Source organism: Scomber japonicus, chromosome 1 (assembly GCF_027409825.1).
Source record: "Scomber japonicus isolate fScoJap1 chromosome 1, fScoJap1.pri, whole genome shotgun sequence".
NCBI lineage: Eukaryota > Metazoa > Chordata > Actinopteri > Scombriformes > Scombridae > Scomber > Scomber japonicus.
Window position 1 is genome coordinate 18,039,009 of NC_070578.1, and position 58,996 is coordinate 18,098,004.

General features: G+C 37.6%; 1 protein-coding gene across 1 annotated transcript; it reads right to left on the reverse strand.

Moving 5' to 3' along the window:
• Positions 1-14,884: 14,884 nt before the first annotated feature.
• Positions 14,885-52,049, reverse strand: tspan15 (tetraspanin 15). The gene is made up of 8 exons (XM_053318919.1): positions 51,937-52,049; positions 41,107-41,292; positions 39,966-40,040; positions 32,999-33,094; positions 23,003-23,119; positions 19,960-20,010; positions 19,007-19,123; positions 14,885-15,258 (listed from the first exon to the last, which is right to left on the reverse strand). The coding sequence occupies exons 1-8, from the start codon at positions 52,024-52,026 to the stop codon at positions 15,091-15,093; spliced, it is 900 nt and encodes a 299-aa protein (XP_053174894.1). The 5' UTR covers positions 52,027-52,049; the 3' UTR covers positions 14,885-15,090.
• Between the last annotated feature and the right edge of the window lie 6,947 nt (positions 52,050-58,996).

The window sequence follows — 58,996 nt, forward strand, 5'->3', positions numbered from 1 at the left end:
GGGAAGGATGGAACATGAGATCGACAGGCGGATTGGTGCGGCGTCTGCAGTAATGCAGACTCTGCACAGATCCGTCGTGGTGAAGAGAGAGCTGAGCCGAAAGGCAAAGCTCTGGATTTACCAGAGAGTTCCTACCCTCACCTATGGTCATGAGCTTTGGGGAGTGACCCAAAGAACTAGATCGTGGGTACAAGCGGCCGAAATGAGCTTCCTCCGTAGGGTGGCTGGGTTCTCCCTTAGAGATAGGGTGAGAAGCTCAGTTATCCGGAGGGAGCTCGGAGTAGACCTGCTGCTCCTCCGCGTTGAGAGGAGCCAGATGAGGTGGCTCGGGCATCTGATTAGGATGCCTCCCGGATGCCTCCCTGGTGAGGTGTTCAGGGCACGTCCCACCGGTAGGAGACCCCTAGGAAGACCCAGGACACGCTGGAGAGACTATGTCTCTCGGCTGGCCTGGGAACGCCTCGGGATCCACCGGGAAGAGCTGGATGAAGTGGCTGGGGAGAGGGAAGTCTGGGCTTCCCTGCTTAGGCTGCTGCCCCCGCGACCCAACCCCGGATAAGCGAAAGAGGACGGTACGGTACGGTACACTGCTAAACATAAAACATGCAGTATCAAGTGCCTACCATCCACAAACCAATGGCCAGGTAAACATGGATACATTTTTTTTCATGGATGGATGTTACGTAGACATTACATGATATATGTGTGTAATATGTACATAAATCTGCAATTCACATTGTTATTGTACAGGATAGAGGACAAATCAAAATATCAAACGTGCTCTCCGGCGCTATGTGAATGAGCACCACAACGACTGGGACATTCACCTGCAAGCTGTGGTGTATGGCATAAATACCGCCAAACAGGTGTGTTTTTTACTTTACAATCACTAATGCTGTTAAATTTGCATCTTGAGGAATGTCACATGTCACATTGTTTTTTACTGTGAACTTAGAGCTCCGCGAAGAACACCCCGTTTTTCCTGTTCTTCAACCGCCACTACCTCCTTCCTGAGGTTCTCAACGCCTGTCCCATGGGAGACCACTTTGAAGTTGGAGACCCAGAGGACGATCTGGAAGCTAGGATGAGGACAATCACAGACCTCAATGAAAAGGTAGTGAGGCACAAAGCTCATATATTGAAGTTGTTGTATTTATGTGTTTCATGTTATTTACTTTATTTGTGGCTTTGGCCAATAGGTTCTTGCCAACATAGAAAAGGCCCAGGAGAAGCAAAAGAGCTGTTATGCAGCACGCAAAAGGAAGCGCTGCAAAACAGTAGAAATTAACACAGGTGATGACATTCTCCTGTCTTCTGAGCCAAAGAGGCAGCGGCTGGGGCATGGCCTGAAACATATGCATCAAGGCCCCTACAAAGTCCTTGATATGTCAGAAAATGGCGTGGCCACCATCCAAAAGAACACTGGGTCCTTGCAGAAGGTGAATGTCGATCGCCTGAGGCCGTACTACAGACAGAAACGTAAGTGTTTTTAGTGTACTGCTAAACTGTTTGTGTGGCCATTGTTCCATTCTCCACTCTTGGTAACAACCAGATTTGGTAGTTTGTACTTTGTCTATGGGATCAATGCCCAACTTGTCTTACTTCAGATCGACAGTCTAGAGGACTGTCTAGGAGAGAGTGATCAAATCTGAGCTGGACATCTACGCCAAATACAGTAAAGTCATCCTCATCATCCTCCTGAAGTACCTGCCTCCCCATCTACGTCAATTTAAATGACACCCTTTCGGTCTCCACTCTCGGTAAGAGCCTGATGTCAGTAGTTTGTACTTTGTCTGTAGGATCAACACAATACTTAACTTATTTCCATCTTCTTGTTGTCTTAATTCAGATTGACAGTCTAAAAGACTAGGAGAGAGTGATCAAGTCTGAGCTGGACATCTATGGCAAACACAATAAAGCCAATTGTGTTTAAATGACACCTGTTCTCGGTAAGAAGCTGATTAGGTATTTTGTACTTTCTCTGTGGGAGCAATGCCTAACTTATCTTATTTTCAATTTCTTGTTGTCTTACTTCAGATTAACAGTAGGAGAGGGTGATCAAATCAGAGCTGGACATCTACGTCAATTGTGTTTAAATGACATGCTTCCAGTCTCCACTCTCAGTAAGAAGCTGATTTGGTAGTTTGTACTTTGTCTGCCTAACTTCAATTTCTTCAACACTGACGGCATCAATGACAAGAGGTGCAGTTCCAGGGAAGGAAGCTCTTGAGAGGAGAGTACAGCATCCCAACACAAGACACTGAGGTAAAGTTAACTAGTATGAGGTAGAACTGCTGCTTAATTTGTTTTATTAACTGTAATATCTACTGAGTGTGTGGACACATGTTTAAAAGACAGTGCCATATAGCTTCAAGTTTACTATAATATCTGTTGTACTAATATCGTTATTTTTGTGCAATTTCAGGAAAAGATGAAGATGATCGGGAGACTGCACTGTTGACAATCATCCTTCTGCCTTAATCAACTACATACCTGTATGCTCCAGATTCAGATTGCTTCAGTCTTTCTCTCTCTTTCTGTATCAACCCCAACCGGTTAAGGCAGATGGCTGCCCACCTAGAGCCTGGTTCTGCCTGAGGTTTCTTCCCATTACGGAGTCGCCAAGTGTTGCTCATGGGGGAATGTTGGGTCTCTTTAAATTAAAGAGTATAGTCATATCTTCTTATGTGATTACATAAAATTGTCTTTACTTGAATATGTGCACAATTTTTCATATAGCTATGTACATACATGTGTCTTTAGTTTCCTCCATTGTTTATATTCATTTTTTAAAGCATGTGGTTAAAATTCAAGATTTAAATTCTTTGACAGTACTGTTTAAGCTCTGTCTTTTGTTTTTTCCATCTCTGACATTAATTTGATGGAAACACATTTTTGTATTTTTAGATTAAAATGTTTGGTTCATGTTCAATGGAATTCTTTGGTCCTTCAAAGTTATAAACTAAAAGTTAACAAACTTTCAGTACTGGCTTGAGCATTCATTCATTTGAAATGGTCTTGTGATAGTATGTCAAACAGAGGCATGCATACCACAGTTTAAATATCTGTCTGCATCAAAACAACAGCTGAGGAAGTCCATCAGGTGAGTGGAGGAGCTGTGACAGAACTAGAAAGGGTGGTACCTGTGTCTATAACAAAGTATAAAAGAGTGCACATCACACATCAGATAAATCTTGGCCTTTTTTTCGTTAACAAAACTGTTCCAAAATCAAAGCTCTATGAATGTGAAATGGATGTAATGTAATGTTAAAAACTTCTGTTAGTTTATACCATTCTCAATTGAAAAAATATAAAATATATAATATGTTTATAGTACAATATATCTATATATACATATACATATATATAATAAAATAATATGATATAAATATATAAATAAAACAGATTGATACATAAGATAGTGTGTATCTATCTATATATATTTATATATTATATAAAGATATATATACTATCTTAACTATCTATTTTATAGCTATATATAGATATATATTGTGTATATATATACTATCTTATCTATCTATTTTATATATGTATATAATAAAATAATATAATATAAATACGGTATATCAATAAAAATATAGATAGATAAGATAGTGGATAGATAGATATAATTATTATTACTATTACCTCGTATTATTTTATTTCCATGTCTGATTTCCAGATAGTTCAATGATATGTATACTTACTCTTAACCTCTGACAACTATTTATAACCAAACTATTTATATTCATTCATATTTATGTATTTATACTATTGATTTATTTTATTTATATTTATACATGTCTGATTTCCAGATATTTCCATGATATGTATACTTACTCTTAACCTCTGACAACTATTTACAACCAAACTATTTATATTTATTCATATTTATACATTCATACGATTGATTTATTTTATTTATATTTATATGTTTATACAACTGATTTATTTCGCGTATCGCGTTTTGAGTCTGGGGGCGTTTTTTCCAAGCAGAGTTGCCGTACATAACCGTCCAAGATGGTGGACGATCGAGAACGCTACTGCGCATGTCAGACTCACATCGGGTAGGCGACTCACATCGGGTAGTGACAGGCATCATCTAGCGTGTGTTGTGTGATGTCATATAATTGCGACAGCGACAACAACAACAAACCCTCGAGCTTCGCTTGAACCGAGCCATCTCCCCAAAGATTAAGAATATGGTTTCATGCTCTGTCCATGGACTGATGTTTTCGACGTCCTCTGTTGCCTCCATTGATATCACCAAGCAACAACAACTGGAATAAGTGCGGGTCTGGTGTCGCATAGAGTGACGTAGCGTAGAGACGTAGAGAGACGTCACGGACAGTCAAATCCCATATGAGTGTTTGGAGTCTGGACTCACACACATCTGTCCAAATGCGATTTGAAACTACCTCCCAAAGGTGGTTTCAATCTGGTTTGCAAAAATCAGATTTCATGTGATTTATGACTGTTCAGACTTCATAAGAGCCATCTGGTTCCAATCTAGATGGGCTAAAAATCGGATTTTGGCTTGCAGTGTGAACGCAGCCTTAGTGACATAACACCACTGAGATGATGTTAGGAGAGTGTCAGATCAACTTGTAATGCTTGAAAATAGATCTGCAAGAGGTATTTATTTTGGTGACCCAGAAAAACAAAGCCCACAACCTTTCACAAAACAAAAACACTATAAACAGTTGTAGCTAAAAGGATTGATTAACTGCTTACAGTACGTGTGATTAATTTGATCATAATGACACAGTTATCTTCATGATTTATGTTTCATTTGAACAAATTCTGTATTATCGATAATGTCATTAACAATTATTGCTCAATCAGAACTCTTTTATTGATAGTGTGCAAAAGGTGGAGCGCCCTCATAGCTGAGTGGGAACAGTGCATGCCATAACACAACGTCCCTGGTTCAAGTCCAGCAAGGGACCTTGCTGTTTCCTGTCGGCCTCTCTGCCACCAACTGTTTAATAAAGGCCCAAAAACTAATATTAAAAAAAGGGGAGCAAAAGGCTCAAGTAACATGAAGACAGTGAGGTTTAACCCGTTGCAAGGCAATGCACTTTCGCACACAGCTCACGCTGGTTTGCAGATAACAACGCCTAGAAAAGTTAGATGGTTGGGCCCCAATCAGACAAAACATTTGCATGTTGCAAATCATGAGGTGCACCACACTGCCTTTTTTTGTTCAACCCAATCATTTTGAAAAAGAGCAGCTTGCTGTGTCTTTCTTTTAATTGTTGCTAGGCAACAACCTGCTAAGGGCAGGTGATACTGTTATTGCTATTTTACTGCTATTTTACTGTGAAGTAAACTTACTCCATATGAGTTCATATCATGTTAACTATGGTTGGTAATGGTATGGTTGACACCAGATACCCAGTCTTGTAGACAGGATTGAGGAAGAGGCATGAATCCAAGATCCTCAGTCAGAGAAGATGGCTACACAGTCAGGTATTAGCCAAATGGTTCTGGACCCTTTTCCTGTAAAACTACTTACCATAAAAAAGGGTTAAGGACACAGAGGACACAGGTGATGATTAACCAGAGGTTACTTCAAGTGCTATGACCCATAGGATGGGCTACAAAGATAATTAGCAAAGCTGATGGGAAGGTGCCAACTGATGAGGTGCAGGTGGATGAGAGGAACTACACCAGAAGTTCATTGAGTTGCCAGCCTTTCCAGGAATAATATATCATAAGGTCGTATAGGGTTACCAGCACTTTGTATCAAGTGATAACCTTTTATCCATCTGTGTAGCTTATGCAGCACCTGTTGTGTATTATAGTCTTTAGTACCCATTTAGCACTGTATGTTCTGTAATTGTAGAAATGTGTTAGCCCTATTAGTGAGGTTTATGTTAATTATAGAGATAATATAGCCTAAGTAACTGCCATGGTTCTGTCACTGACCCCAGAGACTTTCCTTGGCTGCTAATTTCCTCTGCCTTCAAGTCTGTCTCTATGTGGTGTGGCCTGTGGGTGTATCCTGTTCTGCTTTTCCTCCACAGTTTCCCTTTACACTTGCCCTGCATCTTCTTAATTAGCCCTGCCATGCCTCCAGTGTCTTTCCCAGCCAATCATCCCCATCATATCTGTTCCCTATTCCCTCATTAGTATTTAAGTCTTGGTTTGCTGTTCTGTCTTCGTTGGATCCTTTGTTCTTGTTCAGCATTCTGATTTGTTCTGCTCAGCTAGTTTTGTAGTTTAGTTTTTTACCTGCTATTCCAAGAGTAAAGATCTATTTTTCAGCCCTGCTTTTGCCGTTGGTCCCTACATTTGAGTCCAACTGCTCTGCTATTTATGACAGCAGCGTAATGTTGGTGCCTTTTGTTTCCTTCTTATTTAGAACCACATTCCCATGAAATAGTAATAGTGCCTGTTCATCTGTGTATCTGCCTTAGTTCACAGCAAAACTCTCCTGCCTCCCATGTCCTGACTAGGCACACCATATTGCTGACTGCATTTCCTAATGACCAAAAGTTTTAGTACACAGACAGAATACAATCTTCAAAATGTAACTTAACACTCGAAATGAGAGAATGCCGGCTAAAAGGATCTGATATTATATACTCCGTCACTTTGGATGACATTGTTTGTATCGGTCAGTTCTTGTGGTGAAACATAGGTATGGTTATTTTCTGTTTTGTGGATTTCTTTAATGAAATTTTATTCAAAACCAAAGTGCACAACTGAACATACTTGCATTGTGTGTTCTCTTCAGTACTGCCTGCATAGCCTATATAATTCATCAGTGTTTGTTCTGTTATTTTCTGTCCATCATTTCTTTCCCCTGACCTTTTACTTTTCACTGCATGACCATTTCAGTTACTGTACATGAGCATTGGGGATTGTGGACAAGAAGTTTTTACTGCACATTCCCCCTTTTGAGTAAAACAGATGTTTACCTGTTGGACAAATTTGGTAAAATGTGATTTGTTTGCATCTTTGTTTTTCTGTTGTGGTTTACTCAGAAAAACCTTTGTTTTTGCTTTTCAGACTTAAGTAATTCCTGTTCCTGTTGGTTTATTGAGTGTTGTCGTCACTTTTAAATACCAGCATCAGATTGGACTGATTACCAAACTAACGAGTCCCACATTATATTGATTGTCTAATTGTCTGTCCTGATAAATAAGAATCTAATTTGTCACACTGAGAGACTGCAGTAATAAGACATTGACTATACGTGTCCGTGTCAGACGTGTAGACATCCATGTTTCAGAGTCTGAGTGAGAGAATTCACATCTGCTTACTGCTGAGAGGCATACAGAGGGACAAGTAGCAACATGAGATGGTTAAATGAACCGTAGAAGTCTGTGGAAAAGCCATGTGACCTTAAAGATTCACCTCTTCATCTGTGCTCCTGCTGCTGTCCACACTAACTGATTAGGTTTGTTTGTTACATTGTGCTGGGTTAAATGTCAGACACTGAGCGATCCACCAGACTAATAAATGACTTGCACAGTCCTACACATTAGTGGACAGGGCATCAGTGTGTGTGTGTGTTTGTGTCTGTGTGGTGTGGAATATAAGAGTAAAGGGCACTTTTGCAAATAAAACTGATATTAGTTGATGATGTAAATGCAGTTTGCGTCTGCCTACATGAGATTTCAATGGTGTGTAAACCGCATTTACCCATGATGTAGATCCCGTTATCCTTTTTAAAGATCCCCTCCAAACATGTTTTAAGAAATATAAAATACTCTGCTTAGAATAATAGATTGTCTAACATAAAAATGATTAAAATGGCATCTACTCCTCTTCTTTCATTGAAGTTACAGGAAGAAAAACACATTTTTTGACAAAAGGGGGACTTCTCCATTACAGACAGCTAAGAGAGATATCCCCAAGCTAGACTGAAACTGTGACCATTGAGGTTCATGGTTGGCATCTTAACCCTTTATTTGCAGGCGAGGCTATGGAACCTCCTTGTCTAATCAAGGCTTCGAGGTGACATTTTTTTCTTTGGACAATAATAAATCCTTTCCTGTTATCTAAAATTAATTAGAAAAGGTCTATCTTTCCTCTGTCCACTAATTATTTATCTGACAAAGCCTACGTGAAACAGATTAATAGCAACGAGCCCATTAACTATTTTACTTATTTGGATGTAATTAAATGGAATAAAATTAATCACAACACTACTAGCTTGAGGTTGAATTGCTCATATTTGGCACTTCTTCTATGTTTAGTTGAGACAATCAAGTGTTGCCAAAACTGTGAATGAAGCATTAATTTCTTCAAGCTGTTATATTGTTATATTATTATATCAAATTTTGATTCTAATCTTGTTTACATGTTAATCAAAAAGAGTTTTGGGTGTTTTCTTTCCTAAAACATAACCTGCTTCTTGACTCACACAACGTTTAAGCAAATCTTGTCCAGTCACAATTCTGCAGTTTCACATCACTGCAGTTACTGAAACGTGATACTTCTGGACTTATTTTGATGTGTCATCATACGGTGGGATGAGCATTACTTCCAGCCCGCTGACTCTGATTTGAATCACTTTATTATTATTGTCAAACATGTTTTCAATTTAATGTTAATAGTTGTTCTAGGTCCATTAACTTCATACAAGCAGTCCATTAGTAGAGGTTGAATGGATGGGAGGAGACTGGGCACTGTATGTGTGTGTGTGTGAAGAGAGCAGAGTGAGGGCTCATGCAGCCACTGCAATGTTATTTATCACTATTGTCAAACTTTAACCCGACATACAGAGACCAGAATTGTCGCACAAGCTATGTTTTCTATTCTTCTAGGGACATTTGGACCCCCCCCCCCCCCCCCCCCCCCCCCACACACACACACACACAGTGGTACTTCTCTGATAATAGGATGAGTGCCTTCTATATTTTTTCTGTAATTTATCCTGCCTTATTTTTCCACGCTTCTTCAGTGGAGACGATGCTGAGCTGGTAAAAAAAGTAATAGCTATAAATCTGCTCTGCTGTAAGATCTGTGGTCTTGATGTATAGACTATTTTACTCTGCTTTTAGCACTTTCATCTGAGATCCTTTTTTCAGTGTGCAAAAAAAGTGTAAATAAAATGAGTTACTTAACTCTACAGATACAACACAGAGCAATCTCTGTCTCCAACCGGGACAGCTCTTCTTGGGCACAGAAAAGGACACAAGGTTAAGCAACAGATCATTTCATTTGTTGCTATAAGCTGGGTATAAGCTGTTACTATAAGATCACAGAGACATAAACATATCTGCTCTGGTGTCAGAAACCTGGAGGAGAAAACATATGGTAAACTGGTTTTATTGACAGGTTGTAGTACGTCTCTAGTTGACTGGAAAACTGAATAAATAGACAACCGGAAAATCTAAATTAAAACAGTGTTGTACTTGAGGATCATATCACGCAAACTGCCTGCCTGACAGAGCACACTCACTGCTCTCTCCTGCTCTCTGTGCAGCTGTCTGCTAGTGTCAGTGTGAACAGCTGTAACGGAGAATTGAAAGTCAGAGGAAAGACAGCAAAGCAAACTGACAGTGTTTCTCATCGAAGAGAAAGAAACACCTACTGTTGGTCAGTGAGGGCCTATAATCAATGCAAAACCATTCTTCTTTTTCTCATGTCAGAACTGTAGCTACTGTATGTTCACATAGCAAGACATTCAATTTATATACAGTATGATAATCCAGCAGAGTTAATGTGTGTAAGTAATGCAGTTTTTTCTTTCAACCTTGATGAACAAGCTTCACTTCAAACGTTTTTCCAGTAAATATTTATATAAAAACATGCATAAATTGCATAAATCTGACCTCAAGGGACCCGAAAAACCCTCACAGATGTTTCATTTATTCTGGTTAATTAGATGGGGCTATGTTGGGGGTGACAGGGGTCACTAAACTCACTGCACCATAAGAATGATAAGTTAGTAGTAGTATGTTATTCCAATGTCACATGTCAAGTCAAACTTAAAAAGCATGTGTAAAAAAACAAGTGTTGAGCAAATTATTTTTCTGGTCAATCTAAAATAATTAATAATAGATCATTAAAACAAATAGATAAATAACTTGAACAGAATGATTAGAACAATTTTGGTCCTGACAGTAAAAAATAAGATGACTCCTTTTGTTCAAAGTCTTTAGCTGTGATTTAAGAGTGGCAATAGATGGGAGGATCTAACTGATAGGGCTTCATTGATTTTGACTGAGAAGATGTGGGGAAGAATAACTGTTTAGAGGATCTGAGATGTCTGGGTGCAGAATACAAACAAGTGTAATGAAGATAACAGAGGAAATGCCAATTAAGCTCAGTCTGTAAGCTCAGTCTGTAACCTGATAAAAAGCCTAATTTGGTAAAATAAGTGACAACAGGTGTTTTGATCTAGATAGTTGGAACAATTGAACAGCGTCCCTATTGATATGTGAGTCTGACTGCATGTATACTGTTGGAGGCAGCTGTTTTAGTAATGAAAGCACATGCCTGTTACTATAATATGTAGGCGATGTCAAAATGAAAGCATGAAGTGGTACTACAAAACTAATCTGCTTCTCTAATAACATCTTTGTTTTCACTTCCAAATAAGTGTTTTACCTAACACAGTAAAATTGGGATTTTGGGTGCAAAATGGACTATGATGAAGCTGATTCCACGGGTATCAATGATGGAAAAAACTACTAAAATAATACCCAGGTCATAGAAAAATGTAGCATTTTCCTTTTAGAGCCATTTTTATGATGCTACAAATGAAGCAGGATGATGTTGGAGCAAATAAACACACTGAAATGCATTCAAATGTCTTGTGTATAATGTAGTGTCATGTATTATGTATTTTAAAATATAGTACATAATGTAATGGTGGTGATTACATACTGGAAGACGTATCGTGTAATTTAAAAAAGATGTGGTACATCTCACGCTAACATATCTCTCATGTCATCTGTGCAATAACAATATCTGGTACCAATATTACTCTTGTAAAACCTAATGTAAATAATGTGACAACTATTTTACTACATATTTCTTACTATGATTGTCCTTATAGTTTTTTTTGTACTTAGTATTTATTGTTCTCTATTCTTTTTCTTATTGCTACTTTTATATTCTATTACTGTCCACTTGCTGCTGTGACTAATAAAGGAATATCTTATCTTATCTGATCTGTATGTGCTTCATGAGTACACTGTGTACTGGTGAATCTTGTGACTTCTGTCACAACATTGCTTGCACATGATGCACTGAATGTATGTGTCCTATGGCTCTTTATTCTGATCTGTTTGGACATTTTTCAAGGCAGCAGCTCACCATGTGATATCAATCACAGGGACACAGATGGCAGGTGCAGCTTATAGTGTGACCAGTTTTTAATTTGGAGACACTGTGCAGCAAATCCACAAAATAAGGGGAACGAGTGGTCATGCACTGCTATGATTGTTGTTTTGAACCTAAGCTTGAGACTGGGAATAACATATATATATTTTTTTACTGTGGCTGTGGAGATGTAGAGAGAATAAGAGCTAGCGTGAAGAAACCAAACAAGTTATTTTAAAGTGTGTGTTGGTGGAGCAGAGCAACATGACCACTCCTTCAAGACTGCAATAACAGCCTCCTTCTCCTTGCTGGTGGTGTAGAAGAAAATTTTCCTCCTGCATTGTGAAGGTAGGAGTAAAATATTCATAGACTTGATTCAGCAGGAAGCCCTCAAAGCAACAGGAGAGGCAGGAGTAAGAGGTAGAAAGAATAAAACACCAAACCACCCCAGTCTCTACCCATTCATCACCAGGGTCTGCTCTTCTCCACAGTACTTTCCACAAGCTCTTGTGATAGAGTTGAAGAACTTAGTTCAACTCAGTAATGCTGACATAATGCATTTACATTTGTGGCATTGTTTTTGTGTCTGTGAACAGCTGGAAACAGGTGTCTTAGGAATCGTATCAAAGCATAATAATCCTGTTTAGCATTTTTAAAACCCGCAAGCAGCTCAAACATCTGTTCATTTGTTTTTCAAGGTGAAATAGTTTTCTTCCAAACTTTTTTTTATTTTGACGTACTTGAGGTCACTTAGATCTTTTGTCCTTAAAATTGGAAAAAACAAAAAAACACACAACACAAAAAACACTAAAGAAACATATTTGAAGAAATCCCTGTGAACAGAGGAAATGTGTTAATCTTATGTTGGTCTTCATAATTATTACTGTATAGTCTTCATTCAATAACACATATTAAGAACTAACTTTAAGTTCTTCTCTCTGATGCCGTATTTATGGGTGGCTGTGGCTGAAATTTGTGTAACCCATGAAGGTAAAAATACTGCTACAATATGACTATCCTGTGATATCAACCTTTTTTTTTTTTTTTTAAAGTATATTTTTTCGGGCGTTTTTGCCTTTAATGTACAGGACAGTGGAGAGAGACAGGAAACAGGCAGAGAGAGGGGGAATGACACGCAGGATAAGACCGCTCGGCTCGGGATTCGAACCGGGGTCGCCTGCAACGAGGCCTGTAGCCTCAAGACATGGGGCGGGTGCGCTACCCGCTGAGCTATGCTCAACCCCGATATCAACCTTTTACACAATTAAAGAATGTAATAATTGCTACATAATATAATAATAGACAATATTATTTCTGTAGTAAGTTATAACAAGTTTTAAATCAAAGCAAAAAAGACTATTTTTTAAAGCACTACCTTTTGATTCATCCATTTGGGTTAAAAGATATTAAAATATATATTTTTTCTATTTATATCTATTGTTTTCTCTTCATACCTTTGGTGTACTAAATGACATACTTTTGCATGAAAAATTTAGACACTGGTAGTGACTCAGTATGACGCTTGCCCTAGAAAATACACCATGTGATATCAACATAATTAATTTAACATTATTTTTTATCATAACAGGGTCAATACATTTTTAATTCAAACAAAGAAGAAAAAAGAGATCAAAAACTGTGAAAAAGCTTTTAAGTGAAAAGTTTTAAAACAAGCATTCTTCACATTCAGATTATGTAGATTGACCACAGAGGCAGCTAAATTTGCATGATGTCCCATTAATTAGCCTAGACCATCCTTTGAACTCGTCACCATTAGACATGTCTGCTTTAATGAAGCAGAAAAATGAAGTGACCTTAGTGAACTGTGAGATCATGTCTCTGTGCTTTTGAAATGTCCATATCCATTCAGTCATAACACAAAATGAATCTAACCTGGATTATTAAATATTTGGCCAGAAAAAAATAAAGATGCTGATCAGGATGAAGTCCTATTTATCTTTTTTGACTGCTTGTCAGTGATGTCCCAATAAGTATATTATAGTAGTGTGCAGTCACAAAGACGCACAGAGAGAGGCTTGAATCAGAAAAAAAACCTTCACTAACTTGGTCTTTGATGTCAGTTTCGCACTTCATCAAACATCAAATCCAACACATTTCAGAGGCACATTAACTTTGGAATATTTAGATGATAAGTGTATATCCATAAAACTTAAAACCACACTGATTATATGTTATATGATATGCTGAGTAAACTGTATCTACACATCTTGGTCAGTCTGTTTTAGTCTCTTTATCCAAAGTAGCAGATGTGTTTGTTAAAAGCATTTCCTCATTATGTTGATAAAAACTTATTTCATGTGTAAGTCTGTTTGCCACAGAAAGTATTTGCTGTTGCAAATCAGTTGCATATAAGCCTAATTTCCAGGGGACAGTGTTGTTACTGAATACTATAAGCGTGAGATATTTTAATCTGACTTTAACAAGATAATCTTTAAACAGAGTATCTGAACTGACACAGCTGGACCTGCTGTGTATTTTCTCATCATATTATTAAGTTGATTGGAGATTAATACAAAATGTTGGAGCCATAATATCACTTTGTTTCTTTGTTGTACTGAGGACCATATCTGTGTATATGACGTTTTTGTGTTTGAAGAGTGGTTGGTGCATAGCACCGGAAATGCATATAGGTAACCCCAGGTAATGAGCACTGTGTGTGAAGGGGAGGGCAAACAGTGTTTGACCGTGTCAGTGTGGCAGCATATACCTGTGCTAAGGCGAGCAAATAATTAAATGAAAATAAATGGGTCACTGCACTCACAGATACACACTGTATTGGACATTAGTGTTTATTGTTGCCCAAGTTCTCCACATTCACCCCTCAGAGGCCAAATGTAGTCTGGATTGAAAGGTCTCTACACAAAATGTGTTTAATGAAAAGACAGCAGACTTGAGTTCAAATGGGAAGTGAAAGGAAAGAGTGATGAAAAAATGGTAGGGGGGTTCAGTGAGTAATCTGGACGCACAGCACTGGTTTATATGTGCACAGTATATAAATAATGTAAATGAGAGGTATCAGAGTAATTACTTTCATATAGGCTTAAATTTCAAAATGATAAATTCTGAGTATGCTCACTTCTATGTACACATAATGCAAACATGTCCTGCTTTCAGATGACAGAAATATTATCTTAACCTACTGTGCACTGTATTTTTGTTGTTTTTGGCAAAAGTAGTAATGGCAATAGTGGAGTAACTAATTCATTGGCAAACAGTAAACAACAGTAAAAAAGCAAGTGGTTGAGTATTGTAACTGATTTGACTCTGACTCTTTGAGTCTGTGTGAAATGTTACAGTACATCTTATCTTAACACCAGAAGCAAAAGTGGTTGTAATGGTATGTGTGTTTATCCCTGAGACTGGCTGAACACTGCAGCTAAAAGTACACATCTAAATGAGCTCATATTTCTAACTCATGCATCAGCACAGTTTTAACAATGAATAATACAAATGGGCCCTGCAAACAGTTTTGTCTTGGATAAATACAATATACTAAACAATATGTTAAACATCCAACATTAGTAAAACTGAAAAAAGAGCACTTAATAATAATCTCTTAATAATCTGGTTGCTGAACAATTCCTTCTTCTAAAAAAATCCAAACATACAAACAAACAAAAAAACACCAACCCTAAAAACCTTTTTTCTCCACAGTGGAGTAAACGAATTGTAAATCTTCAGTTCAAAGGCAGACCACCACAAAGACTGCCACAGTATGGAGTGATTTTACCATCTGTGGGTGTTGCAGCAGTCCCTTTGCTGCTTTTTGTCATTGTGTCTTCATCAGTCGATATCTGGCATACACTTAAACCATTTGGACATGCGGCCATGCCTCTTGGCTACTCTTGTCTGTGCGTTTGTGTCCAGTAGCCCATCCATGGAGTGTTGACACTCATTGATGGCGTCTTCAACTCGAGTGACGTACAGCCACGTGACAATCACACCGAAGAACTACAGAGAGAGAGAAAACAACAAAAAAGAAGCTGAGCAGAGCAGAGGATGACTGATGGACAGATTGTGTTCTTCTTTCCGAAACTAACAGTCCAATAAACTAATTAAAATCCAGAATTAGTTTATTGTCTAACTAATTAACTAATAAAATCCAGCATTTTGCATAACACACAATGGGCCTGATTTACTAAGATCCCAAATAGTGGGTACTAAATTGCGTGCACAGGGTGGAGACAGCACTATTTAAATGAGGGATTTGCGTGTCTTAATGGAGAGTTTGGATGAGCAGAAAACCGCAAGCGCAAAATGAAATGTGATCAGGTTCTAGTGGAAGAAGTTAACAAATATATTGAGTTATAACAAAAACAAATATTACCAGAAAAAAGCATTTGTGACGAAGTCAATGTTGTTAATAAAAAACAAAAATATTCCACTCCAAAATGATTAATACAGGTGGAAAAACTCCGTCCTGTGGGTATTCTGTCATTGTGCCTCGTTCTCCTCCTCTCCATAGTGACAGTAGTCATCTGAGCAGTGCTCAGCAGGTTAATACCTGCCCTTCAATTATTTATAGACGCAGTTTCTGTCAGCAATATTACCTTCAGGTTTGGTCAATCACAATGCGTGTGCTAAATAACATATTTGCATTTTCTCCTCCCTGTATTTTGCACACTGGGGTGAATATTACATATTCATTATGGCAAACATACTAAATGGACAGCGCGTATTATCTTACACAGCTGAAAGACGCAAACCTCAGTGCGCTGCGTTAGTAGATCAGCTTGTACATTTTTTGCCGTGATGTCAAGTTTGCACACGTTTTCACACATGCAGACCTTTAGTACATCAGGCCCACTGTGTGTGTATATATATGGGTTTATACAATATATGTCACTGTATCTTCTACATAATGTTTTTAATGCTAGAAAAGTCATTTTTCATCTTTGAGGTTGAAATGTGATTTTCATTCACCATGTTTGATCTAAATGTACAGCAAACTAAATGAAATGGGTTGAGCATGAGATACATTTCATGAAAATTGCACTGCATATTTTATCACTGTCGGCACTTGGGAGTTGGTTTGTCAGATGTACCTGAGATGAAGCAATTTACCTTTTCTCCCACTGAGACATCTGAGTTGCTTGCACTAGACAGGCTGTTGAATATGGATAAATGTTTTATTCCAATGTGTTTTCCAACTTTCGTGGACAAACTGAAACTAAAGTTGCACTTTTTAAACCCCTGAAGGCTGTTAGAAATCAATTCAACAAGTTTTTCAGTCAAAGTCACAGGCACATGCGACATAACACCTCAACCCTTTTAGTTTTCTAAAAGGTAGAGGTGTTCAGTTAAAACATGATCAGATTGATCTGACTCATGCTGTGAAACGATATAAATACAGCAGGAGAAACTGAGAATAAACAAGTTATACTGACAAATGTATAATGTTGTCATAATCTGTGTGTTTTTAATCTATCTGCCTCAAGGTTTTATGATAAAGATTTATGGTACATTCATGATATGATGATACTTTGTGTATGTGAAGTGTATATGCATTTGTATGAACCATTTGTGACTCAGGTTCAGTTTATGGTAAAGGTTAGGGTTAGGGTAATGGGCTATGGATGCGTTATGCCAGTGAATGTCCTCACCAGTGTTGGGGATGTTACTTTTAAAAGGTAACTAATGACATTACAAAATTACTGCCATTACCTTCTGAGGTAAGTAACGCATTAAAGTACTTTTGCATTAGGCTACCGAAAATGAAAACCCCTTTGTGATGTCTTTTAAATATAATTACTGTACCATCATCACACAGTCCAGTCTGGCCCATAGTTTGTAAATCTGTACACTAATAGCAGGAATGACAGACACAATGTCCCATTTACAGCTCTTTATAGTAATAAAGCGGGTAGGCTTCTCAAACATATGCCCACATACAAGTTATAAAACTACACATAGGCTTTTCAAACACATACCTACATTGCAACAGGGCAACAAGCTCTTGTTACCCAGGCACAACTTGTACGTTACTAGAATGTTCTTACTCTTATTACCTCCCACAAATTCAAAATAATGCAAATATTTAAAACGTACATCTTGCTTGCCAAGCTGCTGTACGTGCGCGTAGTGATCCTTTTTCTTTTATACAGTCTATGGTAGTGATATAACCGTAGCATGTAGCCAGGTACCTGCTTGCATACCAAAAAAGTAATAATGCAAATTCGTGGCAGATTTTATTTTCTTGTGGTAAAAAGCTAGACTGCAGGAATAATGAGTTAAACAATAATAACAGATTACCTTTTTGAAAATGTAACTAAACAACTGAGCACTTAAATTGCTCGTTACATCAAAAAAGTAATCCAAGTACTCTAACGTGTTACTTTGTAACGCATTACCCGCAACACAGGTCCTCACTAAGATTGCTATACAAACACGTGTGTGTGTGTGTGTGTGTCTATGTACGTGTGTGTTTTAATGTGTCATCAGGGTTAAAATTAGATGTAAGAAGGCAGAATGATAAAAAATAGCTTCTGTCTGTCACAGCCACATCCTCTAATGGACATAAACAAGCTAAATATGAAGGGAAAGTGACAAAAGTGTGAATGCATTATGTGTGTGTATATATGGGTTTATACAATATATGTTACTTTATAATCTACATGATGTTTTCAAAGTGACTCTTACCTTTCTTGCATTTCACACAGCACTTTGAAAAAACTTGAACAGCAACAACCCCTCCTCCCTCCTATGTCCCACCCCCACCGCGAAAGCGCACTTCAATCAAATTTTCTGATATAGTTTTCTTTTTCCCCGTGGGAGCGGCTGGAGGTGGAAGCCGTGGCCCGCTTTTGTCGGTCATTGGCAGTCGCTACTGCCTGTTTACGGCTAACTCCGTGGATCATGGATGTATTATAATACCGTGGATCCATTCGGAACGAATGATATGATCGGTCAGAGTTTTCACAGAATATTATGAGAATGGAATAATGATGAGTTTCTATGCCTGGTGGATCTCTCTAACATTTTAGAGTGCCATTACCTTATTAATAGCATTTTAACCTAAACAAACAAATGAGTAGAAATGTAACAAAGGTAAGGGTAATGCTAGAAAAATGCCAAACTCGGACATTTTTCATCTTTGTGGTTGAAATGTGAAATTTAAGCCCAGATGTACTGTTTTAAAATAAGATAGTCACCTTGTTTAATCTAAATGTAAAACAAACTAAATGAAATGGGTTGAGCATGAGCATGGGCTGAGCTGCATTTCATGAAATCACAGCAAATTTTTATCTATGTCGGCACTTGGGAGTTGGTTTGTCAGATGTATCTGAGATGAAGCAATTTTCCTTTTTTTCTGACTGAGTTATCTGTTTTGCTTGTGCTAGACAGGCTGTTGAATATGTATAAATGTTTTTTACAACTTACGTGGACAAACTGAAACTAAAGTTGCACTTTTTAAATCCCTGCAGGCTTTTAGAAATGAGAGACATAACACCTCAACCCTTTTAGTATCCCAAAAGGCAGAGGTGTTCAGTTAAAACATGATCACATTTATCTAACTCATGCTTTGAAATGATATAAATACAGCAGGAGACTGAGAGGAAAATAAACAAGTTATACTGTTAAAATGTTATTTAAACTGTCAGGCAGAAATGCACATAATAGTCTGTGTGTTTGTCTTCTTAATACTAGATTTACTTACGTGTGTGTGTGTGTGTGTGTGTGTGTGTGTGTGTGTGTATACCTGAGGCAATAGGATCCCTAACAGCAGTCCAGCCATAATCTTGTAGTTGTCCATCAGCCAGATGAAGAAAGCATCAGTGCAGCCTCTAATATGAATTGTGTCGATCAAGTCCAAACGCTATGAGACAAAAGGTTTGTCAGTCAGATTACATTATTAGATAGTGATTAAAGCTGAGGAATGATTACAGCAACTTTACTAGTTTGACAGAATATCAAAAACCTGTCAAGACATCGGATATGGAGGACAAAGGCACTGGCAGTTAGATATATTATGTAAGATATTTGTTTTGTTTTTTACATATATGTTCAAATTTTATAACGTTTCACACTAATTTCTTATGGAAGCTGCCATGGCAGAAAATGAAAAAAGGATTTGTATTACATAACGTGAAAACATAAATGAAGTCCTAATAAAAACAAACTTATAAACATGTAAACATTGACGTTATAATGCAAAACGCTTCATCTTGTACTTAAATTAATCTCTACAAGCACAGTGTTAAAAACAGCCTGTTGTCAGACAGAAGCAACTTTACTAGTTTGACAGGATATCAAAAACCTGTCAAGACATTGGATATGGAGGACAAAGGCTAAACAATCTGAGTAAAATCCTGCTCCTTTATTCATATGGCTCATGTATGAAAGGAGGAGGAGAAGGAGGAGGAGAGGTGCGTTGAGCTCATCTCTCAATTTTCTTTTTTCTTTGAATAAATCAAGCCTCATTTATCAACTCCTGATTGTCTGCAGCTCACAGCTCTATTCATCTACACAACAGGACATGAATGCAGGGAGACTTTCCGCTTTAAAAAAAAATCTTAAATTAAATTGTCAGTTTAGATTATTATCATAATATATAAAACTGTGAGAAACATTAAGGGATGAGATGAGCATTATAATAAGGTTAAATCAGTCTTTTGTTCATGTAGTTGAGGACACCAATATTAGAGGTCTTACCTCTTTTTCCAACACCTTGTACCCACAGAAGGTATTGGCCACTTCATTGGGCTGAGAGGGGAGAAGCAGACAATAATGGAAATAAAAGAACACAAACTTTTAATCTAAATGTATCCAAAGAGGTGGAAACTGTACAAAAATCCCAGAAGGTCAATCACCTCTCCCATGTACATATAGATCACAACTGCTAGCAATAATAATACAGCTTAAGATGACATTGCCAGAGAAGAAATGTGTGTGTTTGTGTATGTGTGTGCACATGCAGGTATCCAAGCCTGATGACTTGCGCTTTTCCATAATCATATATTGAAATATATTCATGTATTCAAATAAGATCAGATAAACTGCCAATCTCTCATGGCCGTCTGGCACAGGAAGAAGAAAAGTCGCCCTTCTCAAGTCTTCACACAAGTTTTATTGGCTTTTTTTTAAAAAAGTAATGTGCATTTCTAAGTCATAGGAATGTGAGCGCTCACATCACAATATCACAGTATTTTTCTGTTGATTCTGCTTCATTGCGGCACAATCATTTATGATATTCACTGATTCCATATAAGTGAAGAAGGAAATAAAATACTAACAAAAGGTAAAAAGCAGGAACAGCCATGAGTCTGACACACAGCAGGCGAGGATGACCCTGCTCTGTTTATTTCAATAAAAAAGATGCAAAGAGGCGAAACTCTTCAGGTCACTGTCTGATGCTCGATTGAGTGTAGTTAATTGCTGCTTCATGTTAATATGAACGAGCGGGTTTGCAATTACAAAGATAATAATTATAACAATTACAAAGTAGAACACGGAACTTTTGAGAAATAAACTTTGTCCAAATGTTGGAAGTAATACTGATGAAGTACTGAGTCACTCGCTGTGTACAAGCATGGATGTGAACCTAAATGTGAAAATTTTATATTTTCTAATATGGTTCATACAGGAAATGGCTCAATCAGAGGTAATTTCAACCAAGTTAATAATGTTATTTGTTACAAAAATGTAATTGATTTTCAACAATATTGATGCCTAACTTTTACTGTCACCTGGTACTGTACATGCAACTTCCAAAAAAAAGAGTATTATAAATACGTCTCTAAATCTGTATATTTCTTGATTTTTACCCAAAACCAGCTTGTTTCTAGGGAAACGGTTGTCAATTAGTTGCAACATGACACCCGGTCTGCTTTGGGGCTGCTTCTGTTTTCTACCATGTGTTGTCTTTGGCACACAGGGTTGTGCGATATGCCAGTTTTTCGTGTGTCAAGCCCATTAGCCCATATATGGTATAAAGATTTAGAGAGGTGGAATATAACAAACCTCAAGTAATTAATTCATTATTGTCCTATGACTTTACACTGGGATGGCTGCAGGCCTGACTACAGTAAAAATATCACATAGGCCACTCAACAGTGTCTCCTCCATAGTCAGTGACAATAAGTAAGTCACTACTGCCAGAACAGCGCCATGAATTGAGAAAATTTGATATAATGACAGTGCACCAAACTATAAATTGGCTGAACTTTAGGTAAAAAAAGAGAAATAATTATATAACATCAAACGCTGTAATTAAATAGAAAAATATATACATGACATTTCAGTCAATCAATGTTTATCACAACTGATGCACATTAATACAATGTTGGAGATTAAAAAAATAATGAAAATCAATACTGTGCTGATTTAAATATTGGTAACACAGGATAAAAGAGGGACATTTTTCTGAGCCAAGCTACAAGGGAGAAATGGCTTAGAGATCAAACTTTTGTCTAGTCTAACATTAAGTTTTTGTTTGTTCTCTTTTTCCTGGGGAGTGTAGGTGTGTAAATTAAAGGGAAGACCATTTGTTGTTTTGTGTGGGAGAAAATTGCCTGTGAGTGTTTCTGGCATGGCAAAGGCTTAATCATCATCATGAGATGAGATGTTTTTAAACGTTACTCCACACTATTACAGCTATTACTATAATGACATCCTGACTGAACTGAGCCTTCAGGGCTTTCCAGACCCAATATGAAAATAAAAACACAGGAATAGTAAAATGTTTGCTTTGTACAAGCACTTTGGGTAAAGTTACAGAAACTAGTATCTAATAATGATCTTCAAAACCGGTTAACACACATACCATGTATCCATAGGGTGCCTCTTCCTCTCTGGGTGGTGATATTAGAAGCTACAGTGTGCAGGGATTTATTTACCAGAGAACTTTCCCAGTAAGTGATTAATCTTAAGTCTATCTTATCCGACTCAGCATGCCCTCAATAAGTAAGTGCCAATGTAACTTTTTACGATGCCAGCATTTAATACACATAAAACTGCATGTTATTCCATTTTTTCATGTAAAGTCAAACACAAAAAAAGTCTGGAGCATCCTGTGTGCCTGATGATGGCACTGATGTCTATGTCAGAGTTTCTAGGTCAGTGTGCTGTGCACTGCTGTGCGTTGGACCTTTACCAACATATGTCGTATACAGAAATCAGACATAAGAAATGAGGACAAAGATGTATCTCTTTGTGAGTCAAATTTTAATAAAGTAAAAGTATGCCATAAACTAGAGTGCAGCACAGTAAAGTAGTGGTAGTTAAGGTGGCAGAATGGTACTAGCAGGAGTATTAAAATTGGTTGAATTACAAGTGTTGAACCAAAGCTGTAACAAGTAATAGTTATTGTAATGCATTGCAGTAGTAATAATAATGATAGTGCCAAAAGGTATAGACATGGTGATAATGTGGTAACACACAACCAGTGCCACAGTTATAGCAGGTCAAATTGCACATTATGGAATGATAACATCTACTAACAACAATGCCATATTTATATTATCATGGAAAGATGATTATAGTTAGATGACAAATGTATTAGTATTTCTATATGTAGAAATGCAATAACTAATCAAGATCAAACTGAGACCAAACTGAAAACATTAGGTTTCTTAGAAAAATACAGTTTGAGTCAGTAAAGTGAACTAGCTGCTGTTGTTCCTATTAGCTGATACAGAGCAAAACAACTCAATTTTCTGCTACAATATGAATATGGCTTAATGATAGCAATATTTACCTTAGTAATGATGCAGCAGGTATAAGGGACTCCGCAAGCCAGTGGACCAGGTGCAGAACAGTTGTGGTACATGTTGACCGACCAGTCTTTATACTCTTGACCGCCACAACACTTGAACTGCCATAGATGGAACAAATGACAGAGGAAAGACAAGAGTAGGGAGATGGGAAGACAAAGAGAAAAAAGAATGGAAGTTTTGCCATGTGAATGAGAGAAAGAGAGTGGATAGGCAGGGATGAGAGTTAGGGGGAGAGATGAAAAAGAAAGTAAACAAACTGGTAAACAACATTTTTCTGCTGTGTTGGCGTGATGCCAGTAACATTTTGGAATTAAATGAGCCATAATTAAGAGGAAAATGTCCATGTAATTATGACTCTGTTATATATATATATATATATATATATATATATATATATATATATATATATATATATATATATATATATATAGATATGTGTGTGTGTGTGTGTGTGTGTGTGTGTGTGTGTGAGTGAAAGGTGCCACTGTATTTTACAGGTGTTGGTAGAACTAGCAAATGTGGTTAGACATAATATTGTGAACCCCTGAAAATATAATCCAATCCAATATTACAACCCTGTGATGAATCCAACATTATTCACAATATTCACTTTTTAAGCCTGTAGTTTGTGGTCGGAAATTGACATTACATTGTCAGCTGTGCCTATTTATCCCCGGCCATGTATCTGTGTATGTGTGTATGTAGAACAATTCAGTTTACATACATAAAGACTGAGGCTTTCTTAATCCATTTGTCCACTACTTCACACAAAAAATTGAAACCTTGCAATCTAACATCATTATTTCTTTCAAACGCCTCTGCTACCTACGTACTAAGCCATATGAAAGCAGCAGCCTCACACACTGGAGCATCTCCAACTGAATCAACAGCATGTGCAGCCTTAAACAACAAATGGATAGCTGTCAAGATATTGTTGGCTTAGACACAAAATACATCAAACACTTATTTTCTATTGCCCTCTATTTCATTACTGACAAACCTTCAAGGCAACAAAATATTATTACTTTCTAGGGGGAAAAAAGAGCTTTGTTAAGCTATCTGAAGCAAGTTAATTATAAATGGTCTGGCTGAAAGCTTTCAAGTCACATTGACGCTGCAAAAAACATTTGTTTTAATTGAGTTATGGTGTCACGGTTTGCAGGCTGCTGACTATTGAGCCAGGCAACCATGATAACATTTTTTAATTAAATCAGCTTCAAAATACAAAAATGATTGAACAAAACAATGCAGAGCATTCTTTTCAAAGTTATCCACCTGTTTATAATGCAACCGCGATGCACTGAGAACAGATTGTGATCCTATCGGCCAAACCACCTCCAGAGGTGGTCAGTGACATACTGTGACCACATTGAACACAAGTGTAAATGCAAAGTGTTGTCAATCCACACATACAGCAACTACATGGACTGAAATATGTAATTATGTGCGTGTTCCAAACCAGCAAGGTAGCAGTTGTTAGCCTGTTAGTGCTATAGCTATAAGCAAGAAAGCAATGGATACCCAAGAGCTTCACAGATCGCTACCATCTTTTTGTGTTGTTGGAGGATGTGATGTTTAGTTGTTAGAGCTGGACAGAGCGATTGAATCTCAATGTGGAGACACATATTAATACCAGGTGTAAATGTAATCAGGTTAAATCATACCTACAAACAATCTGGATACAAGATGCATTTAACGCAAAGTGTAAAGGGACATGGAGAAAGGGATACGATACATGAGATACATTTGAATAAAAAGAAAAAAAATATTCTCGCCTACATAACAACATCTGCCTCGGAGACTAAACAATGACAGGGCCACACTATTAGCTCTGCTGTGTAGTCATTTACAGAGACAAATAATCTTTTAGTGAGCAACTGAGACAGAAACACTGTAAGCGAGACAAAGAGAACAAAGTAAGAGAGGATGAGATGAGATAAAGAGAGAGGATGAATAAATGAATAAATATGAGACTGCTCTTTGCCAGACAGTTTGATCAGTATGCTGACACGTGCCAGGACGTTACTCCCTCTTCGTAGCATGACTCCATTGAGAGCACTTTTTCCTGCACCGGGTCAGGACCCACATCAGGGTCACAGGAAGGTAAAACAATTATGATGTGATTAATGTCTGAAAACTGGAAGGTAGAAATCCCAAAACATTATGCCGCTACAATGACTTACCTCTTTTACTGTGCAATACAATTGAATACAACAGGACTGCAGTAAATCCTGTCTTTGGTATGACTGATGGTCTGTTCAGATCAGGGGATTTTCCTACCCCATGAGACCAACCTGAAGGGCCAATCTCTCAAAACACCCGTCAACACCAATATGACTGCAGCAGACAGAGTCTCTTCAGACCATAAAAAGACTCTCTGACAGTCACTTTCAGAATGATTGGCACAACAATTTGTTCTCTAATGTTATATAAATGTGCCCATACAAAATATCCAAAAACAATATCTACATGTGGTCATCTTACAGACTGACCTTCTTTGCCATTTTATATTCTTTTTTAATTTTTTCCCCACAGACTCTACTGTCTTCTTCACTGTTGGATAACAACCTTTCTCCAGAGGTCAATAGCCAGGAGGCAGTCCTCAGGGTCAGTCAGGTCTCTCACAATAAAATATTTGTAGCTAATGATTTTGTAGCCAACTGCATGACTGATGGCTGGCTGTTCACTGGCCAACTGAATGACTACGTGGGTGGGTAATTGGTCTGCCCATCCTGTGTTCCCTGCCTTCGTTATGGTGTGGCACCCAAAAAGCAACACGATGAAAGCTTCTACATGCATGATTGGATATTATAAAGATGTTTTTAAAGCAGTTTTGGAAAACGTTCTGGACTTCTGTTCCACATATAATAGTTTATAATGGAATCAAATTAAATTAAAACAACTCTGCAGAAAGGAGCTTTGGCAATATCACATCTTTTCAACATCACAAAAAAACACTGTTGATTTAAAAAATATGATCTTTTTATCAGTGTGCACAATCAGTAACACAGATAGACGTGATAGAAAAGACCTTTGCACATCGTGACGATGTGCTGCTCGTTAGGTTGCAGCAAGGGCGGGAAAACCTTAAATTTGGTTCAGGTGGTACATGAGGCAGCTGATATGACACTGATCAACATCAGCTGATAAACAATAGATGATAATTTGAGAGAAGTGTTAGTAGCGGTCCTTGTTGAGGATGAGAAGGATATTAATCTGAACAATGTAATTCTGTAAATTGACCACACTTATATTGAGCAACACAATGTCTTTGCTATTGAGCTACTCAAAGTGAATACATTAAATATCATTGACTGAATTTTGATATTTGTCCCTAAGAGCCCAGATATCAAGACACTATCAGACACCATGTGTTATTTTGATGATTTGCTGCAGCTATTAATTAAGGTTAGCACAAGCACTATGTGTCATTTTGTGTGCTGAATTTAAACTGGGTGGAAATCACGCCCCTTCAATTTATTTATAGACCACATTTAAAAACAACACAAGTTGACCAAACTGTCTTTGCCTCATTTAAAGCAACAATATTACCATTGCAGATATTTCTGCTCTCTTGTTTCAGTTACTGACAATTTAAAGTTTAACAACCGAACACTTTCACCAGCCATTTGCCAATAATGGAATTGATGCACATGCCTTTTTTTAAAAACCTCTTTCTGTTTGCAATAGTGTCTTTTATCCATATATTTACCTATAGCTCTCTATTTAAAAGAGACTCAAAAGGCAATTGAGTTCATTATCAAAGCAGCTAGCTGAAATCCACCACTCACATTACTTACACACACAATGGGGCTAATAATTGATCAGTGTACTATTAATCCTATAAACATGGCAGGTTTATGATGCTCACCACACATAAGGTTCAATCTCACAATCAGACATTGACTCTGGATAAAGTCTGCACGAAAATGTAGCGAAACTTTTTGACTTTATCGTTAACGGTTTTAAAGGATATACATTGTATTTGATGTTAAATAAGGTTTATGGTGATTGTTTGTGAGCTATAATCTATAACCTATCTGTTTATCATGTCACATGCCATGCTCAGTTTGTGGTTTACTGTAGGTCATGAGTAGAAAATATCATTTTCTGATACGATTCCTAAACATAAATATCATTCATTTTAAGTGGCCCTGGTGTGTGAACTGCAAAACAACAGTGAGTGCCTTTAATTACACTGCTAGCAGGCCATCTGTAGTTTGAAATGTCATGCCTCTGTCATGTGCTATCCCAGAGCAATTAGAGTGACAACACAGGAGGAAGCTGTGATAATACATTAGCACAAAATGAAAAGATTTTGACTCTGTGGACACCTGTGCAACAACATGATCAATAAAGTAAAGGAAATTGTAAATCTAATTGCCGGTTATGGTTACACGTCTTTAAATAGCATGTTGCTGCATTTTATAGGACATAGTGTTTTTTAACATCATAGATGACAAATCTCAACACTGCAAAAGACAGATAAAGGTTTGTACACAACCAGCTCGTATTCAAGTACGCTGCTATTGCAAGTTGTGCTGGTAAAATAGAGCCTCTTGAGGGACACAAAACACAAAATACCAGCAGGATAAACCCCAATCGATCTGAATTGTGGATGAAAACACATTCCATCTATTCTTGCAGACATTCCTACCTACAGTTTCATTTCCCTACCATAGATTCATCTTCTGTTCCTCCTACCTGTTTATGTTTCCCCTGACAGGAATTGTGTCTCACATATTTCCTGCTTTATTCCCCACATAAATGGACAGTTCAGCATCGGAGAACTGCTACTGCAACTAGGCACAGAAACAATCAATGATAATTAATATCATTATTTTGTTGAATGCAAATTTTTGGTCAAATATGTTAATGTTTCTGCATATATAATGTATATTGCATATAGTGTCTCTTATAACTATAAAACAATGTTGTCATTAATTTTAACAGCAGGCATTATCTCCATCCAACTAGACTAGAGATTGCAGTTTTATTCATTAATCGAATTGAGGGTCTAAGGATTGACCCTCAATTCGAATAATGAATAATAATAATATTGAAAATCTCCCTAAAAAAACCCAAACCTTTATGGGGGGGGGGGCTCAGGAACAGCAACAGTGGATGATTTTTCTTCCAGGATGGAAGACATGCAATATGTGTGTGTACTGAATAGAGCCGATAACAAAATAACAGAAATACGGTTTGGAAAAAGAAGATGACATCATTATAGATGGGTTGAAATAGGACAACCTGGCTCATTAGACTGGCCTAAGGACCATATTGACAAACTAAAAACAATGTACATATATTTTCAAAGGCTGCAGCAGAAATATATTTTCTCGATCCATCTTCAGTGCTGTGCACCTTGTGCTTTGAATTAGTGTAGCAATGCCTGCACGGCTAATGTGTCCGGATGATGCTCAGCACATTAGTAATACTGGCATTATCTTTCAGTGCACATCCTGTGATTCTTTGTCATATCATTGCAAAGGTCTCTGCTCTCTAAACTATGTAATCCAGCTCTTAGAATAAATGGAAATATTTATCTGAGTTTATTTGGATGAGATGGTGAGCAGCCTGGCTTCATTTTAAAAGAGGGCTTGTCAAGGTTTTCATAATGGTTTCAACACACACTAGTGCATGGATTTGATGGATGCCAGAATTATGGGTCTTAACACTGGCTCAGTAAGGATACTTATGAAGCTCAACAGCTACGTCATGTTTCTTTTCACTGCAGTTTTCAGTAGAAATGTAAAAAAAAAAATCTTCCTTACATAGACTAATCTTATGTGTTAAAGCAGGAGAGATTAGTTTATACTATATATATTTTTGTTTGTGCTACCAAGTATTTCAGTTTGACAAGGGCACAATGGGGGAAAAACAACCAGCACTACAATGAAATCAAAACTCTAGCAGACTACTGCTAGAGTTACAGACTAAATAAACTATAGGAAGTGGAGAATAATGGTATATAATTTTAGCAAAAGTAAGCTCTTGTGAAGAGGAGGGATCAACAGTAATACAACCTGACCAAACAATTTATTGCTCTGTGTGAATAATGGACTGTTCACGCCAACGCTAAGCCGGCCTCCTATCTGATGGATAAATATGCTCTGTAGATCAAACTGATCGATCGGGGCTTCTCCAGGTCTAATAGATGAAGCCAGGTGCCAATAGCACACAAGCAGAGTGACTGATTTCTTCTTCTCAGAGGTCAACATTGACCTATCTCACATTAAAGCTTTGATTCTGTTCACTTTGTTGATGTTACCTGTGTTTATAGACGTTTAATATACAGTTACATGCCTTTGGTTGAATAATTCTGATTTCTGTTTAATGGTAATGTAACATGAATTATTAAAGATGTTTTTCTCTATGACTCACATTACTTTAGTGGCAAAGGCTTTGTATGACTGCTGATATCATTGAAACACTTCTTTATGACCAGAACTGAATACAATCCAGTTAAACCTCTCAGCCTCTCCGTCATGCAGTGGTTGTGTTACTTATCAGGATCAGGATGTACAGATGACAGAATTTTTGATTAGTTAAAAATCGGCTTGTGTGCAGGGTTTAATAATGTGTTCTGGTCAATGCATGTTTTCTTTTTGTTATTGAATTTTCTAAATATTATTTATTACTTATTTAAATATACACAAACTACTGGTAGCCTTTTTAATGAAAATCACATAAATATATATATATGTATAATAAATAAAACGCATTATGTAAATACAATGCACCTGCCTAAATGTCATAAAGCCTCCTGCAATGAATTCAACATGAACTTATAAATATGCATGATCTCTTTTGTGTAAAGCAACCACACAGGAATGAGGGTATTAAGTCAGTGTCTGTCCAAATCACTGAAAGGCTTTGTTGTTTGCAGTGCTGCAGTGGCTGTGAGAGCCCTGAACACTGCGACTGCACTGTAAACTGTGTTACTTTAAAAAAAAAAAAAAAAAAAAAAGGCTCTGAAGTATTCAAGCTGTGTAGTGGTATGGTGTTTGTGTCGGTGAGTGTCTTTAAGTTGTTTAGGTTTTCTCTGATGAGGGAGAATGAAAAATAGCGGCTTCTCACAATGAGACACCACAGTAATCAATACTTTGATTACTATTTTGATTAACTATGCAATTTAATTGTGCCCTCATTGTCTTTTCCAGTGTTGAAGGCACAGGCAGCCACTGCTGATGGAACATTTCTATTATAATACTGAGATGGAGTGAGTAGAAAGGTCAACTCGAGATTAAATTAATGCAGGATATGATATGACCCGCCACTAATCCATGGATTTGTGTTGTACACATTTTCGCAGCGAGAACAAAAAGCTAACAGGTGGGCTTTGACAAGTGGAATGAGAAACACTGGGTTAAAAGGTTCAGTATGCTTCAACTTGTACTTCGCATAAAGTGTCTGAACACATCTACAGGTAGGAGGGTTTATATCTGTTCCAAATGCACTTGAGGGTGGGGGGAAAAGCTTGCCGTCAAAGACAGGGGTGAGAAACACACAAACAAATGTGAGTTGATAACCAGCTTCATAGTACCGCTTATCATGATTGCGAATGTCTGAGTAAGTCAACCCAGGTAACGGAGAGATATCCCGGGTATGTTAATCAAGCTTCATAGTAAAGGCCTCTGGTCTAACAAATGTGTTGAATGATTTTTTAAATCATATTTGTTTATATCTATGCTTGCTTACAAATTGCCTTCTTTTTCACAGCCTTTGTGGGCACTTTACTCCCAACTATCAATCAGAGTATTACCAACCAACAGCAGCATGTGAATTGTGCCACCCACAACTCATTAAGAAAAGCATTGCTCTGTAGTACTACTAACACCACAGGGTATTTTAAGCAGGTCTGATTGAATCATGGATCATTGGTGGTGGGTTGGAGGTTACTAGATATATTTTATTTATATATTTGCTCTAAAATGTAATGTATTAGACAATTTCCCCTAGGTTAATTTCAAGATGTATACAACTGACTTAAACACAATATTGCAATACAGACAACATATTACAAGAATTAAAATGTTTTTTTTTTGTTTTTTTTTAATTACATAGAAAACTGTTCAGGTGATACCACTTAAGACTAAACATAACAGGAGAACAGTATTAAGTACTGTATATTATCTCAGCAGGGGTAAAACATAAAAAGGTATTCTAATCCACATTATAAACTACCAGACAAAACATGTCACACTTTATTCAATACAAACACACGAGTAAAGCTGCATTCAGGCCATTGTCCTCACAAACAGGGATAAATCCACAAACCCTGTTTATGTGTGTAAACATCAATCTCCACTAAGGTTTTCTGATTGTTCTTTGTTCAAAACCTTCAGGAAAAACACCTGAATCTCTCCTATTTCAGGACACTTAAGCCATCCAATAGCTTTTCACTATGACAGGAAAAATATAGAAGAGGCTTTATGCTACTGCTGCCAAATGACACTGTACTTTTACTGAAGCACTGTTTGTTGTTATCACAGCAAGCAGATCAGAGTGTCAGCAAGTTAAGATCTCTGAACAGCACAACACAAGATAAACATGAAAAAAAAATCTACTGCCAAAGCAAGCTGGTCTTCTTTGTTTGGACTAATGATAAAGTGGAATGGCTGTTAAAGGTTAAAAAAAATTTATTGTCTCTCCAGACACAATGGATATTATTAAGTATTATTCATTTGGAGTCATATTTCCATCCACCTGGTGAATGTCAGTCCAACATTCACTCTCCTTTAGGTCTGTTTTTGATCTCTATCAACTACTGGCTCTTTAGCTGCCTGCAAAATGCACCACCATGTTCAACAGATTGTCACTATCTTTTTGGTCCTGGGCAGTCTGCATTCAGTGGGTTTATCACTTTTTTTGCTGTTGTTAAGAATAGCTGCCTGTTAAAAATGACACTATAAAAGCAATGAGCCAAAACAGTAAAGTTGTAGGCTATAAAATCTAAACAATGTGCTGAACAGCATCTGAAATTATCGGCGGCGGGGCTGAGGGCACAATTCCCTTAACAGAAATCTGAAATTGTCCTTGGCATTGGGATTACAGGGCTTTTAAATTCCCTCGTAAAATTAACAGTAAAACAAAGACTTAATGCTTTTTCTAGATTTTGCTATGTATTCAAGGTGCGACTGGGACATGGCTGGGACGGCTAGGATTCAGTACCTGCACAGCCTTTAACCATTAACGTTCTTGCATTATCAGTTAGGCTCCTTCTTTCACTTTTATAAAGAGTCATTAAATATTGGTCACGCAACATAGAACTAAGGTATTTCCAATCATTTGAAAAAACTGCCTTGGAAGGTATCCAAAAAACATAAAAATATAAAAATATAGCTTGTCTTAAACAGAAAGGAAATGCTACAAAAACAGTGAGACAACTTCCAAGTGCTAATCTGCACAAGTACACAACACTCTGCTGAAATGTGTGTCCAATACTAATATATATATATATTATATATCTGCTCTTCAGTTGAATTTTTGCAGGGTGCCTAATTTCAATTTGTGACCACTCTGTTGCCCCCAGACAATGCTTCCTCCGTGTGCTTGATAAAAGCTGATAATGAGAGCTTCAGTTTCAGACTGTGTGTGTGGCAGCATGGTGTACTCTGGGAGCAGGTGCAGAGTGATAGCTCTGCACAGTCTTCTGTTTATTTTGGACACAACATGCTGTGATTATCAGTTCACTGATGGTGTCATTTCATCAAACAGCCTTGTAATGCTAAACAGGGTTGTCTTGTGTACTGCAGCACATTATAACCTATTCATAACTATATAGATAGAGAGATAGATAGATAGATAGATAGACAGAGAGATAGAGAGATAGAGAGACAGAGAGATAGAGAGACAGACGTGCACACACACTAGGCTAAGCTAACTCAGCCTTTTCATTGCCGTTACTTGATGAAAGGATTGTAAAAATGCAAGTTAAGGAGTGACATAACTCCCTTAACTCCATAACATACCTTTTTCTGTACAAAGTCCATGATGTTTTTGAAGTCCAGGTCATCATAGTAGTTCACTATGCCTCTTCGGATGTTCTTGTTCACTAAATCCACCGTCTGTATGACAAAAGAAAAACACGAGAGACAATTGGTGATTGTTAATGGTGTTGTTGTGTGTGTGTGTGTGTGTGTGTGTGTGTGTGTGTGTGTGTGTGTGTGTGTGTGTGTGTGTGTGTGGGGGGGGGGTCATTTTACCATGTTTGTTTTGTCTCCACAACACAGCTGATCTACTATCAGTGTATCAAATGGGTAGGAGTCAGGAGAGCAAATGTTCTGATTAGCCAAGGTGACTGATCCACTGAACTGGAATATTGAAATGTGACAGTTCGACAGCTCACATCTGTCGGTCACAATCTGGTGCAGCTGGGTCATGTTAAGTTAATATATCAGTCTATCAAGAGACTGAGAATACATATTTTTCAACTTGGAGCTCCATTCAATGTTTTCATTCACTCCACTACATTTTTGCTTCGTAATACATTAGTCTTATTTATAGTTCATTAAAGATGAAGGTAACACATCTTTGGAGATTTTTTAAACACCACTTAGCCCATTTAGTCATATTCTCTTTTAACCACTGGTGGTAATAAATTGAGACTGCATTTCTTCTGAGAATCACAGAGATGAAAAGGGAGTGAGCGTTTTGTGTAAATTCTTTTCTCTTTCCCATGAACACATCCGGTCTTCATGGTGAATCTATAGGGGCAAGGCAGCCACTTTAATCCAGTTACAATGTGCAGATTTGAAGACTTGGAGTTAGTTTGATGAGAACTATTATTATAAGCTCACATGGCATTATCATATTAAACACAATGTTAATGGAAATGAGATGCCAAAAAACCTCTATGGTTATAAAACTCAACTTATAAAAGCAAGACACTGAAATGTCAGTGAGTGTGTAAATTTCTCATGCACTGCTGTATTAATTTAATCTCAATGTAAATGAGATGACAGTAACATAAAGGACTGATATATGAGAAGCCATTATAACACAGAATGTATAAGTATAATGTTGCCTTAATGAGGTAATTTAGCTTTTCTTTTGACAAAGAATCAAAAAAGAGAGAAACAAAAGAAATGCACTGATGATATTATTGAACAAGTTTTCCCAAGAGAGAATATTATTATCTTTAATGAAACTATCATGTAAACGAGATGATTAAAAAGCATAACAAAGAGGAAATATAACAGATGCAGACACTCAAGCTTTTCCCCACAGAGCCACATTGATACTCATGAATGAAAGAGTAGTTTATGAAGAAGTGATGTAATGAATAGCTCACTAGAGGACTAAAAGAATCTCAATTTAGCTAACTATGAATTACGGTTGCATGACCAGATTAGCAATAATCTTCCACAGTCTGTAACACGATGAACAATCAAGGTCGGAAACAAATTCATTGTTTATAACCAGGAACTGAAATACATTGTATACAGAAGATCCTAAAATGCTGACTACATACATCCAAGGTTTTATTCTGACATTAGGCACTTTATGCACCATCAGTTGTTACGTGATCTTCATGTAAATGAGATGGGAATAAAAGAAGTTCTCCTTAATACATCTGTGGTGCAAAACAATTTAAAAAAGACAAATGGCATTTTGCTGCAGCTGTTTCTTATGTCAAACGTTTCTACAAATGACTTCCATAAAGTCACACACATACAAAAACAAAATAATGATGATTTGTTATTTAGCACACTGCATTAACTACAGATACAGTTTCATGCAGTGGTACTTGTTAGAGACAAGACAAAACAATACATATTAAAAGAACATCAGCATATTTTATAGGCTCTCGTTGTATTTTTCCACTGTTCTCACCAACTATTTTTAGGGTTTATTGCAACCAATTATGAACACATGACATGGATTAAAAATGAATTGGACATTTTGGTCACAACATTTTAAATCTTCATTAATGGATTTTTGACCACCTGTGGCCAGCTGAAACAACACTGACATAGCATCTCCTTCTTAGTTGATATGGTAAACTTGTAGTTGCTTATTGACACATTCAGCAGTTACGGAGCAACATTGGCCCCTGTTCACACCTTTCATTAACATGCGTCTCGGATGATGGTCACACCTGTCTCTATTATCCAGATTCCATTGCTTCCTACATCACTTCCACAAGAATATCAATGTCATGGCCTCGCGCACAGTTATCACATCAGACAAGCGCCAGATGTGTTTTTAGTGTGACTAAATAGCTAAAAAAATGTTTAAAGAACTAATATACATGTTCGGTCTATTCCAACTGTTCAGATTACTACTATTAAGTAAATCTGTTCAACTATTGTCACACTTTTACCAAAACAACCATCAAGCACTGATGTCATATTTTCCTGTTACATCGTTGCATCATGACCCATTAGCGTTTACACTACAAAATATATGTAGTCAAATACGTCCCAGACCACCCATGCAAGTGGTTCAAGTGATAGGATCACAATGCATCTTGGTGGTTGTTTACACTTGTATTTAGCATTGTCCACTTGTAAACGGCTCACCCAAAACGCATGTTGATGCCAGGTGTAAACAGAATCTATATCATTCATTGTAAGTTTTGTTTCTGTTCTGTTTCTGTTTGGTCCCATTCAACTTGGGAACATTTTGTGGCTTGATGTGAGTGACAGTTACGAGACAGGAACCTGGAGGTTTGTTTGTAACAAAGGTCCAGTGCCAGAATTGAACCACATACACTGTGGTAATGTGGTATGCTGTCCAACTGTTTCCTGACATGGCACAGTGCTGCTAACTGCAACAATTCCTGCTTGTCTTCTCTTTTGCGAGTCCTCCCATTCAATACTTTAAAACCAATCCACTTCAGAAAAAGCACAAAAGATGCAGATGTCTTGATGTCATTGGAGACCAATGAATTAGTTCCATGATTAACCTTGATCACTAAGGCCCAGTCCCATTTCCCCTATTGGCACTACCCCTATGTTTTGCACACACCGGGTGTCCAATTTCTGCTGTTGTTCAGCAAAAGCCAGGAAGGAATGCTGGCAGAAAATTGCCGACTCTGTTAATGCGTAAATTTGTGAGTATTTGTATTAATGTATCGAACAATATAAATGGACAGCACTCTGATCACTCAATTTCACTTTATTACAGCACAGACTTTTCGGGCAGAGCCCTTCTTCAGTGCCCTTCCTTTCGTAGTGACATTTAGTTAGTTTAATATTCATAATTTTGGTCAATTAAAAATTTAAATTAAAATTCTGCTTTTCTGCATTTTTGCAGCAATTACTCTCAAGATGTTCTTATTGAGACTTTTTGTCAGGTTTCCTGACAAAAGTTCTGACAGCATTAGCATGGCGCAGCAATAGGAATGACTTGGTTTGCATTAGTAGTAGTCTAACAGCAACAGAATTCATTATAGCTCTTAAGGAGCAGCAGATGAGAATGTTCCAGTCATGTTGCCTGATGGGAATTCCCTGGCAGCTGGTCCAGATTACTGGGCCAGTTGCCTCTTTGCCAACACTACAAACACTGCATTTTAAATCTCCCGCCTACATTGCAATCATTCAACAACCAAAACAGTTACTGCGTTCAAAAAAGAAAACACCCTATTCTAGTAATAACATGTCAACTGATAATTTAAGGTGTCTAGCTCACAGTAGACTTTCCTTCCTTTGTTTTTTAATACACAAAGTGTTGCTCCTGATTGTAACCTGTTCTGGAGGAAGCTGTTTGCTGAGTCATGACTGCATGAAAACAACACATCATGCTCTGTTAGTATGCACAGGAACATGATTGGATTTTATTGCGAGGTAGGAAAAGAGATCAGAAAGTGAAGCCTGAGATAAACCAAAAAAAAGAGAAGCGAGGGCAGAATTTGAGAGAGGGATAAGTAGACAAAGTAGACGGAGAGAGGAAAGATGCAGAGGAGAACAGAACACTCCATCGGCATACTGATATCGTACAAATGTAAATCCAATCTGCTCTTAGAACAGATTAATTATGATTATACCATCTCTGAGCGCTTCCTGCCAAGAAATATGAGCAAATAAGGTTTCAATGGGGTGTCTGTAAAGTCTCGATTTGATGAGAGATATTATAACAATTGCATGTAGAAGATTATATATCTAATATATACCATGTGGTGACAATTTCCAAGAAATAGGAAAAATAATGACCTAAATTTAATTCACGTTATCCCATGATGATACAGATGTGTATGTGCAATGTAAACATAATATAATGTAGTTGATAAGTCATAATATCAGTATAAATATGAAATGAAAACATTGGGAGGGCATTGTAGTGCCACCATCCCATATAAAGGCCAGAAGATTATTTTTGGATGCTGGAAACCTTTAAAGTCTGTGTAAAGTAAGAATAAATATGTGTTCTGAGTTTGACATACCACAGAAAAATCGCCAAATATATGAAATTAGGCTTCAAAGTTGTGTAAAAATCAGCCTCTTTCTCTGCTTCCAAACGCTGTGGACGTGCCCGCCGAGTTCGCTGAAACCCCGCCCCCTACCAAGTGTCAACTGTCAATCAAAGTCACCATCTCTACCAGAAACATGGACACTACGTGTGAGAGCTTTCTGCTGCTAATTCAGCTGCCAGCTCGGCGGCTAACTCGGCTGCTAACTCTGCGGCTAGCTCGGCTGCTAACTCTGCGGCTAACTCAGCTAACTGGCTAACTGTAGACTGTAGTAGTAGTAGTAGTAGTGTGCGCTGAATGTATTTATACCTCTACAGCAGCAGGGGCAATCACCCCCATGTTACGTAACGCGGCTGTGATTTTCAGACCCGCCCACTAAATCCTAAACACAGAAATCTTGAAACACAGTTTGTGAAGCCTAGCTCCACAATTCAAATCTAAAATGGTTGGCTTTTTTAGAAATACATTTATGACCTATTTAATGTGTTTAGAAGAAAATGTCTGAATTCACTTTACACTGTCTTTAAGGAGATGTGATATTTATTAACAAAAATATTAATGGAACAGAGGCAAGAATAAACTCCAACGAAAAAAAAACTTAAACCACAGCAACAAACAAAAAAGCTTCAGGCTTACAGCAAGCTACCACCTACTCTCCTCCCTGTTGACCACTGAATGACATTTTACCTTCTCCTCTCACCTAACTGGAACATGGCACCTGCTCAGGTAAGTATGTGGGTGAGCTACAGAGATACGAAACTTTCAAAACATACAGAACACCACCCAATTATAAACACTGGGTTTTTCTGTTACTGCTGACAGTCATTATCTACTATAAGCACACAACTTATTCAAAAGTTCAACCAAAAGTCATTTACGCAACAGTTTCACCCATCTTTACACATCTTATCAATTCCCAGCCCCTTACTGCTAAGACAACCTAATGATGTCAACCTGCTTCCAGGCTCCCTGATGGGGAAAAGTTGAAAGAGAGGGCTAACCTTTCTAACAGATCATGACCCAGTAAACAAAAATATAAAACAACCAATGTATTCAATTATTTAAAAACTAGCAAATTAATGGAAAATTTTGACTGAAAATCATGTTTATATCCCACACAAAACAAGACAAATTCAAGAACCAGTATATTGGTGGACAGCGTATGATCAATGTATGAAATTGTGGCCAGTTTGTTAAAGGGATAGTCAGTGGTAGTGTCTAAAATATTAATATGCAATTTTTAAATTAAGCTGTATTTCAGTATATAAATACCGTTACAAGAACAATACTTTCCACTCCAGAATAATGACAGTGTGACACAGGTGCTTTTCCCACCACATTCTAGTAAAATCCAGGACCCTGAAATGCATTTTTGTAGACAAACTTGGGATATTTGATTTGAAAGAGAATTTATTTTAATCCAAATAAAATGAATCGTCTGTTAACACCCCTTTGCCCATGTTTTTCTACTCACTCTGTATTGAGTGTTTTTTCAGACTGTGATTGTTATTCAAGGGGTTTTAACTGTACACTCTCGCTCATGCCTCCTGGGCATGGAGAGTTTTTTCACTACTGCTTGGCGAGCTCATGCCTGTTGTCTCGGCTCAGAAGCAGCTAAAGTAGTGCAAACCAGCATTGGAGGTTTCTCATGTGCAGCAGCCCGAGGCACAACACTAGGTGAGCTGCCAACTTCATTATGTGGAGTGACATGACATTTGTCATGACAACGCCCCACACATACCTCTGACGTAAAAGAACCAACCTTTTGCACCATTCATTTTGAAAGAGCTGGCTGACCAGTGGTATAACTTCAATGCTCATGACTCAGTCAGTTGTGATCCAGCCAATAGTGATAATGTTGGGGCTTAGTGAAAAGGGCGTGGAGCCTTTTCATAGACATATTTAGGTGCTAATATGAAGTCAATAAATAATAAATAGAGTTCAGGATGCTTCAAGATGAGTCACACACTATTTGATGCGTATTAATCTCAATTAGCCTCAAGGTAGCACATTATAATCACAAATAGTTTTGAGCTGTTTTCTGATGGTCAGGGTGGTTTGGATCATTTTTTAATTAATTTATTTCGAACATGTTAAAAGAACTAAACAAAATAAAAAGGCTGTAGTTATAACAAAATAGAAATGACAGCAAAAATGTTTAGGCATACAACAAAACAATAAATATCCAATGTTTGAATGGGTATAGGATGAAGCAGGGAGGATATTTAAATATCTGTTTAAACTTGTTTAATGTGCTGCATGTTGTGATATAATGATATTTAGCATATGTCCTCACTTAGATATCCCTCTTAGGTTGTGTTTACCTTCCCTCAATTGAAGGTAGATACAACCTAAGAGGCATATTTATCTATCACCTCCTCTTGATGAACAGTTTACTGCTCCAAACAGTAAAGATTTGGTTGTCATTCTGTTTTCCCACCATAGGAGTTCAAACTTAATCCCCAAATTTGAGATGGTAAAGTTTCAAATTGTCGGGTAATTAACCGTCATCATGCATAGCTCACCTGGTTGCGGAACACCAGCGCAACGATTCCTCCCAGCAGCTCCAGGAGCAGACAAACAGTCAGGGTGTACATGAACTGTGACCAATGACACAACAGACGATAGACCCTTTAATCAATCAAGCTCTGCCATTATACACTTCAAATTTGAATACTTGCCCGTAACAATATTAAGCACTGGTAGATGTTTTTTGGAGTTAAAAACACAACACAAAAGTTTAGAAAATTGAAACACTTTCTAGGTTCTTCTAATCCTGTGTCCCTGTGTTAATTAGTCTCATTATATGCTTAATATGGCTTATATTTCAACATCAAAATACCCTCTCTTTTCTTAAACATATTTATGATGGCTCACCTCAAACTCAGGGGTCCTTAGATACATTTGTATAATTCAAATTTGAGTGAACCAATCACATCTGAAGGATTTGATTTGAATACCTCTCGTTATTAAACCCCACTCACACACAGTATACTATAATATACTATCATATGTCACATTGCTGGAGGTAAAGAAGCTTTAATGTCTGTTTCATGGACACTTTCAATTAATTGTTAACCATTTGCATAAAATGAGACTGGTGTTTTACTACTGCCATGAAGCTACGTCTCTAGGCTATGTTGTCTTGTACAAGTTCATTAAGCAAGAAAGGATCCTTGCTTATACAATTTGTTATAAATCAGCAGCACTCCAGCAGAGTCAGCACACGGACAATAAATGAAACCTGTCACAATGCATTGTGTAAAACGTCATTTGGATTTCCATTTTCATGGCTAAAAGAGAAACAACATTGTTCTCACACCTAATACCCCTGTAAAGACACACATGTATTTTTATGTATGCATTTGTGTATGTTTTCTTGTTTTTCCTGTTATCTCTCTTTTCCTCTTAACATTTTAACTTGTATATATGAACTTTAGGAAAAGAAAAAAAGCCTCTTGTAGACAGGTGTTGTAATTTAGCCTTTTGCTACGGATACTAAACACAGTGCATCTGGTACCTGTGCATAATTATATGTTGCAGCTCCAATGCTATTGTGATGTCCATGTCGAAAAAAAAGTAACATTTGAATTAACCGTTTTTACATAAATGCACAGCTGTGACATGTATAATGTCCTTCAACCACTATCTTAGCACACCACTCACCACTTTCAGCAGAGTTAGATTATCCCTCAGTGCAGCCAAGACTCCTATGAATGAAACAATAAACATGATGATTCCCAGAAGGATCAGGATTATAGCTGGTGCCAAAAACATCCCCTGCAGGGTCTTGTAGCGCTGCCTCTCCACCTCAGCATAGATGCCTATGGCCAGGATGAAACCACCTATCAGCTGGAAACACAAACAGAAGCAGGTAGCACAGATGAGTCCAACAGCTGTAAAATTCAAGACGAACACAAGAAACAGTCGTTGGGCCTCAGCCAAAGATTATAAATTCTCCAAAGGCTTTACAATCTAAAATTTAGGGCTGGATATCATTAAAAAAATGATACCACTGCCAATCCAAGTACCCTTAAAGTGATACCAATACCAAATAGATACTTCATTTAATACCCATCATGTGAATAGAACCATTAAATTGCATAAAATGGCACCACTCCTCCACATCTAAATGATTTGATTTTTAAACAAATGTATTTTGAAAGTCTTCAAAGTGGGCCAATAACATGTCGCATTAAATCGAATGCTTGTGTTTTTTGGCTGTGAGCAAGTCCATACAAATAGGCATATATTGGGTGCAGTAAAAGCTTCATCCCTTATGCCATAACAGAACTAAACAAAAGAAACAAGAGATTGTAACTGTGGGAAATGGATATATGTATGGTGGTGGGTATATGTCTGTGGTACTGATGTTTGTTCTTGTAACCTGTTGTCTGTGTAGTTTCTCGTGGCTGTACGGAATGTGAAAATAATTATCCTGGAAAGGACAATAAAATCTATCTATCTAAATCAGTTTATCAATTAGGAATCATTTACTGATATTGATTCTAGTCATCCCCTCTGGTTTTACAAAAATATTTAATTGCATAAATTACTTAATATTCAAGGACTAAAAAAGATTCATGAGTAGATTACAGAATAGATTATACTGCATAGATTATATTGCTATGAAGCCATTGACTGCCTCTGTAAATTCCCTAGTAATAAAATAATAAGAAAAATAACACTTCATAATTCTTTAATTTTTGTACTGGCACACAGTAAGTTTAGGCTGACATTTGACTTCATGAGAACAAAACAAGTGCTACTAATAACATTAACAATGACTCTGTTCTATTAATGTGTCCCAGTAAACTGTGACAATGAGCCAGCATGCACAAAACCAGGACTCTGGAACTGAGTGAACATGAATGTAATTAATTTATCATTCATTTTATGATTTACACCTGTGCTTTTCCTACTGTAAGATGTCAAAATGTCTTCTGTGAAAAAGGCCTTTTCACATGTTCAGGTGAACAAACCTGCTTAGATGACAACATTGCATGACTCAGTGGCAGCTTCTGTCCTTATGAAATCAACATTAAGACAGAAGCCTTTGATACTGGGAGAGGTGCAGTTGTTGTTCCCATTGTTCCCATTTAAACCATGTTTTTTCATCATCAGTGGACCAAATCAAAATATTTCAAACCGACATCCCCGAACGTTGGTCTCTCTCTAGGAATCTCTCTAGCCTTGAGAGCAAAACAGCCTAATTAGGTAGTATAGTTTTAGTGACTTAGCCTAATTGGAAGCTGCATTTTCTCCAGACTGAAGTGGACGTCAACAACAGATAATTCAGTGTTGTTATTGTAAATGACAGTGTTCTTTAATTAAGGTTCTCTGAAGCACTTGCGTTTAGACACAGTGAATCTACTGGGAACGATCAATGGTGTTTGGACTCTCTCTCTCTCATCTTTTTTCCCTCACTCAATTACTCCAACATAATTCAGTTCAGGTCTGGTCCTAATCTTTTTTACCATCAACACACACACACACACACACACACACACACACACACACACACACACACACACACACACACACACACACACACACACACACACACACACACACACACACACACACACACACACACACACACACACGTTTCTTTCCATGTTAGCAGTCTGGCTCTGTGGATGGAAGTGTTGGCAGGTCAATCTGTTGGTCAGTTCATCTGTCCAACACTTTGAGTCCAGACTGACACAATACTATTGGATTGTCATGAAACTTTGTACACATGGTACTCAGAGGATCAACCTTAAAGATAGGATTACAATTTAAATTTAAAAAAGACAAAAAATCTGAACTCTATAAATGTGAACTCTATAAACTATAAGAATCCCCTTTGAATTAACTTTCAATGTAAGTGATGAGGTCAAAATTGCACAGTTTGTCTACAAAAATGCATTTGAAAGTTTATCTGAGGCTAGTGTGAAGCTTCCACATTCAGTTGGTCAAATTAAGTGGATATCTTTCACATTTACAGTCTTTTTAGTAAAAATCTAACGCCGCCATCAGGCCAAAATTGTAATTGGTCCAGTACTTTAGCATAAAACCAAATACCTGCAAAACTAATGACATGCCAATCAGCTTCAGGTCTACTTTGTGTTTAATGCTACAATATCAAGCACATTTTTGCATACTGGCAGACAGTGGTGAGTCATTAGTTGATATGGCTCACCTTGGCCTGATCCCATGTGCTTTTAAAGCTGACCCATGTAGTCACCCTCAGCATGTTAGCATTCGAGCTGAAATCTTACACAAACTCAAACACGCCCTGCAATGGTGGTTGCTCAGCTTTCATAGTGTTAAAATATACATATCTAGTGTATATGATCATCTGCCAGTCGTTTTTGTGTGACAGAAATATATGTAGTCGCACTCAAGTCGTGACTGATAATGAATGCAAATTGATATGTATGATGAGAATGCTGGTATGTTTTGCATTGTGAGATATTCACTTTGACTCAGTGACTGAAAGCTAACAGCGGTGAACATACAGTCCAACCGAGCCACTACATACCACTTCTTACTAAATGTGATTGAATATAGCTCAGTTTAATTAATTATCTATTAATAAACCTTTCCATTTACGGAATGCCACCTGATCAATTTAATAACTGTTTTACACTGACCTTGCTAAAACTGAGCTTTGTCCACTACACAATAACTGAGTGAGACAGAAGCTTGTTTCTTCAGTCAGAAAATAATTTATTCAGTCCATTGTTGTCTGCCCTCAACAACCCGTCGGCACATCTTCAGTGTCACATTAACATGAGTCAAAGCTGATTTGCAATCTGCAGTAAGCATCTGGCATGACCTAATTATAAAGTCAGTGCCAATGACAGTCAGGGACATTCTGAAAATAAAGGGGAGTTTAAAGGGTCAATTGACAAAAATTTAGAGACAAAAAACAAACACAGTTTTCCACTTGGTCCACATATTACTGAGTTTTAGAGATATGCATCCATACTGCCATCCCAATACAACAGAGGAAAGTGGAATTCCACATCTGGTGCTAAATGTATTGAATAATTTCCTGATTGGATAACCTGTATTTCTTCCCACAATCATTCATTAGACTAACCTTCTACCAAAGAATAAATGGCGAGTTTGGAGGATCTTTGCACCTAACCTTCTAACTTCTCTAATTAGGGATGCACTGTGTGAGGGATGCAGTGTGAGAGGGATGCAGTGTGAGGGATTTTGGAGTCTGATTTTGTGTATTTCATTGATGGACAGATGACTCATCAAAATATCTATCCATCAGCAGCACATCATTCAACAGTGACAGCAAATTAAGGAAATTATCAGCAAACCTTACAAGTTGTATAGTAAAGTCTAATAAGAGTTTGCCTCTTAGATGATGTGTTTCTACTCTTGCTCTTGATATTGAAAGAGATTTGAGTGCTAAAATACTATCTAGTAAAAAGTTCAATTCTGCTGAAGTGGAAGATTGCAGCATTTGTTGTTCACCAAGCAGAAAACAATTGCAATACAACAAAATTAAGTGACCCCATCTGTTTCTACAATGAGCTCTGGGCTAATCTAAAATTAAAAAAGGTCACTTGCACAGATTCAATTACTGCCAAATAGCACACGAGCAAATGTAGGTCTGTAATGTGATCAGGCTGGCAACTAAAGCAGGAACTGGAAAAACACCAATAAGCAATTTATAGTGACAATTATTATTTTTGGGAGGGTCTGTTTGCAACTTTCTGCCTCATATGAACAATGAGCAATACAGTGCAACACCAACACTGCAGTTTAGACTATTTGCATAAAGCAGAGGAATACAACCTTTCTTTAAAATGAAAACAATGCTTTTTTACAACTTCAGTTTCACTTTTCATAGCTAAGACGATTATGTCATAAACAGTAGAGCTATGCTGAAGAGAGAAGTCTTTATTATTGGAATCTCAGGTAAAAAAACAAAGCCATGCAAAACAGAATGCTGAATAAGATTAAATACCCAGAGCTAAACCGGAACAAATCAGACCAAAGGATCCAACAAAGACTGAAATGCAAACCAAGACTTATTCTAACTGAACTAGTGAGGGAATGGGGAACAGGTGACTAGATAGACACAAGTGCAGGCCAAGAGTTGAGTGACTGGGAGGACACTCGGGACAGGACAGTGCTGACAAGACTGTTCGAGGACAGGTGTGAATCAAAACCCAGAAAACATATACAGCCCAGTATACATAAAACCATCCAAGAAAAATCCATGAAAATAAACTCGTTACCATCAGCTAACTAATAATGTAATGCAGTCCTTCAAACAACTCAAATATAAATGAGCAAAATCAAAATCAAACAGAAGTATATCACCAGAAACCAAGAGAAGTCCAAAAAACGTGAGGCCATAACAGATTATTCTTAGAAATCAACCCTTTCTGGTAATTATTTTAATCACTCCCCTTCATTTTTTCTTCCAAATAAGTTTGACTAACTGCAGGTTTGTTTACAACTTGTCTGATACTCCTTGTGCTAGTGCTTCCTGCACCGTTATAACTATTTTTAGTAGTGATGTCATGTTTTAAAAATCTCAGCAATGACAATGGTGAGCCCTGTGTAATCATAACATATTACAAAAAGGAAGACCTGCCTGGAACAAACTGTGGTTTTCCCTTCGATTGAGACAGTGGAATAAACAACAGTTACATCAGTTTAAACACGTTTTCAATTACAATAAACAGTAAAAGACATTTTGTTTGTCTTCGCACATGTAGCATGTGGTTATCGCTAAAATCAAGTGACAGCCTCTTAAATTTGTAGTCTAAAATTTTCCCTGACGCACAAATGACTCCCAGAACACACACATGCACACACAGCTTCACTGTGGCAGGCTGTTGGATCACATGCTGCTACTGCAAACACCTCATTCTCTGACAAATGTGTTGCTAATTGCATTCATCCCTCCACACAATCTATCTTCAGCCTTTCCAAACTAAGACAGACAGCATGTCAGAGAGGAGGAGGAGAAGAGGAAAGCAGCAAGGAAGACGGATAGAAAAGAAGTGTTTCACATAAGTAGCCATCTGTGAGCTCTGATGAACCACTGTTTATATTCCACCATGATGTTTTTTCCTTACATGTCCCTGCTGGCTGTCTGTTATGGTATCTCGTTGTTGACTAGGTGCCCTCCCGCTGACCCCAAAGTCACTTCTATTCCGCCTAGAGGAAAGGAGGGCACTTAAAGCATTTTTAACAACTCAAAATTTAATAGATTGTCAACATTTGTAAGTGATCATCTTTACAGGCAGTTTTGCTGTTTTGTGAATCACTCAGGTTCATGTAAACTAAAATTGTTGAAATAATATATTAACACTGGCAGATCTCTGTTTATCAGCATGCACTTAGCTGCAGAAGACTTGATGCCAATATCAGGGCATTAGGCCAAAGTTAAGTTGTATTATATAACCTATTACACTCATGAACAACTCTACTGCTATTGCTTACTTAACTGCTGTGACAGGACACAGTGCGGAAACTGAAAAGGAGATCTTAAACCAGACTATAAGCTGCAGTCAAGAGACATAAATTCACTGAAATAAATCTTATTAATCACATTAACAATGTGATGTTTATACATGTACTGTAGGACAAAGTCATAGTTAGTGATTTGTCTCACATCATGTCATTTTCTATTATGTAAATAATATGAGTGCAAATTAATATGGAGGCTTGAACGTGTCTCCTGAGGAATTAATAGTTTTTCATGGGTAAACTGTGATTATCCATTCATTGATTGATATATTCAGAAACCTTTTCTGCTTCTTCTTGGTGGTTGGGACCTCATTTCCTTCTAAAGTAACACATCAGCTCCTTGTGTTTAAATAAAACAAGATAACCTAAGAGCCCAATTTTGTCTCTGACTACTCTTAAGCCAATTAAGCTTTTTGGATTTTCACATGAAAAACACTGATTATAAATCGAACAGAAAGCAATGCAGTAATCCAGCTACAGTCTGACAAACAGAAACTGCTGAAACAAAGCCAAAGTTCAAAGGCAGGCTAATTTATTTCCAGCCTTAGTTCAGCTGTGCTGGAAGCTGAATATGAACAAGGGAAATGTTTATTTGACCACATAAAAAGTTGCCGGTTGAAAGCCTGTACTGACTGAGGGACAGTAGATGACAGATTATGTACTGATCCGCTCACACAACAACAGCTGTCAGTAAGGTACATTGGTCCCACATTACAGTGCAATTACAACAGCTGAGTGGTCAACAGACAAAGACCTGCTTTAAACTGGGAAATCCCAATGAGTCCATATGTGTAAGTGTGAATTATGTGCTGTTGTTAAAAAGTGTGCTCAGTCAGCCTTCAACATGTAAATCAAGGTCAAGGAAAGCAGACAACCTAATACAACAGGATGAAGTGAAATCAACCCACCACAGGGACAAGCTAGCCTCACAGTTGGGATGTTTGTCTTCAAAAGTCAAAACTAACATTGCTTTTCACTAAAATTCAATTGACAGAATTAATCAATTTAAGACAGATTACAGATGTATGTCATAACTCCTTTAACACACTTCTGATCAAGTCTCAGTAATCAAAACAATGATCTCTGCTGTGCCTACCAAGTACATTGTTGGCATCATGTCACTACACCCCTTTGACTTAATATAATATATAAACTTATCTCAGAATTACATTTAAGGAGAGAAAACAGTGACGTGCATAATTCCCATCTCACATATACATTGTCACCCTCATGCTCGGCTTTACTTTTGGTTTTAGTCTTAGTCAAATGTAACACCTTGGATCCCACAGTACTGGGTTAAACTATTGTCCTTGTATAGTCATGTTCCACAGTAAGCAGGAAATAAACAATCTTATACTGTACATTGTTCCCCCAACATGTGTTATGCTGCATGTCTGTTTGCAGCCTCAGCACACGGACATCCTGTCCTGTGGGACACTGAGTCAAGTCAGTATGATCATTAAAGTCATTTAAAAAAGAAGAACCTAAAATCAGAGGGCAAGAAAGTGTGTGTGATGACACTTGAAGACATGCAACAGGATTTTTGGTAACACAAAGTTTCCGAACTGTTGGTCTATCATTTTATTTTTTGTTTCTAAAATTAATTACATTGTAGTCAAATATAAATGAGCTGAAATCTCTCTCCCCCTCCTGTTTGATGAGACATAACAGAAATACAGCTGGTGTCAATAATAAAACAGCAGGCAATTTAATGTTGAGTGAGTGAACATTTGCTACTGTCTACATTTCCTGAGGGAAGTGACTATCTGACCTCAGCTGCTCTTTGCTCTCGCCTGTATGCTGCAGAGATAAACCACTTTAGAGACACAATGTTTCTCACAGAATTTTGAGAGACTATGGTGGTGGGTCCGGCCCTCTAGGGAGGTCAAGGGGCATGTTCCCCTGAAAGACACTTTTGTACATTTTTAAGTCAAATGCATCATTCTGGTGCACTCTGATAGCAAAATTAAGAGGTTGTGTCTAGAATTGTATTTTGTGCTTTAGTTATGTAATTACTGGTGATGACACAGCAAAAAGGTCACACCCAGAAAGCACAGGAAAGAAATGTTACCATTTAATAACTGTTCCAAACAAACTATCAAAAGTCAGTTTATTATTTTTCAGTTTATTACTTATGAAAATATAAAATACTGTTTCAGTAAATATCTTTCTACATTGTGTTTCTTCAAATGACTAAACTAACTGCCTTTGCTTATCAATAAAAGACTCGACTTCCAGATGATTTAGAAGTGGATCAGAGTTGATTTATTGTACAGATGGAAATAAAGAACTCTCATTAAGACTTTGCATTTTTTAAACTGAACCAACCAAACCAGCATAATGCTGCTGCTGCTGTGTTTTAAACAGCACACAGGTGTTTCAGATTCAGAGATCCCTGCAGGGTTGAGTGGAGGTGTATGGGGAAGTTTATTTGTGTTGTTGAACGCAACCGCTGTGAAACAATAACCTGTTATTGATCTGATTCACTGGCTTTCTTACTGTCACCGCTCCCTCACTTCATTCATTCTCTAGCTCGCTCAACCACAGCTAACACAACAGCATCCTGCAGCCGCTTACTGATGGTGCAACTCTGTCCCCCATTCAGTGTCCGGACCGAATAAAGTAGTAGTACTCTATTCCAACATTATTCAACAGGCTCGTCTGAGAGCAGTGGAAAGCAACAAGAAGTGACAGCAAACTATAGCAGAGGCTAATGTTAGCTGCTCCTCTCCTCTCTCGTCTGTCTCAGAAGGGACAAAGCTGAGCCTCTGTGTATGTCAGAGACAGTGGAAAGTTGTCACAACTTTACTCAGTAATTTAACAATATAATCCACACAAAAGAAGATAACGTCTCATTTGAAAATACATTGACATAGATTAAAAACTCAATATACTGCTCAGCCCTAAAACAACCTAACATTTTGGAGAGTACACACATGTTCAGCTCACTGTGACACACGGCAGCACAAATTAGACAATGGTGGGCCACCACAGTCTATAATTAATGGTAACATACACACTGAGACAGTGTGGTAAGAACTTCTCTTTAACATGACTGAATGAACAAGATGTAGGAACAAAGTAATGTAAGTCATTAATCTCTTTCGTCTTTCATATCAAGCCAGCATTCACTCCCCATAATGCACCAATTACTGCCTCACCATCCCATTCCCTCTTTCCATGAATAATTATTTCAAAAATGTCTCAAGTAAGGAACAGTCATTTTCTTTGTCCATTAAGTGCTGTGTCAGTCAGCCATCTGTCTGCACAAATAAAAATGCTCTGTTATGTTGTCTATGAGAGAGAGCAGCTGCACAGTTTAGCAAAGTTGCACAAAACTTTCTATCTTTTATGTGAGTGACAAATACCAAAATATACACCATCAGTGTGTCTTGTGTTGTTTCAATGTTGTTCCCACCTTCTCGAATTGTTTTGGCTTAATTCAAGTGAATGCCTAGAAAATACAAGTAGAAGCAGGTAAATTGTAATCATAAAGGTATTTCCCTCTTGTTTTTGACAGCTCGACGATATTTAAGCACTAAACCGCTTTACTCGGATATAGCAGAGAGTTAGACAAGGCTCCCTTGCAGCTGAAGATATGTCTGTTTGTCTGCCAAGATTCTCTATTACCAAGCAAACCTTACTAGGTATTGTTATGAAGTTGCTTCTTCCGCTAAGATGACTGTAATATTTGTTTACACTGCAGTTCATCTGAGTTGCTCTTCAGGGAACACTTTACTTAACCTGACCTCTCTGGAAACTCTTGGCTGTCTCACAGAAAAGACTTTGACTCCTTTTGTAATACTGATGTACTGATGATTCCTGTTTAATATTTGAAGTCATTTTAAATTCCCTTTTTATCTACCTGCAAACAAATATGCTGTTAGAAAAGGAACTTATTTTCAACCTAAACAGAGGTTTTCGGAGCCTCTGATGGCCTGTGGCTGCAGGAGATCTGCACCTCTGTTCCTGAGTGTGATCCAGTGGCTTGTTTGACATCTTATCTTATAAGATGTCAAACAAATCTATAAAAATGCCTGTCACAACTTCATATCACCCAAAAGGAAAATGTTTTTACATTTGACAAGGTGGAAACAAAATGAGTTGATAAAAATAGAGAAAATCTGCTAAAAATTGCAACTGAGAAGCTGGAAAAAGTGAATGTTTGACAAACATTGTCAAACTGAATTTTCTTTTTACTGACTGGTAAATGAATCACCTAAACATAGGCCTACTGCACAAATAAAATGCTAGATCTCAAATCACTAATATTAGGCTACTGTATTTCAGTTGCACAGTGGTGAGTCACAAAACCGCAACCATACAGTTTGTCTCATGACATTTGTTTCATGCTCACATTGCATAGCAGGCACTACAAATACACTCAAGTTTATGGTGCTGACTGCAGTTCTATCAAATATACAGAAAACTAAAACTTTATTAAATATGCACCTACTGTAATTGCCTATTAGGTTGAATGTACCCTCATTTTCCCCACAATTGCTGATCTGTCACATGACTTAGTTGGTACTTCAGTCTGACCACAGACAGCAGGGCACAATGAAACATGTTTATGGAATTAACCAGAATAAAAATCTGTTGTTCCTCCTTTTTTTCGTTAACTCTTTCTCTCTCGCTTCCTGTATATATGTTTTTCCCCTTTATCAGGCAGGTGAAGGTGCACAGAGGAGGGTGGAGTCAGCCTGTGCTTAATACAGCCACGGTTATTAAGTCAAGTCTAGTTATTCACTATTATTCAACAAGTAAAACACCTGTCGTTCCCAAACTGAACAACACGATGCAGTTTGACAAACGGCTACAACATTCGCGTGTTGCTGACAATTTCTCACTATAAACACATTTAAACCGTCTTTCCTTTCTAGTTAAATACAGACTCCCAGCAGGCGAATGACAAACACACAAAGTCTAACCCGTCCAGTTCAGATAAGAGTGCAAACAAAGCACACGCTCCTCTTCACAAACTGTACCCGGGACATTACTTACCCACCAGACGATGGCATAGGAGAACAGGACGAATTTGAGGAAAACGTACGAGCATCTTTGGCAGTATCGGATCTCATCGCTGTTGGACATGGTGTCGGCTGCGGACAGTTCAGCTCAGCGGCTTCCTGCGCTGTTTACACACACTTCCGCGTTGTCGTCATCGTCACCACACCTGTGGGCGCGTGTGAGTGGGGGTGATGGATATCAAGCAGCATGTTCACAAGCGAGAACGAAACCGTGAAGAGGAGGGTCACGCTTTTAGATATGTATAGGCTATGTATGTTCACAGAGTGTTTGTCTCGAATGATTGATGGGACGGTGAAATACAATTGTGTTTGACCACTGAACCTCGAAATTGTTTTTTAAATGTTTTTTCTCAAAAAGATTGCCTGCAAAAACCCGTAATTTGCTCAAAATCTTTTTTTCACAAATGTCAATGAACATGTCAGAATAACAAATCCTAGTGGTCAAAATTAGGGGCGGATTTAGGAGTTGACAAGATCCAGGGCTAAACCCAGAGCACCCTGCATTGTATAGGCCTACTGTAGTAGTCTTCATCAATTTTATTGGTTCTTATTAACAGTTTTCCAATAACAATGCACATAGAAATAAGTAAATAAGGAATTAGAACATTTTTGATTTCTGTAACTCAACACTGCCTCAGTTGAAATGTCTTGAATATGTTACAAATTAAGTTGTAACATATTGCGTAGGCGTTTTATTATTTTACATGAGAAATTGATCATGGGTTTGTCAATATTTGGGCAGTATTTGGAATCAAACCACAATGCCTTAAGAGATGTTTTGAGTTTGGTTGTAGAGATGATCTTTAATTCCAGATCTTCCCATATTGTTGGCTCTTACTGTAAGCCCATATTAATGGATATCTAGCATTTATTGCAATGTAGTATTTTTCTATGTTTGGGAAGCCCATTCCGCCCTTGTCTTGAGTAATATATAGTTTCTATGTGCTAATTCTCAGCTTCTTATCGTTCCATATGAAGGAAGTCAGAGGATAAGGGAAGGGCGTTTATATCATAAATTAAGCGGGGAAGAACATTCATTTTAATTGTGTCTATTTTACCCCATAGTTAAAGTTTTATATGCCTCCATCTATTCAAATCATCTTTAACCTTTGGGTTAATATAATACCCAGGTATTTAATACCTTCTGGAGACCATTTAAAAGGCAATTTGCGAAGACATTCTCTTTCTGTAGTGAGTTTCTACACTTTTCCAGTGGTACTCTGGCCCTCTCTTCTTGAGCAAACAGCTGCAGTTCTCTCATGTTTGATGGGTGCTATCCCCTAACTGCAAGTTTCAGCTCTTTCCACAGATGTTCAGTAGGATTCAGATCAGGACTTATAGCAGACCACTTCAGAACGATCCAACGTTTTCTTCTCATCCACTCTTGAGTGCTTTTTTATGTATTCTTATGTATGTGGTCATTATCCTGTTATAGAACCCATAACTTGTGACAAAGACACAGCTTTCTGACACTGCGCTGTATGTTTTGCTGCATAATGCCTTCATAGTCTTCTGATTTCATTGTGCCCTGCACAGATTCAAGGCACTCAGTGCCTGAGGCAGCAACGCAACCCCAAAATATCAATGAGCCTCCTCCATGTTTCACAGTAGGCATGGTATTCTTTTCTTTGATGGCTTCATTTTTTCTTCTGTATAGGGTTGGTGTGATTTACCTAAAAGCTCTAACTTCATTTTATCTGTCCAAACAAAGCACACTAGTCTGGCTTTTTGTGGCTCCTCTTAGAAAAAGGGTCTTCCTGGGTCTGCCATGGAGCCCATTTTCATTTAGAGAATGATGGATGGTGCAACTTGAAACTATCGTACCTTGAACTTGAAGCTCAGCGTGGACGTATTAAAGTTTTCCTTGGTTCTGTCTTGGCCATTCTCACAATCCTTTTGTTCAATTTTCCTCTTGCGCCCGAGTCCAGAGATGTTGGCTACAGTTTTATGGGCCTTAAACCTCTTAATAATAGTAGCAATAGTGGTCACAGGAACATCAGGCTCATTGGCACAGCAGAGTGAATACTTTTCTCCTTTTAAACTGGCTACATGAGTGATTATAAGTTTGAAAACACCTGTGATACTAATCAAAACAAACCAACACAATATTCTGCTTTAAGTATCTCTACAAATGAATTATTTCTTACAATTTCTGAAGAATACCAATAATTTTGCCCCGTCTATTTTTTTCTCCCAATATTCAGCCGCATATTTTGATCAGCCTCGACCACAAGGCCGTGACATGGTCCACAATTGTCTACCTTATTTCATCAGGAGTGTGCCTTGGACTCATCTACCTCTTCCTCTGTTTTGCCTCACTCTTCTTCATGCAGCCTTACTTCTCCTCTTCTTCCCAGCTGTTTACTCTATTCATTTCCTTGTTGTTCTTCCGCTGTCAGAAATTAAAACATTGTGTTGTGCTTTATCTTTGTGTGCTAGCCAACTAAAGGTTCATTAGATGCAGTTCTGAGCTATTTTAGATCATTGGTTGGCTAGTTTAACTGGTTGATCATTGTTTGATATATTCCTCTTCATTAGAGAAAGTCAAGATTCACCTGAGAACAATTCATCATTCAAAAAAATTGAATAGAAGGAAAATATGCTTGGTTTACATGCTTGCTTTGATTATGATTTTGCATCTAATGACTTATGCAATGAAGTAATGCAGATAAGTCGAAGTCTTGGGGGAAAGAACTACTCTACAGAGAACCAGCATACATTTTGATCAATATGACATAAGCAGTTGATAACGTAGGAAACGTCAGAAAATTGTACATGTCTACAGTAATCATGTCTACAGTAATCTATTAAAAACAGTCCAAGCCTGCCACTGGCCTTCGTGCACATAGCAAACATGCATATTCAGGGGAAATATAGCTCAGACATGCCATTTCACAAGGCTGTAATTTTGAAATTCTACATAAGAATGTCCTGATATTTTCACACATTTGATAAAAGTTCAATGTTGTTATAAATGATAATAGTGTATTTTATTGAGAAAAATTACAGTTAAATCTTGTGAAATAAGTGCTGTTAAATGTTTGATTAAATAATTAAATTAGTTGATTGCTCAATTTTGCTTCCTTTAATGGATTATTTCAATTTTCAATTGATTATTTGCATATATGTATTCATATTGTATATACGAATATCTGTAAATTCATAGGCATTTCATTGTTTTTTGGAAAAAAAGGTAAAAGTATGTAAAACAATACAGAACATGTCCTGTAAAATTTCTTTTTTTTCTTTTTCTTTTTTACAGTGTAGGTGGCAAACACTTCATGGATAGCACAACCATTTACAGTAAAACATGTATCTTTGCCCCCTAGTGGTGGATTATAGATCACTTACAAAGGGGCCATAAAGAATCAGCCACTACTACTTTGTTAGGTCCAGAGGATTTACCAATAATGTAGCCTTTGTTGCCTCTGAATACTGAATTTACTACTACTTTTGTTGCAAGGCAATATGCAGTTACTTTACTTTTGCTAATTTATACAACATGGGAATGTATGCAAGTTAATCCTCCTTAACTGGTAAATCAATCAACTGAATACTTCAAAATCAAATTACAAGACATTATATATAAAAAACATGTAGCCTACAATATTGCAATATATTGTGTTCAAAGTTGACCATTTTAACCAGAAAGGATGTCTCATATGTCTCAAGAAGTTTTCATATTATTTGACTGCTGTTTTGTAAATATAAAATCATGTTCAGTCACAAAACTAAAGAACAGAAAGGTCATGTTATGGCATTTAAACGATAGACAGCCACCATTGTGCTGTTTGTGGCTAACCATTGCCTGTACATTAAGCAGTGTATCCGACACTGTTGGTTTTAGTCCAGCCTTATCAGCAGCTGTTCGGCTGATAAAGTACATTGAGTCAGTGAGTGAGAGCTGTATGAGCGGCTGTTCAGGCAAGATAATCATTATTTTTGATACATCTGGTGGTGGTTATACCTTATTTTATCATCTCAGCCTTTTCTGATCTTCTTCCACAAGTAAAAGATCACAAAATGACAGAGGTGCAAAGCAAAACTAAGCTAAACTGATTTGCATTTGCATCTTTTATCAGATATGTTCTTAATTTGTATTTTCAGGGTAAAGGGAAACAGTTTAATCAGATTCACCTTGGCATGAAAAACTATTGGCTAGCTTGTTTTTAATTGTCTTTCAGGTGATAGTTTTTTTTGTATTAACAACACAGACTGCAGGCTAGTCAACAAGCGCAAAATGTAATGTTAGTGGTCAGATGTATTCTCTGAGGTGTGTTCAGGTACAACTTTTAACAGAAGTGAGTTTCAGGCCGTGGATAGTAAGCACTGTTATTCCTCTGTCTGCAATGATTCAGGCTCCGATTCACACAGGAGACCACACTTGGTTCAGAACAGTTACTTCAGCTTGAAACTTTTCTTTCCTCTACCTGTACCCTTCATGTGGCCTTCATGAAGCCCTGCACAAGGATTGTGAGAGCACACACACATGTGTGTGCGCTCACATGCGCACACATGCGCGAGCACACACACATGTGTGTGCTCTCATATGCACACATGTGTTCTGTGTTGTGTGTGTACATTCTGTACACACACAACACAGAGGGAAAAAAAGACAAAATGAGTTGAGCTGAAGTCGGTAGGCTCTACCTCTGTCCGTTCTTTCCTGTGCAATCAAATACAGACATACACAGTAGATTTCCTCTGAGAGGGACTTAGAGTGACAACAGAGCAGGAGGGCAGATACACAAATGGATGTCCACAGACATCAAAGTCCCAAAAGACATCAAAGTGGTAGTTAGTGGGTAGAAAGAATAAAAACAGGAAACACAAGCAGGGACGTTAACAGCAAGACAGAGAGGCATAAGAACCATTGACAGTAAATGTCACAGATTCCTAATTTTTGGCACTTTTTTTGATTGTTTTAAGGAGAAACATGAATAAAAGTCACTGCTATGACCCAACAGCACCACAGTACTTCCTACATTACATACGTGTGCACATCATAAGAGCATATAGCAAGTACATGTGAGTGTCCTTAATGTCACCTTATGGTTTGTGATAAGTAACCATAGGTAACAAGTACGTATTTGTATATCTTTTTAAACAAATAGACTGTTCACTACCTGTACAGTTTATAATACAGTAAACAGAAACACAGAAGTAATGCCCTCCCCTACACTTACTGTACACAACAGCAGAGCACACACAAACATGTGCACTTGTAAATAGACTAAACACATGCAGTATGTTCACATTTTTAATCCAACAGGACATAAATTCTGACTCATACTGTCTCTATGGGGACATTAAAGTGTTTTGTCATGTTTCAGACGCCACGGCTCAAACTAAAAGTACAGAACGCAGCATCTTCACCAAATGTGTGACTGCCAAATACTGCAAACACAGAGCTGTGCTTTGCAAGTGCTTTGTGATCAACCCCGTTATCAACACTGTAACACCCTCAGTTCTTCTCAGATAAATTCTCAACCTGAGGGAAAAATGACATTTAATTTAGATATCAAACATATTTGTCAACGGAGCTTTAAGGTTTAGGCAGAGCTTGCCTTTTACCTGTTTGCTTTTGCACTGAGCAACAACCAATAAAATGAGTGTGATTAGTACAGGAATAATGTATTCATGTGTTGACTGTGGCTAACTAAGCATAAGTTCAATAAACTGGGAGACCATTATTCTGAACAGCAAAAGGAATGACATAGTTCTAACAATAGCTACACTTAATGAAGAGGATCTCTGACAGGCTGCAAACAAAAAGCAGCAGCAAAGGATGGAGAGACTTTCCAACAAGAAGTCATCTCCCACCATCAGCAGCACCTTGATTCACACTACATTAAAGTTTGTCATCTTCAACCATGTCACGATTCACAAAACAGGCTTTTTTTTAGGAGGTGTGTCTCACTCCACCGACACTGCAAGAATGGACCCTTTTGCGAGAGTTTTTGTCTAAAACTATTAATACACAAATCCATCATGGTGTATATTATGATGAGAATTTTACAGAGGAAGTGAAGACCCATCCACGCCTTCACATGTATAATGATGAAGTATCATTAGTCATAGCCCTCTTGAGATCTTCACATTTTGTTCTCAGAGGACCAGGAGATGCACCAGTCCTCTGCAGATGTTGCATACAGTCCCCCTCTGTGTGCCTTTTGTCCACTGTATTGAACAAAAAAGCAAACAAAATAACCATAAAAGTGCTTTAGATTTCAGGGGAGCAGGAAATTGTTAGCTGCAGAAATTACAGATGGCAGAGGAAATTGGGAATCGTTTTTCCTTTCCTTTTCTTACTGACCATTATTTGTGCAGCTTTCTCATTCCCCTCTTGCTCATAATCTCACTGGTTTGTTCTCTTTTTCATTAATACTCTAATCTCTTTGTTGTTTTAAATGGACCCATGCCTTCAATTCACCCAAACCTCTCCCATTTTCTTCCTTCATTTTTCAATTTCACGGTGTTCTCTCAGATTTAATGTATACCAACTATTCCACAACATTTTATATCCACAATGTGACTATCAATCACTGTTCAGTTTTTTTCTGCTTTTCAGTCATTTCACCCTCTCTCCCCTTCGCTGTGTGTGGAGTTGGCGCAGCTCCACGAGCACAGTCGCGTGCCTGCATGTCTGTGCGTCTCCGTCACTCTCAGCACCGTAATCAGCTCGCTGCACATTCCAGGAGAGAGAGAAACAGTGTGTATGTATGTGAAAGAGAGGGTAGAGATGTCTTGAGGGGTTTTGATGGATTATTGGATGGACTTGGTTGTCCATTACGCAAAAGGAGTCTAATTTTCGGGGCAAAATCAGCAATGGATTGGACAAACTGATTTCAGCGCACCAAAAAAGAGGTAAACCAAATAAGAGTAATAACCTGACAAATATATTGGCTATTTTTTTTTGTAGAAATCAGTTTTCCTTAGCCCATGTATTGATCCTTTACTTGTGCTGTGGCTTTTGCGCTTGCTGCAGACAAAGTACCTTATTAGTTCTGTGTCTGCCAAATGTCTGACCTGTA

What these genes read in the sequence shown, in the direction of transcription:
- tspan15 (XM_053318919.1), bottom strand. Translation starts at nt 52,026, where the DNA reads ATGTCCAACAGCGATGAGATCCGATACTGCCAAAGATGCTCGTACGTT. An exon ending in CGCTGGTGTTCCGCAACCAG is followed by an intron (nt 33,095 to 39,965) that starts GTGAGCTATGCA and finishes TTTGTCATACAG; the next exon opens with ACGGTGGATTTAGTGAACAA. An exon ending in TGGACTTTGTACAGAAAAAG is followed by an intron (nt 23,120 to 32,998) that starts GTATGTTATGGA and finishes CATCTATGGCAG; the next exon opens with TTCAAGTGTTGTGGCGGTCA.